The sequence below is a fragment of the Denticeps clupeoides genome, chromosome 5 (assembly GCF_900700375.1).
Source record: "Denticeps clupeoides chromosome 5, fDenClu1.1, whole genome shotgun sequence".
Classification (NCBI taxonomy): Eukaryota; Metazoa; Chordata; class Actinopteri; order Clupeiformes; family Denticipitidae; genus Denticeps; species Denticeps clupeoides.
Window position 1 is genome coordinate 11,134,844 of NC_041711.1, and position 71,266 is coordinate 11,206,109.

At 43.6% G+C, this 71,266-nt stretch overlaps 4 protein-coding genes across 8 annotated transcripts in view; 3 read left to right on the plus strand and 1 right to left on the minus strand.

The window, feature by feature from the left end:
- Nucleotides 1-945, plus strand: part of stk16 (serine/threonine kinase 16) — a 4,367-nt gene extending 3,422 nt beyond the window's left edge. Inside the window, exon 8 of the mRNA XM_028978861.1 lies at nt 1-945. This exon is cut by the window's left edge and continues 612 nt beyond it. The gene's annotated coding sequence lies outside the window, so the exon portion shown is untranslated.
- Nucleotides 946-17,720: 16,775 nt separating this feature from the next.
- On the plus strand, nt 17,721-19,954 carry mnx2b (motor neuron and pancreas homeobox 2b). The gene is made up of 3 exons (XM_028978860.1): nt 17,721-18,144; nt 19,319-19,479; nt 19,580-19,954. Exons 1-3 carry the CDS (start codon nt 17,721-17,723, stop codon nt 19,952-19,954), a joined length of 960 nt encoding a protein of 319 aa, XP_028834693.1.
- An 8,621-nt stretch (nt 19,955-28,575) lies between these two features.
- On the plus strand, nt 28,576-34,935 carry atic (5-aminoimidazole-4-carboxamide ribonucleotide formyltransferase/IMP cyclohydrolase). Its single transcript, XM_028978853.1, has 15 exons — nt 28,576-28,690; nt 29,846-29,972; nt 30,058-30,201; nt 30,645-30,733; nt 31,154-31,305; nt 32,051-32,207; nt 32,423-32,548; nt 32,732-32,839; nt 32,939-33,024; nt 33,113-33,202; nt 33,305-33,430; nt 33,500-33,592; nt 33,680-33,862; nt 33,986-34,141; nt 34,238-34,935. The coding sequence occupies exons 1-15, from the start codon at nt 28,672-28,674 to the stop codon at nt 34,355-34,357; spliced, it is 1,776 nt and encodes a 591-aa protein (XP_028834686.1). The 5' UTR covers nt 28,576-28,671; the 3' UTR covers nt 34,358-34,935.
- An 83-nt stretch (nt 34,936-35,018) lies between these two features.
- fn1b (fibronectin 1b) lies at nt 35,019-56,098 on the minus strand. Of its 5 annotated transcripts, none has more exons than XM_028978849.1 (47): nt 55,819-56,086; nt 55,354-55,479; nt 54,690-54,827; nt 54,478-54,609; nt 53,962-54,099; nt 53,170-53,322; nt 52,881-53,075; nt 52,605-52,787; nt 52,325-52,501; nt 52,011-52,166; nt 51,769-51,897; nt 51,375-51,518; nt 50,300-50,421; nt 49,533-49,701; nt 49,262-49,438; nt 48,997-49,125; nt 48,821-48,910; nt 48,544-48,738; nt 47,990-48,265; nt 47,639-47,902; nt 47,456-47,550; nt 47,156-47,324; nt 46,842-46,928; nt 46,352-46,543; nt 45,278-45,562; nt 44,677-44,859; nt 44,468-44,557; nt 44,124-44,390; nt 43,908-44,024; nt 43,464-43,643; nt 43,170-43,325; nt 42,955-43,068; nt 42,491-42,778; nt 41,935-42,222; nt 41,615-41,811; nt 41,428-41,515; nt 41,149-41,328; nt 40,924-41,013; nt 40,091-40,279; nt 39,869-39,958; nt 38,735-38,862; nt 38,515-38,653; nt 37,507-37,671; nt 37,193-37,318; nt 36,998-37,104; nt 36,803-36,916; nt 35,019-35,799 (listed from the first exon to the last, which is right to left on the minus strand). In XM_028978849.1, the coding sequence occupies exons 1-47, from the start codon at nt 55,985-55,987 to the stop codon at nt 35,722-35,724; spliced, it is 7,464 nt and encodes a 2,487-aa protein (XP_028834682.1). In that variant the 5' UTR covers nt 55,988-56,086; the 3' UTR covers nt 35,019-35,721. The 5 variants fall into 5 exon arrangements, with proteins under 5 accessions (XP_028834682.1, XP_028834679.1, XP_028834680.1 ...); XM_028978846.1 differs by having other exon boundaries at nt 38,735-39,159; XM_028978847.1 differs by lacking the exon at nt 55,354-55,479 and having other exon boundaries at nt 38,735-39,159; nt 55,819-56,085.
- Between the last annotated feature and the right edge of the window lie 15,168 nt (nt 56,099-71,266).

Sequence of the window (71,266 nt, forward strand, 5' to 3'; positions counted from 1 at the left end):
CAAGTGCAACCGGCGTTCTGTACCAAAAACACTTTTTTTTTTTTTTTTTTTTTTGTAGTGGTACAATACGATGATAAAGGACCAAACAATTCCTTTTAAATACCACTCATTAGCTGTAATACTATTTTAGTGCAATTTTAAAAATGCAGAACTGTCTTTATTTTAAAATTCAAATAATTAGACTGTATAGGGGAGAAGATGAAAACTATTACTCTGAATACAGAAATAAAATAAGTACTTTATTCTTGCAGAGCAGCTAGCGAGCCAGCATAAGCATGTACAGTTGAGCAGATCCTGTTCGTCTGTTCCTTTTCAACATAATGTACCTATGTAAGCTTGTTATTTATTTTATCATGTAGAACTGCTCACTTGACTTTTGGATCCCAGCTTGAGTTTATTCTTGTTTGCCTGTAATAGTAGGATTTTCAACACATTTTTAAGTCCAGGTAAAGAACCTGAATTTCTCTGATTGTATTGTTGTATCATAACTGCACATTTTTTCTTAGTCTTTCTGTGCACTTATGGTGCATCAAATCTGTGGTCAATATTTTATTGGATGATAAGGTGTAGATGTATATTTTCAAAGCATCAATTATCATAAGTAACTGGCCATTTATAAATGTGAAGATGTGCATAAAATTGTAAAACATCTTTCTGTGGATCACAGAAGCCATTCACCAAATGGAAAACTGGCTAATCTTGAACATAAGCATATTGCAATTCAAAGTGGACTAATACCTCATCGAATGACCAACTGCAGGAAAGCACCTATGCTCAGAAATGAAAGTGTTTTGTGAATTTCTTAGTGAATTAGTTCTCAATAACAATTGGTTTTGCTTGATTGGCAAGCTGTTAAACGGTACACAGAACCTGTCTATGGGCTATATTATTTATGTTGTTTTAATTGTCTTTAAATTTGAATAATAAAGACACTACTATGCTGATTGTATGACTGATGACTGAAATATTTCCATAATTCAATCCTGAGTGTATAATTTTAATCGAAAACACCCTATCCGCCTCCCTTTTATTGTGAGTGTGTGCGCTTGTAACTTGTACGTTGTAATGTTTAGTCTTTGCCACATGGTGGAGGCATTCTCTGTAAAAAAAAATATATCTATTTGAACTGCTGAGTAACTGTTTATCAGAAATCTCAGCAGTGACATTGTAGTTTAAGATTTGAAGAATTACAATTTTGTAATATGATTTTTTTTAAGCATTTTGTCTGGCTGTTTATATATACACACACCATGACATACAATACTTGTTTTTTCAGCAACTCGAACAGAGCTTTGATGAATGCGAGCACAATGCCTGCAACAACCTATGTTATGTGTCAAAGTAACATCTACATAAATGCCAGAGCATTATCCAGATCTTCACATGCACTGTGCGATTTCTCCCCCAGGTACACTGCAAGCAATCTAATAGTGAACAACATTCACCAAATCAGGTCCATCAGGTCTGGTTCTGATGGGGGAATAACACAGCCCCATGTGCATAAAGCAGTGTTCTGTGATGACTAGCAGTAAGGCGATTCGTGCTACAGCAGCTCTTGGTTGGTACTAACATGGGCAAAGATAGAAAAGCCACACGTCCGGTGTGTATTTCCAGTCCCTGACAGATGCCGATGTTATTAACTTCGCCTGCCAGCCATATGTTGTCGCTGATCGGTATATGTACAGATTTAAGCCCAAATGACGGTATGTTAATTATTTTCATAATTTATTGTGAGAGTGCCATTTTCAATGGTTATGTAGAATTGGAATGCTTTGTAACATTGGTGAGGGTAAATAAGACAGGGTCCCCAGGTATGAAACAATTATCAGAAACTGTTTGGGGCGTATGGATTTATGGTGTATCAGGGTCACTGAGGCCAAAGTGACGTCGTACCACACCCTGTGTCCTAATCAATCTCCACTGTGACCCGCAGCCCCACTGACTAACCCAGAGAGAAGTGAGGTAGCTACCATAAACCCTACAAGCGCGCACACACACACACACACACACAAATGTACACCTACACATGTGCCTCAAGAATAAATTTTTACATCCATTAACATTTTCCCCCACCCCAATGGGATCACATTCATTATACAGAAATGTGTGTGTGTGTGTGCCGTTTATTCTCTCATCTCACAGCATACCTGTTATGTGTGTGCAAAATGATGTCATGATGTTCCACCACAAGGTTGGCACAAAGCCAACTTCAATTTCTTTGGCCGATGTTCGTCTCAGATGCAGGGTTTACACAGACCTATGCCAAAGCATGGCAAGGCCATTTCCATCAGGGCTGTGGGCGCACGCATCTGTGTGTGTGTTTGTTTCTAATCCATCTGGTTACACCCAAGCCACCAATGAGCGCTGCACTTTGGCAGTAAACCAGGCATGCTTTATTGATTTGGCAATGAATCAATTAGTGGATTATTTAATTAGCTGGGAATTATGGGTCAGCGTTGAGTGGCTTATTCTGCCGTGTTCCCCTTAATCACTTCCTCATTGAAGAATATGGAGTAATTTGAATTACAAAACATACAGATGCAAGTAATACACCTTTTCACCTTTCTGAATCTGTGCAACATGACCAATTTGTTTACATGAACAAAGACTGAAAATGGTGTGCATGGTGCGTATTTAGTTATTTACTGTTTCCCGTATTTGTGAATAAAATAAAAAAACATGCATGGTGGTCAAAAAGCATCAAAAATTAATAAGACAAAATGATACAGCAGAATGGCAGCGCATCAGCAGGAAGTCTCAGTCTCAGTGCAGGTGAAGGGTGTGGCTTCTGCTTGCATTACACAAGAGCCAGTGGGATCTGTGAACAAACGGATCTACTTCAATAGACAATTACCTGTTTATGTCTTTAATGAAAAGCCAATCGCCTGGTGAGCAGCAACTGAAAGTTATTGCCAAGGTTGTGCAAGTAAAATGTTTTGCCAGATAAAGAGCTCTCTAATCTGTGGAGGCTGAAGCATCTGATCTATTGGGCTATTATTTTACCTGCAGGCCTGTTGACTTTCAAATCAAGGGTACTGCAGCGGTAAGGGAGGATGCGGTTTTAAAAAAAAAAAAAAAAAACATTAATTTATTATTCCATGGCCATTCCAGTAATTGTCAGGAATGTTTAGGATAAAATGTATAATGAGTTCATTAAAGAACATTGTGGCGATCAAGAAAGGTATCGCTTTAATTACTGGACTTTGGCCAAGCCAATGCTTTCATGCCTTTGGAAAACGAACCCTGCCTGCTTTGTAATTTAATTAAAGTGTACAAATGCTACGTGCGATCGGGCCCTGGGAGGGCAATTAGCCGGAGCAAAAGATTGAGGGATCCCAATTGGCCGATTTACACTGCCCTGTGTCAGTTAAGCTGATTGCATTGATTCTATTGATTTGCAACGGCTTTTGAGGTAATTTCATCTCCAAAGGTGAGCACTCTATCTCTGTAGCGACACGCTGCACCAGAGCCCTTTTTTATTTATCTATCTGGATTTTCCGAGTGATTAAATGAAAGTGTACCATCAGAGATCAACAATATGTTGATCTTTTTTTTTTTTCTTTGGTCGAGCTTGGGTTGGGTGGGGGGGGGCGATCAATAATTTTTTATTTGCTTCTGGGTCAGCACAGGTTGGGTGTTATTGATGCTTTTAAATGCATCACAACTCTTTTTCACTGACACGACAGGAATTTGCTGATGGATGCAAGAAAGTAGCACGTAGTGGCACACTGGACACACCGTTAAAAAAAGGACCATGCCTGTTGGTTGCCAGGTTGGTGCCGAGACACGTTTCCTCCTTTACCTTAATCATTAGTCCATTCAGTTTGGCTGCCCCCCCCCCTTTTCTCTAGACATTTGTGTCTGTCATTTATGAAGAAATGTCATAATTGAGTCCTGACAGACCGCTGATGTCAGAAGTAGACACTTTGAAAAACTTGGTGCACGATGTAGAATCTTTGTCTGCACATCTTCCCGGCGCTGTGCTGTGGCCAGTGCCCCGTCCTCTGATGCCCTTGGCCCACCGGAGTGTTCCATTAACGTCCGGCAACCCAGAGCCGAGCGGCAGAGCGTCTGATATTTATCAACTGTCGGGCGTGATTGGGTCTAATTGGTGGATCAGGGCTTCATTATGGCAGATTAAGAGTGCTGGATGATGGGATTATTCAGCGGAGAGGTGGTTGTCGAGGTGACCGCGAGCGAGCGAATTAGCTGATTAAAACGGGTGGTGAGGGAGTGGGCGGGGTCTGGTGATTGATGGGGGGGTGTTTGTGTAGAGTGTTAGAGCGTTGTCAGGGAATGAGCAAAATGTCTTTATCAATTTGTACCCATTATCATGTCAGAGGGAGAGGAGGAGGGGAGACGAAGACACTCATCTGTCATCACATTTGCATGAGGGTCCCCTGTGGGTGGTTATTCTCAAATGCTGTAATAGATGTTCACACACACACACACACACACACACGTACAAACAAGGTATCATCTTATCTTCAGTCTGCCACTAAATCATCAGCGGTGAAGTAGTCAAAGCAGAGTTCCTTTAAAATTGTTCGAGGGCATAAATTTCGCCTGTCAGCTGGCACACAAACACATTTACCAGTGACCCGCATGCATATTCAGATACAAAAAGCACTCTCACACACACACACACACACGCCCCGCCCATCCGGGCCACACTTACCGTAAGCTTGTTTAATTTTCCTGAAATAGGGTGCTGACAGCAGCTTCATGTTGATGGAGTGAACGCAGATGAGTGCAGCAGCGGACTGACAGCTCGGCGGCCGTCAGGCCAATCTGTCCCCGGGACACGATCATCCTCTGGGTGAAGTGGCATCTGCCTACCCGAGTGGCCATTTATTATGCCGCAATCGCCTGATGCCGGGCCAGCAGGGAGCTTTTTAGCATTAAGGAGAAGGGTCGTTGCAGGGGTTCTCCTGACAGATCTTAAATTAGCATACGAGCCGACGGCCGACACAGAGGAGTGTGCTGCTGCCTTCTCATTAAAGTCAACACTGCCATTAAAAATATCATTATTATTTCATAAAGTTGCTTTCTCACCCGATGCGGCACCATCGGTATGTATTGTGTATTGCAACGTTGAGGCCAGCTATAGAATATGCATGTGGTTTTTGCATGTCTGCATGAGCGTGTGGGGGAGGCGGGGCAGCTTTATTTCGCCCGTGTTGATTTTTCTGGTCCCGGTGTCACCTGACCTCAATCAATTACGCCGATTGAATGTTGCGGTGACACTAGACCACTGAGAGAGAGAGAGAGATTGGGTGAAAAATTGTCTATCCCGCGATCGTATATTATTAAAATAAAGGAGAACTGGCTTTTGAAATGTGAGTGATGTCATTTACCCCGTCTGTCAATCCTGGCTTACGATAAATGCGTGGCCATTACAGAAATGAAGCTGTGGAGTGACCCCCGGGTGCATGGGCAAAAGAACTTGTATCTGAGAGTGAGACACAAAAATGGGTTCATTTTTCAGAACGTTTGTAGGGTTGTACAAAATCGTTGTTTTTTAACCAGAACTTGAAGGCTCGAAAAATGATTTGACATTTCAGTTGTTTCTATTCTGTCTCATTTACTATTATTACCATAACTGATTATTCAGGGTCACGGCTGCCAGAGCCCATCCAAGGACTCACCCGAGGTGGGGCGCTCACACACCCTTCACACACCACACACCTACACAGTCACATCTGAGGACCTGGAGGAAACCCGCACCTCGACCAGAGCTAGGATTCGATCTCACGACCTTGGAGGTCTGCCATACATCAGTCTGGCCCCTAATCCCTCCAACATGTACGAGTTAAAGACATTTAAAAACCTTCAGAACTGAAGCAAATGACGTGATAAAAGCAGATAAAATATTTTAAGTCAAATAAGTAATTATGGATTATTTAAACCACTGTGTACCTCTTTTTTTTGTGCATTTGGTTGAGCTGCCCCCCTGTTTGGTGGACTTTAAGTTCTCCTGGTAGCCAGATCTTTACACGTTACGCCTCTACAGCTGGCCTCTGATAACAGCTGGCCACTTCTCGCTATGTTGGCCGGGAACCCACCTCAGCGTACTGGAACAGGAAGGCAGCGGGCTTTACTCATGGAGGACATGCAGAGGTAAGTTCAGGGGCGGAGGACGGGTTGGAATCGCGGTCGTGTAAGGAAGAAACGGGAGAGCAATCGCGTTAAGAGGGCAATCCAAAGGCGTAGTCCGGTCAAAATGGAGTCGGCGTGAGATCAAGGCAATCGAGATACGACCTACAGCAAACGTGAGACAAGTCATTGAATGAGTTCGCGATTTGTTTCTGTCTTGCTCCGCCCTTTTATACTGCCTGGTGACATGGGTGTGGTGCTCTTCCGGTTTTGTCCGGTTTGTTCTCTGTGCGCCCTCTGGTGGGCCGGAGGTCAGGCGGTGTCCATGACAATCACAGATACCAAATGTAGTGAACGTAGTGAATTTTGAGATTCGTAAGGCACAAAATTTGTAACCATTGTATTATGTAGACAACAATACAGTGGATAAAACACACTAACTACAGATTTTGTTTCTAATCCAGCTAGTATACATCCAGGCAAAAGTCAGTTTTAAAAATATATCCAACCTGACCTCAGGGATGGGTGAATAAACAGAAGGTGTGGCAATGGTAAAAGAGGGGAGAAAGCAGGGCGCCTGTTTAACATCCCTAATTAGCCCAAGTGCCTAGTACCCGTTCCGGATTACAACCCGCTGCCCCTGGGGTTAAGTGTCTTGATAAATTGGATTTGCCACAAAAAAAAAGCCTGTTGCCCTCCTCTGGACTCAACTACCCCCTCGCCATCAGCCCCCGGGGTCAGCCAGAGAAATGCTAATTGAAAGATGCCCACATGGATCCTGGTTGCACATTTCATCGGGCAGAGTTGCACCTTAACCCCTTTACACACACACAGAGCATATGACGTCCCCCTATTGCTCTCTTTCTCTCTCTCTCTCTCTGTCTCAGTGTGTCTACTATACACTCTATTTACAGACAACCAAATTTACCAGCATACACGTCTATATAGTTTACAGGTATTTGTGGTGCAAATGTGCTTTTATCTCATTTGAGTGCTACTGCATGCTGATGAAAAAGGGGTAGAATAAAGACCCCTTTACATGATTCACCTCCCACTGGACATATTACATTTAATATGCATCAGGAAGACCATCCATCACCATGCAGCTTTTATTTGCATGTGTATATGTATGTAGTATACTTATCATGGAAATTACACCTCACTGAGACAATCAGAGAGTGTGTGTGTGTGTGTGTGTGTGTGGTTTAAAAGCATTATTTTACACAGATTTTCATCTACACGTGACCTTCACAAGGATGACACTTGGTGTGTGTTTGTGTTTTGCGTGTGTGCGTGTCATTCATCTTAATCAAAGCAGAGGCTTTACCCATTAATAATCCAGTTAATAATAATCCGGCCATGACCACCACTCACTGTGCACTTAATGGATGTACAGTGTTTATTTGCCCTACAGTACAGTACCGTCACAGTAGCACACTGCATCCTGGGTCTGTGTGGTTTTATGACAATGATAATTGTCCATATAAAAATATAGGTTTGTTTCATTATGTCTACTATATTTAATTGCTTATAAATTTTAATTTTGATGAACTTTGATGAACTGTTATAATGCATTATTATATTGATTATTGTTATGTTTAGCACAGTGGGTGAAGTGCATATAAAAAGTGTACACAACCTTGTTAAACTGTTTTTTGTGATTGAAAAAAGATAAATAAAAAAGGAGAACACGAAGTCATTTCAAACTTAGTTTCTCTTCCTGCCTTTCCAACTTTCCTTTCCGTCCATCTAATTCTCTTTTAGAAACTATTTTAGAATTACATGCCTGCTCAAAAGTGCAAATTGGTTCTATCTACTGTACACCTCACTAATCTCACATAAAAAGTTCAATTTGCTTAAGATATAAGGTCATTCAGTTTAAGGCCTGGTTACACTGGTCTAAAGCTAAATTGACCAAATGAACATTATGCCAGACTGTGATCGATCGAAACAAGCTTCAGCCACACTTGCTCATATGTTTTATTTGTGTCCCTTGTTTCATAATTTCTGGAAGGATTCGCAACTCTTATACTCTTATTGCAACTTTTATAGCAAGAAGAAGAAGAAGAAATGTATGTACGGATGCCTGGGTGGGTATTTCTCTGTTCTGAATAACTGCAAAAGATTAAAAAAAAAGTTTTTTTTAGTAATTTCCCAAACTTCTTTTTAAAAAAAATGGCCTGTATCATTACATCCAGAAACAAATAAAGTAAAAAATTAAGTACAATAGGGTTGCATAGGTGTGCACACCCCAACTTTTAATTTAACCACTTTGAATATATCTCTACACCTCAAGCCATTTGCAATCTTTACTTTTTCAAAGCTGTCAGCAGACCAGTGTGTTTCCTCCACCTGTACACACCCCTGCTTCATCCGGACGTGAGCCCGTCTAATCGAGACTAGACAGGCATCAGCGTGTAAGGAGACAGAAGCTAATTGACCTGCGGCCTCTGAATCGAGCGAAGGAAGAACAGAGGAGACGGGATGGATGTGCCAAACGCGCCGAGAGTAATGAACAGGGACGCGTCGCATTGACACACGGATTAAAAACGCCCGACTGGGATGTTATTCCCTGGGGTTAATGAAGCCCGGAGAACTGATTAGAACTGGAGCTAAATACCGATGACGTCGCCTGTCACTGACACCTACAGTGACAATATTCCTGTCTGCCCACTTTCTAGTTCTATAGCTCTTAGTGAAGCCAGACTGTTTTATAACAGGACTATTACATGTGCTTTTATTTTTTAAATCATATGATTTAAAAAAAAAAATAGCAACATAAAGCAAATGGGGTACTGAAATGTTTATGCTGAAACAATGTTTACATCTCTGTCCATTACACGCAAAACTGTTTTTACGTTGGTTATTGTTGTTATTAGGCTTTATGTGACCATCAGTTTGCCCTTGTGATGCAGACCTCAGATTGCCTTCTCGCCAATAAATCTCCATCGCTACGCTGCACATTAATTGTCAGACCGTAAAAATGTTATCAAAGAGTTAACTGTTCTTACAACCCTTCTGTGAAGACGTGGGGCTTCTGCCAGCCTACATCTCTTGACCTCTCGCAAACACTCCGCTTTATTACACCTCAGTCGATCGACCGAGAGCCATTACAGGAATATCGACGAAGAGATTTACTATGTCGAAGGTTTGAAACACCACACTGCCTGATCAAACAATCGACTGATCGATTGATTTTGCCACTGGCTGCCAAACTGTGATTTTTAGAAATAGGCCAGGTCACAGCTAAAGTGCTACCTTCAGTCATTTTGAAAGGGCTTACACTGACATTTCAATCATTGGTTTAATACTCTTAATAAGCTGAAACCATTTAACAACAGTTTTTAACGGTCTGATTTATACCCAGGCCACTATATTATGTTTTTCACATAGGGTACATGAAAAAAAATTACATTTATTTGATTTTGCTGCGCTGTAGAATTCACACAGCAATGGCCTGAAGTTTTTTTATTTGGCCTAAGCCAGCCACCCAACCGGCCCATTGTTTAACGTACGGCACTTTGTCCAAATGCAACAGATGTGTGCAGCATCCCCAGGTTTTCAATTAGACCCCCTCTCCACACGACTGCTGACAATCTCATTAATCAACTCATTCGGAGGTCATTTTGGACCCTGCCTATTGTTAGGTAGGAAGTTTTTGTTATTTTATGCCATTAAGTGGAACACGTAAACATGACAATGGAAGAATGGAGGGACCTGGTGGCCAGATGTCCTCTGGGGACACTGGAGGGATGGATTAGAAAGCACAGCGACAGGAAGGTCAGTGTCAGGACACTCTGGACCGATCTGTCTCCAGAAAATCATGATTAGAACTTTAATGAAAAAAACAGATTAGAACTTTTTAAAAAACAATACAATAATTTTCAGCAATGCATAGGAAACTTCATGGCAGTGTTAAGATGGTGCAGCATAAAGATCTTAATCATGAGGTTGTGCCAGTGTCTGGACAGTTTGTTTTTTTTTATCTTAAATTATTATTCCTTGCCAATATTTGGATTGATTATAAATGATAACACCTTTCTATGTGTAACTTGTAGTTCTTTCTATAATAGCATTTGTTTAAAATTATTTTCAAATGCGACATTCACTACCCTTATATTTTCTTGTTGTCATTAGTAACAGAGATAACAAATCAGTGCCAGACATCCAGTGGTGAAAACCTGCTGTTGTGCTCATTTACAGACAATAACGTCTGGCAGGGTCACTATAACTTCCGTGATCTGGGCTCACTCACTCCACACTTACCAAAGGTTAACTCATCTGACACAAATTGTGCAATAAGCACATGTTTACTGTGTGCTAATGACTTCCACATAAGCGCCATACATGCGTATGTGTTCCAAGCATCAAACAATCAAAGAAACATTATGACACTTTAGCTGCAGCTCAGTTTGGAAGCACCTGTCACATTAAATCTTTCAAGGCAACAATTGGAGCTGTCACAGATTAAACAGTTTATAATACTGTTGATCTCTTAATATACAAAAATGAATTTACATGCATTATTTTCCACATTAAGAGTTATTGTTTTGAACCAGGAAAAGCTGGGGAAAACTACACCGTTGCCTGATCCCATTGCACCCTTTTTCAATTGCTCAACCCTTCCCAAACCAAATCATGTAATTTTAATTTTATGTAATTATGTTTTTTTGTTAGTTATTGGTTGATATTTTCTTTTTCAACAAATAGAATCACCTAATTTGGATCACCTCATTTTATTGCGAAATTTGGTTTAATAAAGAACCCTTCAAAGAAAAATCTGAGACTCAAACATAAACATTGTTTTGGATAATAATGATATTATTATCATTATAATTTAGCAAATTAAGAAAATGTTATATGAAACCAACAGAAATTAAAAAAAAAGACATTTCCAGATTTTCACACAAATACATTCATCAAAACAAAAGTGAGATGCTGTCGTGGAAAATAACATTACACATGCTTTGGAAAAAATTGTGAAAAATAATATTGCTAAACACTCTTTGAAATTCAGACAAGTATTTACTTTTTTTAATTCACCAAATGCTGAAAAAATAAAATTTGAAATGAAAATTCTCATCTGTGATCGTTTCACTTTTGGACCACACTCTGCATTTCTAAATTCGTCACGTGACCTCAGGAAACATCCCGTCCAACCATGAAAACCGTTGTCTAGCCTTTGACCTAGTGAAATTCATGTTTTTTACAGGACAACAGATTAAAGAGATGAATAGATAATGAACAGGGACAGTGAAACAGCTTCAAAGCCACTTCTCAGATAAACCGTGTGTGAGATAACCATGTGTGAGTTTTGGTTGGGGGGGTGGTAAAGGTGGTGTGATAGCAGGATAGCAGCGTGAAAATAATTCTGGCTTGTTGTGTGTGATAACTGTGGTTTATCAGCGTCCACACAATAGGGCCCTTGTCAGGGACAGTAAAACGCCAGGCTGTTAGACGCAAAGTTCTGCCCTCATTAAAAGGTCGTAAACCTCATTCCATCTTCGCTGCTGTGAAAGGGGCTTTTGTTACCTGTGTGGTGAAAAACAAACAGGTGCATGGAAGCCCAGGTCGACTGGGAGACAAGGGAACGTTTCAAACTGATTCTTTCTGATTACTTCTGTCTAACTGAGACCAAAATGTCCACAAGTATAAAACAGATTCATCTAAAAAAAAAAAAAAGGACTTGTTGGAAACAATCCTCTGTTGGTTCTCACCATCCCAGGTGAAGCCCATTCAAGATAAACGCTGTTCATGCTGTCAGTAACAGTAGATTTAAAAATCAATTTAAAATACTTTTTAACCTTTTAAACTCCAGGAATCAGCACTGTCTTCTTGATCATTTAGAAATGATGGGGAATAAATACCAGGGACGGGGTTAACGGGAACTTTAAATGGAGTCGTATAAGATCAAAGGCACCTGAAATCCTCTTTTGTGTTCTTGAAAGACCCCTAAGATGAAGAAATGAGTTGGTCTTCTGACCCTCTTCATGCCCACCACCATACATTACAGTTCAGAGCTCGTCAGGAGAGGTTCAATATTAGTTAATGAATGATGGGCACAGGGAGGGGGGAAAAGCACAAACCTAATAAATTACCTTTATCTCTTTAATGAGCCGACATTAATTTGGGTCCCAAGGTCCAACCAGGAGCAGGTTGATTTATCATGGCCCTCTAACAGTGTGGGAATTAGTCTAATTAGCGAAGAGTACTTATTTTTGCTTCATAAAAAGTCCATTGTGTGCCCAAACCATCTATCAACAAGGACAGAGGGAGGGGTGTGGGAGAGGAAGAGCAGCTTGTGCCACTCTGGACATTAATGAAATAGAGGAATGGTGAGAGAACGTTTACTGCAGCCCAACAACTCATCCTCCCACCTCCCCTCTGAACACTGCTGGACTGGACCAACACCTCATCCTCCCACCTCCCCTCCAAACACTGCTGGACTGGTCCAACACCTCATCCTCCCACCTCCCCTCCGAACACTGCTGGACTGGACCAACACCTCATCCTCCCACCTCCCCTCGGAACACTGCCGGACTGGTCCAACACCTCATCCTCCCACCTCCCCTCCGAACACTGCCGGACTGGTCCAACACCTCATCCTCCCACCTCCCCTCCGAACACTGCCAGACTGGACCAACACCTCATCCTCCCACCTCCCCTCCGAACACTGCCGGACTGGACCAACACCTCATCCTCCCACCTCCCCTCCGAACACTGCCGGACTGGACCAACACCTCATCCTCCCACCTCCCCTCCGAACACTGCTGGACTGGTCCAACACCTCATCCTCCCACCTCCCCTCCGAACACTGCTGGACTGGTCCAACACCTCATCCTCCCACCTCCCCTCCGAACACTGCCGGACTGGACCAACACCTCATCCTCCCACCTCCCCTCCGAACACTGCTGAACTGGACCAACACCTCATCCTCCCACCTCCCCTCCGAACACTGCTGGACTGGTCCAACACCTCATCCTCCCACCTCCCCTCCGAACACTGCTGGACTGGTCCAACACCTCCCCTCCGAACACTGCTGGACTGGTCCAACACCTCATCCTCCCACCTCCCCTCCGAACACTGCTGGACTGGTCCAACACCTCATCCTCCCACCTCCCCTCTGAACACTGCTGGACTGGACCAACACCTCATCCTCCCACCTCCCCTCCGAACACTGCTGGACTGGACCAACTCAATGCACTGCAATTTTTTGTGACCACTGTAGTGAAAGTGAAGTGATTGTGAAACACAGCACAGCACACGCTGACATAACGAAATGTGTCCTCTGCTTTTAACCATCACCCTTGGTGAGCAGTTGGCAGCCATGACAGGTGCCCGGGGAGCAGTGTGTGTGGCCTTTATCAGTGGCACATCAGTGGCACCTTGATGGTTTAGGATTCGAACTAGCAACCTTCTGATTACAGGTCTGCTTCCTTACTCACTAGGCCACCACTGCACCACTTTATTAGAAACCCTTTACCTTAGAGCCACAGTCTTTCTCCACCCCATCCAAGGACGGTCCATTCGAAACTTTTCTCAGCACCATGGTGGAACTTCCACAGTTGGAAGTGTGGTAATTGGGTTTAATGAAGTGGCAAGACTCTTCTCCTTAACTGTAAAAATGTAAACCTTGCAAAACAAGGGTACGTTTAGTCTGTGCTAAGATCTTGTTGCAAATTGGTGCCGGCAATCTACAGTAAAGTCAGAAATTCTCACACAGTTGCAGGCAAAATCGATGGCAGACAGGAGTACAAAGAATAACGCGGCACTAAAAAGCTTGCAATTACGGCCTGGAGATCAGTGCGGAGCTGTGGTAATGATTGAAAAATATGCCTGTAATCGCTGATAAGGCCTTTAATCTTCTATAAACTCGGAGAGGACGGCCCTTTATGGCCTCGGGAATTAACTGTAAAACTGCCTTTGTACTTTCAGGGCCACGCCCCGCAATGTCAGTTTACAGGACACCATGTGCGCCTTTAACACAACACTTGCCGGTAGCCGAGCGGCAAGGGGGACTTTTGATAATCTTTCCCACGGCCTGCACACTGGAAGCTGCGACATTTATCTTTATCAACAACAACATTTATTTCTTATATAGCCCATAATCAATGGGCTTTGACAGTTGACACCCCCACACTTGACCCTTCTGCACACAAGGAAAAACTCCACACAAAAAACTCTAGGAGAGAGAAAAAAAAGAAAGGAAGAAACCTTGGGAAGGACTGATACAGAGAGGGACCCCCGTTTAGGGCAAGCCCTCAAATGGTGTCAGTGTTAGGTTTGTGATGATTTGTTGTGGTGTAAAAGTGAAAAGTGTAGTGTACCTTTTTGGAGGTACTGGACAGTGCAGAGTAGGTTTTAGTCCAGTGTCATGGTGTATACTGCATGTCCATTATGATGCTACTGGTCCATATGAAGATCCTTGAAGCTTTAGCTGTTACGGTGGTGGTGGCTGTGGTGACCCTCTGGTTCGTTTCATGCTTTGTCTAGGATTCATCTGGTGGTCTCTTCATTGACCTGTGGAGGGAAGAAACAGCAGCGACAGACGATGGCATTGTACATCTGGTACAGAAATATGTGGTTATAATGGTACATTTGTGCAACAGTGGCCCGGTACCCTGACTAGGCCGAACTGTCTATCCTTGACTAGGTGACTGTGTAATAAAGTGGAATTAATAATTGTCACTGTGTCTGGGATATGAAAAGATGTGTTTTCAGTTCAGATTTAAACTTAAAAGTCCCGAACACTGACCATCAAGACATTCAAGCCGGAACTCTATAAGAGAAAGATCTGCTCCTAGCTGTGACCTTCTTTATTTTCTGCACCAGTAGTGACCCCGCACCCTTCGAACGCAGGGGGCGTGGGGGATCGTAAATACCTAAAGGTTCACTCAGGTTCTGCGGCGCGAGACCATTGTAGTCAAAAGTAAGATTTTGTAGACAATCCTAAATTTGATGCAGTGCAGTGATTGTAAGAACTGGGAATTGGTTGAATTTTCTAGTTCTAGTTAGAACTCTGGCTGCAACATTCTGAACTAGCTGGAGTTTACTCATGCACCTACTAGAACATCCAGACAGTAATGAGTTGCAGTAATCTAACCTTCACGTAATAAAGGTGTGGACCACCTTTTCTGCATCATGCATATTTCTTATCTTTGCAATACAGTAAAAGAATGCTATCTTAGTGATATTATCTACATTCGAATCTAATGAGAGACCTGTGTCAATAAGGACACCTAGATCCTTTACTTCAGTACTTGATGAGATAGAACGACTATCCAGAGTTATGATATAGACAGACAGCATACATCTGGCTGCATGAGGCTCAGGTACAAGAGCTTCTTTCTTATCAGGGCTTAACAGAAGATAGTTGGTGAGCATCCACTGTCTAATGTCTTTCAGCCAATTCTCTGTTCTGCTCAGCTGCTGCCTCTTGTCTGGCATTGCTGATAAATACAACTGTGTGTCATCATAAGAGCACTAAAAATTAATAACGTGTTAAAGAATGATGTGACCTAAAGGTAACGTGTATAAGGAAAATAGCAACGGACCTAAGGTTCAAATCTCCAATTGTCAAAGGTGTCACTGAGATCCCCCCTGAGCATGATACCAACCGCTGAGCTTCACACCACAATGACAACACAATAGACAAAAATTTCAAAATGACACATGCGTCATATTTGTTAAAAATTGGCATGGCTCGCATATAAAATTTGACGGAGTCAGGCTGACCCAGCAGCACCTTCAAACACAATAAATGTTAAAATAACACAACTGTGAAATGAAATAGAACTCCTTCATTCCTTCCATCCAGACTTATTGCCTCACATGGGGCAAATGATTTGTTTTTCTATTCCTATAATTATGATGTTTTATTGTTCCAGTTCCTGTTATTTGAGAATGAATGCATATGCAACTATAGTCTATGAGCTCTAAGCGCTTCACCTTGCACCTTAGGGCCCAGCGGGTTTGAAGCCATCCACCACACAGACAGACAGACAGACAGACAGACAGATAGACAGACAGATAGATAGATAGATAGATAGATAGATAGATAGATAGATAGATAGATAGATAGATAGATAGATAGATAGATAGATAGATAGATAGATAGATAGATAGATAGATAGATAGATAGATAGATAGATAGATAGATAGATAGATCCGATTCTGCTACTTGACACAAAGGCATCGGTGCCACCGCTCACATTGATTCAATTTAATTTGCGCCCCTCTGTCACCGGGCGCCGGTGGCGGATCGCGCTGCCGAAATTACTTTTAAATCATAAAAGCAGCGCAGCGCAGCGGGGCCGCGGGCGGGCGGGCGGCGCGGACTGTGCGGAAAGCACTTGGCGGCGAGCGCTGATTTCCCTTGAGCAAATTAGCTCTACATCATCCGGGGCGACAGGCCGTAATCCGCGCGATGGGAAATGAAGGGGGACGGGGGGCGGGTCGCGCGGGCGCCCCAATTTTTCCTCGGGGTCAAACGCGCCGACAACGCGGGATTCCAATCTCCCCGCACACGCCCACCGGTTTTATTACACTTCACCTGTACATACTGTATTCGTTTTACAATCTGGGCTGCGACTTTAAATTAAGCTCTATTAGCCTTCTAATTTGTAGTTTTTCTTTTTAGTAACATTTCTGAAATCTCTGAACCGAATTTAATATAGAATTTACACGAGTTTAAAGTCTGAATAAAGTAATTTTGCCGTCGAAATAGATATTTTTCAGCATGAATTATTATTGCACAGAACCTCGTGATGGAATGAGCTCTGCCACTCCGCTACTACAAGTTACTACAAGAGTATTTTTTTAAAGGCGCTCCAACTCACCGTGCGTATTCGCCCATTACCGTAATAACAAAGCCCATTTGGAGTATTACTTAAAAAAAATAAATCATAAAAAAATAATCAGTAATAGCCAATACGAACAATGCAACATAAAGCATAAAATGCATGCGCAAGCAATGCGTAAAGCTGGACTAAGGCTCGGAGCTAAATCTTTTCTGAGTCGCGTTTTACGGGCCACGGGTGATTCTGCATCATTAAATTTAATTACACTTGGTGGATTTTTTTAAACAAGTAACTCGTTAAAATTACACAAATGATCATATAAATCTCCGGTAATTAATACTTGGGTAATCCGAAATAGTAATAACGTCGATTATTATTATTATTATTATTATTATTATTATGCTCTGCGCGCGCGGCGGTTTGTGACGTGTCGCCGTACAAAGACCCGGTTCCGGTACCGGATCAGCATAGCGGCCATCCGCCCCGGGACAAACGCGCGCCTAATTAGTTAATTAGCAGGCTGTGCTGCGGGGCTACGGGACGAGCCAATCAGCGGCCGCCGGGCAGCCGGCGGGTGGGTGCAAGTTGGAGTGAAGGACGTGAAGAAGCGGAGAGCATGGCCAGATGATCGCGACCCGCCGACGGACCTTCGTAGCTCAGGTTATTTAACCCAAACATTTAATTCGTCTTGTTATTTTTATTATTTAAAAAAAAAAATAATTGTGTTACGTCGAAGAATGGGAAATTGGCATCTACAGAAATAGTCTCCTTACCTTATGCAGCTCGAACTTTTATTTTGCGTAAATTAAAACCGAGAGCGTCAGAATGGAGAAGTCCAAGAATTTCCGGATCGACGCTTTGCTCTCGGACGAAGGCCACCGGGCCGGCCGTGACCTCTCCCCGGGACTCGGCAGCGACAGCCCCGCGGGAAGCCCCCCGTCCTGCCGGCGGGCAGACACGCCCTCGCCCCGGGGCGCCCTTCCGCTCCCGACCGGAATAATCCCCAAACCGGGTTTACTCAACCTCCCGCACCCGGGCCTCACCCCCGCCATGCCGGGCGTGTACCCGCCCCACCTGTACCCCATACCCGCCCTGGGCGCCCAGCACCCGGCCTTCACCTACTCCGGCTTCACGCAGCTGGCGCAGCCGTACCCGGAGCACCTGAAGGCGGCCGCCATCGCCGGCTCGCTCCCGCTGGAGCACTGGATCCGGGCGGGAATCATGGTTCCGCGGCTCTCCGACTACGGCGGTAATTTCCTTCGATCGCCTTTTACTGTGATTTATTTCTTTTTACGTGCGTGGTTATTCGCAATAAAGCCAGATTGTTCAGGACTGATCACGCACATTTTGCCGATGGCGCGCAGTTAATAATTAGCTGTTTATTACCGCGCTTTTACCATTTATTAAACGGGGCTTTATTAACGAATCGCCCTATCTGGTATTATGTTGACCCCCCAAAATAATGTACGGAAATGTTCGAAGCTGCGGAGAAAAAAAAGACAACGTTTAACAATTAATGGGACGTTTTGTAATTGGTGCACAATTATATCGAAAAGCACATTTTTAAAGCAAAGCTATTCATGTAAATTGGTGAATTTCGCGTTGATCAGTCGTGTTTAAATACAGCAACTGTGCTTCAAACGAAAAAAAATGTTCGAAACCATTTGCTTTCGTTTTTCATCTTCGTTTCAAGTCTTAATCCCGAACTTTATCTACACACACAATACACACACACTTTGGTTAAACCTGTGGGAAGATTTCAAACTCCTCGTGTCTTCATTTATTTCGTCGTAAATGTCGAGACTTTGAAAAGTGTCTCTGCGTGGGGGGGCGAGGCTGTAAACGAACACCTTAAACACGGTGTAGTTCAGCAATAAAACCTCCAAAAGCCTTCATTGGATTTTCATTAAGTTAATGGTCGCGTCTCCGCATCTCCCCGTCACTTGGGCCGTTATACTTCATGATGGCGGACTTTCTTTACCGAATATCGGGTCGTGCTGGCGTGTACTCTGTATGGAAGAATCCTATCCTGTTACATTCTTTTCGAAAGTTTTTCTTGGAAGCCTCAACCCACCCAAGTGGGAAAAAGGTCCGGTGTCCTAATATCTTTTTTTTTCTCATTATTTATCTCAAGTATCTCACATGTTAATATGAGATACTTGTATGTAAATGGCACATATATAAAGCCAAACAAAAGCACCAACATATATATATATATATTTGTGTGTGTGTGTGTATATATATATACACACACACACTCATACATAATATATATATATATATATATATATATATATATATATATATACACACACACACACACACACACACACATACATACACACACACACACATATATATATATGTGTATGTTGATGCTGGTGTTTGGGTTAACGACTTTGCTTGTCTATGCTGTCCCCCAGCTTCCCCTCAGTCTGGCCTGATGGGAAAATGCCGCAGGCCTCGCACTGCCTTCACCAGTCAGCAGCTGCTAGAGCTGGAAAATCAGTTCAAGCTCAACAAGTACTTGTCCCGACCCAAACGCTTTGAGGTGGCCACGTCGCTCATGCTGACTGAGACACAGGTGAGTGTGTGTGTAGGTGTGTGTGTGTTAGAACATGACGAGTCACGGAGAGTTTGACGGATGTAATAAATTCCCTGCGTGTGTGTGTGTGGGTGAACAGGTGAAGATCTGGTTCCAGAATCGGCGGATGAAGTGGAAACGCAGCCGAAAGGCCAAGGAGCAGGCCGCCCAGGTAGAGGCTGAGCGTCAGAGGGGAGGCGCAAAGGCGACAAATGAGAAAGTGGGCGCTGGCGGTCGAAGGGCCGGGTCCAGGGATACAAATGAGCTGGACGAGGAGGATGAAGACGAGGAAGAGGAGGAGGAGGAAGAGGAGGACGAGGATGAAAGTCATCACCACAACTTCACCGTGCGCGTAGGGGCAATGCGGCCGGATTTCCTCCACAACGCAACCGACCTGGGCTACAACCCTCACAGCCCTTACTCTGACGACGAACTGGAGGGCGAAGGGGAGCGAAAGATCGGTGCAGGGTTGTGATTGGTCCCGCGTGTCATCTTCATCACGTCTCATCTCGCTCATCCCTGCTATAAACGTACCCTCAGCTCCATTAAAGCATATTGCATTTTAGCCGAGTTCACGCTGGTCAGTGAGGGACGACTAATGGAGCTAGAATAGTATCTGGAGAGGAAGCGTAATGAACAGTGCAGCTTGACGAGGCATCGCCAGTGGCGATCACCAGACTATAAATACTGTCACATTTCCCTCACTCACTCTGCATAAAAGTCACTCTCCACAAAAAATAATAAAGTTAGGGTCACGGCATCTGGAGTCCAATTCAGAGCTGCCTTTGGATGGCGAGAGGAAACCGGAGATCCCAGAGGAAAACCACGCCAACACGGGGAGAGTATGTAAACTCCGCACACACAAGTTCAAACTCCCAACCTTGGGGGTGTGAGGCCACGTCGCTAACGTGACCCAGTTCCTGCATAAGATGATATCAAATCTTCCATGACTCATAACTCACATTCCACACCAGATACGGGAATAAAATAACGGCTCGTTAAGTCAACGTTTTTTGGCGAATTAGCGCTGATCGGCATATGTTTCATGTGCATCCACGCGCCCTGAGTCTTGCATGCTGATTGTGTAAGATCGCTTTTTTAGCGTTAGAACTACTGTAACTTCAGCTTCACTTGTGTTTCACATGTTTGGCAGCCAGGTATAGTGTATTTTACAGCATGCCAACATAAAAAAAAGGCTTTACAGACTCGTTTTCAAAAAGAAGGGCCTATAGTGCACACCCGTGTAAAACCATGTGAATATTTGTGTGAATATTTGTGAAAATATCTGCAGTGAAACACATTGGTTCAGTATAGGATGGTGAAATCTGATGTGTTACGGTACGCCGCAGTGCACTTGTCTTCGTTCATTCTCGTCATTGTCGTTATTTAAACATATGTGACTGTAATTAATTTGCACTGAAGAATGAATGACGGGGTTAAAAAAAAATGTTATTTAACTAAAACCTGTCTGCGTCAATGTACATAAAGCAATAAAGAGAATGAAACTCTGTGGTTTTTGACCTTTGACCTGATTTTGTTTGTAACATTATTTGGAAAAGTGTAACTCCAGCAGCTTTGAGATCAGAAGATCGCACTTCTCCACTACCTGGTCAGTGTTAACACGCTAGCCTCCGACAGGCACACAAGATGTTTCAGATAAAAGCTGAAAAACCAAGCCCAGGTCTACTGGCACGAGAAAGTTAACTTGCCCGACAGCCATATCATCCATCGTAACCTGAACATGCATGCAAGCCTGCCAAATCAGCATTGGGACCTACACTACCAGTCATTCAAATATCTCACATTATAGAACAAAACTGAAGACATAGGACAATGAAATAACACACGTTGGGTTATGTAATGAAAATAAAAATTCAAACGAGTTGAACATTTGAGTTTCACAAAGCCTTGGCTGTGATGGCACCATTTCACTTGACTTCTTTCCATCGAGTTATGGGAGGGTATCCATCAGTTTGGAAATTTTATCCTGAACACTTTCTTATGATTCAGTCATGTTAATGAGCATCTCATGAAGTGCCTTTTGATGATGACAATTGTAAAAAAAAAAAAAAAGCAGCCATGAAGGTAGCGTGGTGGTTGCAGAGAAGTGGGAAACACACTCGTCTATGAACCAGACGATCACAAAGTCATAGGTTCAAACTAACTAACATTAACATAGGTTCAAACTATCTAACTAACACTAACTACCACTGTTAATCTGAAAAAAAAAAACAGATTCATCAATCATACTTCAAATACCAAAGACCTTTCTTGCATTGGATCCTTCAAATCTTAGTCTCCATAACTGCCAGAGTGTGTGTGCCCAAACTTTCGACTGGTGGTGTACACTTGAAAAGTAGAACTTTTGTTTAATAGGTAATTAGACAGCAGGGAAGCCCCATCCATCACATCAGGGTGCCAGCCAATGTCAGGATCCTGATCCAGCTTCAGCACTGAAGAACACTCAGCCACGTATAGCATCAGCAGGATTCAGCCTTTGAGGGCCCTATTTTCAGGTGAGAAATGAATAGCAATCTTAATGTTCAAAATGTTGTTAATTACTATGAAATAATAATAAAGATTTTTAGGAGAGGTGGAATTGTATATAAATGTTTAAAGCGTGTATCTTGTTCTATGACGTATTTCATTTTAGGTCAAGATTTTAGTGGTAGAAAATGAATTCCACAGATTACCAGACGGACTGTGCATTTTGTGGAGAATATGGACATGTCAAAGCTTCCTTGCTCTGAATTTATTTAAATGTCCCCCAGCACCACCCACCCCTGCAAGGTCACTTCCCTGCTTGCTCCTCCAATGTTTTGTACTAATGGCTGAAAAGCCCCAAAACACTAAATCATGAAATGAGAGACAGTTGCATGGCTGCAGGTCAAGACTCAAATTCAGAAAAAAAAATAGGAACAGAAAAGCTGAATTTTTCTGACAACTGATGATCTTCCGACACAAAGCAAGCAATTTATTTTCCCCTCCTCTTCCCTCCCTTGTCGTGTTTTCTCCTCCCTGTTGACAATGGCGCTGATTAACATGCAAAGAGAACCGGCGAATCCATAGAGCGTAATAAAACGGTGGCAATGGCTTATTTATGGGTCCTGCTTTCAAATATGAATTACTAAAGGAGGGTTTACTGATAGTCAAATAATTAAGTTAATGAAGGGGAAGTAAAGCAATCGGGGCCCAGATGGTGATGTCACTGAACCCATTTCATTTGCGTAAAATAAATAAATATAGAAATAAAGAGAAGAAGCTGAAATGATGAGTGTCCGACCAAAACAGAACGTTTTATTGGGAGTCCATGTAAGGGCGGTGATTAAACGGAAAGCAAAAGGAGCCTGTGGTACAAGTTCTCCGTCACGAGGCCACGCAACATCTTTATATAGTGATTAAATGCATTTTTAACTGGCCGAGGGAAGGCGGCCCGGCCTTGTGAAAGCCTCGCCGAGCTGGTTGTCATTAGAGGGGGACTGCAGACAATTAAAGGGCTTTGGGTGCAGAATATGAGGCAGCTTTAAGAAGATCTAAGTAGACAGTGGTTGAAGAATCTTTCTAAATTAATCAGTAAATGCTTTAGAATTTCTTGGACAACTGCTGAAAAGAATCTCAGTTTTTAATTGAAATTGAGGCCAGTAATCGTAATGCACCCCAAAGCGGGAAAGCCATCTTTCAGTCAGTGATGAAGAATGAAAGAAACTAATTAGAAGTTTGGGGTCCTGTCATTTCATAAGTGAAGTAACGTTTCTTGGCTTTGAAATACTCATCAGTTCATAATGGTCCCTTTGTTATGCCCGACTGTGTTCAGGAATACATCCATCAAACATCTGTTAGGGTCTGGCAAACGTCCTCTCCATCCGCACCTTCCGCCCTCCCTGTACTTAGAGTTAATTTAGTAAATGTGCAATTAGTTTGACGCAGATGTGCTCAAAAGACAAACGCCGGGGTCGGCGTGGGCTCGGGCCCTAAATCATATGCAAAATGAACCCCAGTGATATTTGTCACCCAGCTTTATGTGGCCTACAGTATAGGCTGATCTGTTGTGTTTATATCGAGACTACGTGGTGGTATAGAAGGTGACTCAGAGGACAAGGGCAAAAATGACATTCAGCGTCCATAGGCAGCCATTAGGCATCTGTAGGATCATATACATGTTTTATTAATAAATTAAAGTTCGCATGCGCGTAGGCTTAAATGAAAAACTTCTAGTCCCTCGTCTAATATAAGAAAAGGGCTGTTAGACGTCTTCATGGTTTATTAGCAAATCACCCTAAACCCTGAGGCCACACCCTCTGCTGTGCGTGTTGCACTTTTCCTATTTCAGCTCTGTTTTATCTCTCCTGCATCATCCTCAGGGTCACATATTCAAACCAACATGTATATCTTAATCTGAGTTCTTCCTAGACCGTACCGGCCTGTCTGTTGATCTTCTGCTCAGAGCGAAAGCTCATGCGAATGTAAATGTCATGCAATGGCCTTCCTTCACGGAACAAACTCGGTCTCGGTTTTACACAAGCATTTCACAGCCAAGCATGTTTGTGAAATGACTGTAGGGAAGAAGACAGAGAAATACAGCACTGCACAATTGCACCATCATACATATCTGGATTTTCTAAGCTGGCTTTGTTTGAACCGATGCCGGTGTTTGGTGGGCGACCATACATAATTTGTAGTGGACTCCTCCCATATTTTGGTCTTTCTAACCAGAACTGATCACTTAATTAATGGTAACATGAAAGCACGCTGTAAGTCGCTCTTGATACGGGCATCTGCCAAATGCAATAAATGTAAATTTAAATGGGTAAGTTCAGTGAAGTCAGGTATTGGTTACAAAATCTTTGGTAGAATATTGCCGCTGCTGCTGTTCCTGTAATTCAAGAAGAGTTAGAGCAAGTGTCCATGAATGCAAAATCTTTAAGCAGCACAGCACATGGTGACACAATTAAATGTGTCCTCTGCATTTAACCATCACCCTTGGTGAGCAGCGGGCAGCCATGACAGGTGCCCGGGGAGCAGTGTGTGGGGACGGTGCTTTGCTCAGTTCGGGATTTGAACCAGCAACCTTCTGGTTTCTGGTTTCCTTACCTGCCAGGCCAACCACTGCCCCAATTCAGCAACTAAGCCATGATCTGCTATGCATGAGGAAGTCTGTGTTTCCAAATTGCCCCAAAGTCATGCACTACCTCAAATGCATATCTACTGTCAGTGTAGATGGTCCCAGTTTTGTCTTTGGCCAATTTGTACGCTTCTGTTGGTGCCATCAATTCTGCAGCCTGCGAATAGTGTGACAGTAAGGCTTCTGTTTTTACTGCTTCATGCTCCATAACCACAGCAGAGACGTCAACATAGAGGTTCATCTCTCAAATCCGATGTGGGGAGATAGTCCCGATAGTCGTACATCTCTGTATGGGTATATTAGCATTTCACGCAGCACAGTATTGCACCGCAGTAGAGAAATGCATTGCTGCGTAGAGAAATGAGAAGTCCGTTCCTCCAGTAGGGGCATGGACGCTGCGTGTGGAACCTGGAGGGTGAGAGGTGCATGTAGCCTATGAGGTCACTCAAGGCCACAACTGCCAGACATAGTGGTAAACCTGCTGCACCATCAGGACAGAGGTCATGTACGCTCCAGACCACTGTGAAAGTTGGGTGGTAGTAGCCTAGGGGTTACACACTTTCCTATGAACCAGAAGACCCAGGTTCAAATCCCACTTACTAGCATTGTGTACCTGAGCAAGACACTTGCTCAGGGACTGTCCCTGTACCTACTGTTTTTTTCACTGAATTTCTTTTTCTGGATTGCTTTTATCTGCTGCCAGTGAAATATTATGTGCCAATGAAAATAAACATTTTGTACATCAACTGGAGTTCAGCAAGGCTGACCTTTAGTCATTCTTGTGTCCGGTGTTTGAGCAGGCATGATGTTTTCGTATGGAAATGCACAGAAGGAGGCTAGGGAGTCCAGACTGGAACTCAATACCTGATTATAAACTGTGGGTGACCTTTGACAGGCTATCTGAACACTCAGGGACTGAAGTCTTTAATATTAAAGTCAATAATATTTACCTGTCTTTCTTCCTTGTTGTCTACCTGTTTTGTCCGTCTTAAATGTTATTGCACTTTATGGCTTAACTCTGTTCAGTTGTACCCACCCACAGAAATAATATGATTTCAATTTCACCCACCACCAATTATCATATTATCCAAACCATGCACAATACTGCTGGGTCACAGGTTACTGTCTACCAAGCTGGTTTAGTAACATTTATATTTTGAGTATATTACATGCATTGTATTAGTGAGCATTTTTCTTTTTTGGCATTTTTTGCACATACGGCAGATTTCCCATTCTTGTACGTGTGAGCACTACCTGTTAAGATACAGTCATCGCTGTAAATTCTGCCTCCAAGACAGACCACAAAGTCACTGTGTTTAAGGAGTGACCCCAGTTTCTACTTGCCTTAATTAAGTCTGGTTTGTGCTGTAGGTGCAAGAATCCTCGAGCTCCCAACTTTGGATTCCGGAATTCCCTTCTTGAAGTTTTTGAGGTCCAGGAAGTGACCTCAAAAAAGGGTGTTTTGTCTGTCCATGAATGTCTTCTTCCAGAACCTGCCATCCAGGAGGACCTTGGAGTTAGCCACGCCCACCCAGGAGGATGGCAAAAGGATGGAATTTCTTCCTTAACTAATATAGGCAAGGTACAGGGTGGGCCATTTATATGGATACACCTTAATAAAATGGGAATCGTTGGTGTCCTGTTTGTGGCACATTAGTATATGTGAGGGGGCAAACTTTTCAAGATGGGTGGTGACCATAGTGGCCATTTTGGATCCAACTTTTGTTTTTTCCTATAGGAAGAGGGTCATGTGACACATCAAATGTATTGGTAATTTCACAAAAAAAAAACAATGGTGTGCTTGGTTTTAACCATGAGTTATTTACAAGTCTCTGACCACTTATAAAATATGTTGAATGCAGGAGCAGGAACTTCCCACAAGTGCTCTGGGTTGTGTAGATTTTGTATGACCCCCGCTGTGTCGCCATCACAATTTGCTCCTTTGTCAAAGTTGCTCAAATCCTCTCGCTTGCCCATGTTTTACGCTTCCAGTACAAGCTGAAGGACATTTGCTGCTTAAAGCATCCCACTCCCAGCCGGGTGCCACTGTAACTAGACGATCAATGATATTCACTTCACCTGTCAGCTGGCACTAAAGGTTATGGCGGATCGGTGTGAGTGGAAAGGCTTTAGCCATGTAAACCAGAGAAACCACAAGTTGTTTGTCTGGATTATATAGATTCCTTATATGGATCTTTTTAAACAATATATGATTATTGTTCTTATTGGTGTCTGCATGGATGTACTGTACATACCCTAACTGTTGCCTGAAACTTTTCAACAATGGAGCTTGTTAAAAATGCTCGGCTGTCTATTACAGTGACAGGAGTCTGTATTAGAGTGGCATAATACAGTGTCTGTGTAGTCAATCTAACCCGCAGGGCTGCTTCCATTGAAAACGTTCAGCCGAAAGCTCACTGAATAGCTAAATAAATAAATGTGTTTTTGTCGCTTTGTCAGCTTATAAATCAAGCACAATAACTTAGGCCTGTAAAATATTTACACCCTGTAGTTTAATCAATCAGCAAAATGTCAGCCTCATTACGGGAATATGAACAGATTGTGTGATCTTTTAAAGTAATCACCCTTATTGGTTTAGATTTGCCACTGCCTTGTCGTGTCACTTAAGCTAATGGGTAGGTAAGGGAATGAGGGACGGGAGCCATAAATTCACATCAGTCCGACTTTAACTACTGTTCAAATGTGGGGAAAAAAGGCCAAGTTTTGATCATAAACTTTACTGAATATTGTGAGCCATTCTCTTTAAGTGGCTCATGCATATGTGTGAACCTGAAGCTGTCCACCGACACATTGCGGTCTATCGGTGAGGAATGCCTGTGCTCTATGTTCTTGCCTCACCATCCGTTATTTACAATAATCCTGGTCGGTTGTAAACATGTTTGATTTTCCTCAAGTGGTTGAACAAATTCCCGCCCTGAATGGGATTTGCAGACATTTATGCATTTAGCGTGATTAAAGATGGTTTTAATTCTGTTTAATGTATGACAAATCACAATGCTTTTGATGCTGAAATGCTCAGATCAATCCAACTATGGATAGGTTGCTCCTTTGATATCTGCAGCAGGGTTTTTACGCACCCTTTCAGACCCGAGGCAGTATGTGAAAATTACAGTTTTATCCAAGTACAAACTTGATGAGCTAGATCTGGGCTGCCTTTCGTGCAGGTCAGGGATGACACTCAAAACGTCACTTTAACAGATCAGTTCTCCTCGTGCTTTGTCTGGTTTGTTTTCTCTTAGCAAAAAACAAAGTGCAACTGTTTCACATCAGTGAAAGTGAAGTGATTGTCACACGTGATACACAGCAGCACAGCACACAGTGCACACAGTGAAATTTGTCCTCTGCATTTAACCCATCACCCTGAGTGAGCAGTGGGCAGCCATGACAAGCGCCCGGGGAGCAGTGTGTGGGGACTTTGTGGGGTGCTTTGCTCAGTGGCACCTCAGTGGTACCTTAGCAGATTGGGATTCGAACCAGCAACCTTCTGATTACGGGGCCGCTTCCTTAACCACTACGCCACCACTGCCCCGTGGTACTTGCAGGATTAGATCCATCTGGGCAGAGCAAGTGAAATCCAGATCAAATGCTAAAAATCAGTGTTCAAAATCAAATCAACGTTAGCTCAACATTCCTATTTAAGTCAATCATTTGACGTGAAGGGATGGGGCAGTGGTGGCCTAGCACCACCCACAATTTGAAGGTTGCCGGTTCAAGTCTCTAAGCAAGGCATCGTCCCCAATGGCTGCCCACTGCTCACCCAGGGTGATGGGTAACACGCAGAGGACCCATGTCGTCGTGTCACCGTGTGCCGCGCCGCAGCGTTTCACAACGACAACCACTTCACGTTCACGGAAGTGGATTAGAAAAAAAGTGAAAGGCCACATGCGCCACCTGGCGGCCGCACCGTGGCTCCTGCACCCATCATCATCGACTTCCCAGAATGCACCGAGCTGCAGAAATCCCGTGTATCCACGTGGTTCCACTTCTGCGCATCTCACCGTGTCGCAGGCCCGCGAAGTCGTCATTAACGTCACGCCACACGTTTCACCATGGCCTGCTCGGAACTGGGTGAGTGGACGGTTTACTTTGGCAAATCGCGACACGAGTGTGAGCCAACTTTCATATTGCACATAGGTGTTTTACAGTAGCGTAGTTTACTGTGAATAGTTCGGAGAAATAAAGTGCGTTAAACGATAGCTTTTTAATGAATGGTGCCATAAAACGATGTGCATTCGGCCCATTTCTCTGTATAATGAGTTTAACACTTCATCGATGGTAACTTGAAAGCACCGTGTAAGTCGCTCTGGATAAGGGCGTCTGCCAAATCCCTTAAATGTAAATGTAAAATACATTAACTTCTAAAAAAAAAAAAAAGGATTAAACATGGAATTATTAAATTCGCAGCCCTTTGCCTCAATTAATATCATCGCGTGGAAACGCACTGGATTGTACGATGCTGGGAATGACCGGCCTGTTCCATCTCGGCATTAGTACCCCTGCGGAGTGTCTGTCCTTTTTTTTGTTTGTTTAGATAATCGGTTGCATCTTCGATTTGGTCTGTAAATGAATAAAAAACGTTGCGCCGTATTGTATAAACAGAGTTGACCGCTTCCAGAGGTAAGGGACAGTGTACAAATTACGCGACAAAATTAATCACGACAAAATGCAGTATCATAAAGTAAATATTTTAATTTGCCGTAATATGTATATAATGCGTTTTAAGAACATTCAACACAATAGGTTCTGCATGAAAGTTAGGTCTAATTATAACAATATACATTTACTACGTCTAATCTTAGCTGTGTGTCTATTTAACTGTATAATCCGTGGCAATAAACATATATTAAACATGGTTAATAAAATAAGCATATATAATCAGGACAGATATTTACTAATATATAGAGATTTTTTTTTCCCGATGACCCACACTTCAGAGACGATCCCTAATATCTCAGTAACGCGGAAGCGGACTAGACAAGCCTTTAAAAAGTCTAAGCGCTAATGTTTTATATTTTTCCTTTTATGCCTCTACGTAATACTAAATTTATATATTTTGAATTATTTTTTTTTTCAGCACCGGGATCCGACTGACTCTTCCTGTTCAGTTCACCACATAGACCTGTATATTATAGATGCATGCCCTGGCACAATGCCCTTTCTTACCGCCATCTAATTTGGTATCATAGAATATATGACTGTTCTTTTTTTGTATTTGCCTTGTAGCTCTGCTCAGTGTGTCTGATAAGACTGGACTGGTGGACTTTGCAAAGCGCCTGGTTGGTGTTGGACTGTCCTTGGTGGCGTCGGGTGGAACAGCCAAAGCTCTGCGTGATGCGGGACTGGCCGTCAGGTAAACTCTCGGCTGATTTCTACCAAAGATCTAGCCATTTATAAGGACAGAATGACTGCCCTTAACGGTGCCGTCCGCTCTGCAGAGATGTGTCCGAGCTCACGGGTTTCCCAGAGATGCTGGGGGGGCGGGTGAAGACTCTGCACCCAGTGGTCCATGGTGGCATTCTGGCCAGACACACCCCATCTGACAAAGCGGATATGGAGAAACAGGGCTTCAGCCTGGTCAGGTGAGCGGAATCGCAGGCTTTCGAATGGAGATTGCAGGCTGTATGAGCGTCACGTGTTTCCTCCTGATGGGCAGCGTGAAGTGTCTTGTTCATGTGATGCACGTCGAGTCAGATTTGCCACCATCGCGAGGCCATTTAGTGTTAAACGACGAAGCATTCAGGGCTAATTAAATTGCTGCATGGCTCTGATGCGGTCACATGACCCAGGCATTAGTGTTGGGAGTTTTGGTGGACATGGGGTTGGCAGGAATCCGTTTGCTCTCTGGCTTTTGCCCATTCATCTTGCAGATGAAACAGCTTAATGTCTGACGTGACCTTTACTGCTTAATTAACAGCGCCAAGGTTCTGTTTAAAGACTACAGGGTTCAATTATGGGCTTCAGCTCCGGTTGTATATCCATTCCAGAATATAGACACATGATTACTTTCCTTTTTTTGTGCTAGGGTGGTGGTGTGTAACCTTTACCCCTTTGTGAAGACTGTTGCAGCCGCCAATGTGACTGTGGAAGATGCTGTGGAGCAGATAGATATTGGTGAGTGGATTTTGTATGTATGTTATGTGCTCTGAACCTTTGATCTCCCAGTAACCTGGTTAAATTGATACTACTTACATTGATCTATACTACACTGCAGTTCCAAGTATCTGCAAAACAACTCCAAATGGCTCATTTTGGAGCCAACCTTTACCCACAGACTGCAGGATTGGTTTGTATAGCAGGACTGTTCTTCTAAAATAAAAATCAGTACAGTACAAAGGCTGGAAGTTCGGATTAGTTTGTGTGCTTTATTAGAGCTATAATTTTGTAAAGACAATAAAATAACATATTGCAGCAAATTTCCTGACACTTTCTTTTAAAAAGTCTTTAGTTGTCTTGCTTTCCATGCATATTATTTCCAGTAATTCACAGAATAAATTGGAGGTCTCTGTCTTCTTTTTTTTTTTTTTGTCTCAGGTGGGGTCACACTTCTTCGAGCAGCTGCCAAGAATCACGCTAGAGTCACTATTGTCTGTGACCCTGTAGACTACGAACTGATTGCCAAGGAGATGGAGAGTTCAGACGGCAATGACACAACTCTGGACACACGCAAGACCCTCGCTCTGAAGGTAACCGTGGCGATAAGCGCATCCGTTACCCCCAGGGGTGTGGCCACCCCCATTAGAGTTGTTAATCACTTTGCTCAATTAGACTAAGTAAACTGTTTAAATAATCAGTAAAGATTTGCACATTTGTTGTATAAATTAGGATGGCCAACTTATTTATTATTAAAAAAAAAAATTGTATTTATTTATTTATTTATTTATTTTCCTCTCTCGAATAAGTCCAGTGCGGTTTTTAGACTTGTCTGGGTTTTTGAGGTGATTTTGTCACATCGTGGGCTTCATACACACATATTCATTGTAGTAATAAAACTGCATAAAAATGGCGTTCTGGCAGCGTTCACCCGCCACAATCCATCTGCACACATGCAATCTTGGCTGGCTAGTACAAACCGCCCTCCAACCTACAATATTCACTATCAACATATCAACTGTGTTACACACTGCGATTTTAAGGGTTTGAGGGCACACTTTATCTTCCTTGAACAAGGTGAGAGTTTTTCGTTTGACTGTCTGAACGTTTGACCTTTGACCCCACCTCAGCAGAAGTTACGGCTTTATGAGGTTTTTAGAACAGACTGTTTTCTTAAAGCCCATTGGGGATTTCTGTTGAATGTCAAATGGTTCCTCTTAATATAATCAACACCTGAATGCCAAAGGTCACTTATCCACTTTCCTTATCCACTAGGCCACCACTGCCCCTGAAGTTAGAATAAGGGGTTGCGAATGAACAATCTCTCATCTTCCACAGGCCTTTACTCACACTGCACAGTACGATGAGGCCATTTCAGACTACTTCCGCAGGGAGTACAGCCGAGGCGTGTCCCAGCTGCCCCTGCGCTATGGCATGAACCCCCACCAGGCCCCTGCTCAGCTCTTCACCCCGAGACCCGCACTTCCTCTCACAGGTAACAACACCTGTTGCTGGAACTGAATAACCCACATTTTTGCTATACTGAACTGCGTGGCCAATCCTCGATCGACTTTAAAAACCGAGTTATCATCCAATGAATATAAATCAGTGAGGGAATTGCTGATCTGAGGTCCGTTTTTGCCCTCTTGTCGTATTAATTGATGTGCTTATTTGCATTGCTCTGTGTGTGTGTGCGCGCACGTGTCCCAGTGCTGAATGGATCTCCTGGCTTCATAAACCTGTGTGATGCGTTGAATGGCTGGCAGCTAGTGAAGGAGCTGAAGAGCGCCCTCGGACTTCCAGCAGCCACCTCTTTCAAGCACGTCAGCCCTGCAGGTACTTCAAATTCTCTTGACTGTAGGTCCATCTGTAGCAGCTATCGACTGTTGAAAGTTCAAATTAATTACAGTATTTAGATCTGTAGAAAGTTGTGTGAAATAACTAGTAATATTTTGCTATTCATATTCCATGTTGGCAGTCCTGGTGAGTGTCTTGCTGCTGTCTGTTCCCTGATATTAGGTGCTGCAGTGGGTGTGGCCCTTTGTGAAGAAGAGGCACAGGTTTGCATGGTTCACGACATGCTGAGCGATCTGACGCCACTGGCCACCGCTTACGCACGAGCCAGAGGTGAGAATGAACAAAAATAATTTCTGAACTTCTGAATCGTTCTGGATAAGCGCATCTGACGAATGCTGTGAATATATATTTCTGAAAATCCTCCTTCAGGCTCTGACAGGATGTCCTCATTTGGGGATTTTATTGCACTTTCTGACATCTGCGATGTTCCTACTGCCAAGATTATCTCCAGAGAGGTACTTCGTTTGCTATCTTGGTTGTACTTCCAAATGTTTAAATGTTAGATATATTTCTATATTTATTTTGTGTGTTTTTTTTTTTAAGGTTTCTGACGGGATCATTGCTCCTGGCTACGAAGAAGAAGCTCTTAAAATTCTATCTAAGAAGAAAAATGGCAGCTACTGTGTCCTTCAGGTATCAACGAAACTGTGGAGATTATTTCTGCCTTCATTTTAAACTATCGCTCCAGAACCCAAGCTTATAATTAGCTATTTATTTTGTTTTTACCCATGTCAGATGGACTCTACTTACGAGCCAGATGAGGAGGAGGTGAGGGTGTTGTTTGGGCTCCGCCTGAAGCAGAAGAGGAACGATGCCGTGGTCAACAAAGAGCTCTTCAGCAACATCGTTTCCAAAGGAGAGGTGTGTGTTTTTTATTTGAGATATATTTGTTAAATGAGCTGTTTTTGAGGTGTAATCTTTTCCTGGCAGCTGTCAGAAGCAGGCATTCGTGACCTGATTGTGGCGACCATTGCTGTGAAATACACCCAGTCCAACTCTGTGTGCTACGCCAAGGACGGCCAGGTGACCCATCCAAGCTTTATTTTTTTTATTTATTTTTTTTTATAAATGCTCCTGCAATGCCTAATGATGAGTTATTAAATCTGGCAGGTGATTGGCATTGGCGCAGGACAGCAGTCTCGCATTCACTGTACGCGTCTGGCAGGCGATAAGACCGACAACTGGTGGCTGAGGCATCACCCACGGGTGCTCGGCATGAAGTTTAAGAGTGGCATCAAGCGTGCAGAGAAGGCCAATGCAGTTGATCAGTACGTGAGCGGCACCGTCGGTGAGGTGAGCGGTTATCCACTTTGTTACGGGTTGTTTATCATCGGCACATTATACGTATGTGAGGATGTCACCTCCTCTTGTTCGCGTGCATCTGAGCAACAATGAGCAACCTTCGTATATTTCTAGGGAGCTGACCTGGCTGTGTGGAAGGCCATGTTTGAGGAGGTTCCTGAGACGCTCTCTGAGACTGAGAAGAGGAACTGGATCAGCTCCCTGAAAGCCGTGGCCCTGAGCTCCGACGCCTTCTTTCCATTTAGGGACAACGTGGATCGTGCCAAGCGCGTAAGGCAGCTGTTTTAGCGTCAGAAAGGCTAAAGATTTTTGCTTCTTTTGAGTCACTATTTATTGTCACATGCTTGCTTTTCATCTCTTTCTCAGAGTGGCGTGGATTTCATTGTTGCTCCATCAGGCTCAACAGCAGATGAGGTGGTCATCGATGCCTGCAACGAGCTCGGCATTACTCTGGTGCACACCAAACTTCGCCTCTTTCACCATTAATGGCACTAATTAATTAAGCTACCCCTCAGAAGGAAACCCTTCACTGGTAGCGGCAATCTCTGTAATTCCGTAGGATGTACGTTTACATTCTCTTTAGCTATAGCCTGTAGCTTAACCTGACTTGTCTGAATTTGTGGCACTCCTATGCAGATATTGCACCATAAATGACTGCAATGTTTTGTGAAAAGCTTAGCTTTGATTTGATGGGTCTTTGCATTGTGATTTTTTTTTACACTGAATCCTGTTACATGTGTTACACGTCCCGTTTTCTACACCTATATATTGGAATGTTAAAGACAAATCGATGTTATAACAGTAAATGGATTGGTCAAGACCAAAAATGATGACTATGTGGCCTGTTTTTTCAATATGGCGCAACTATTTTGTACCAGCCGCTCAGTCAGTAGCCACCTGGGGCCATTTTTCCTGTTTTGTTAAAAAGAGAGAGAATCCTTGTGATCTGCTGCACCTTATCATGACTTATCATGTCTGCTTTTGCCTTTTTACACCTCAGCCTGACCAGCAGTGTTTTCCATACTGTTTAGAGCCTGCAATCAATAAAATGTAGGTTGATGTGGTTTTGGTGTCTGTCTGATTTTCATGACTTTGAATTGATTCTTGTGCTCTTTGTCTAGGGGGGCGACAAAACACACTGGGTCTGTTTTGAGGTTCTTTGAAAGTCTTTTAAAAAAAACAAAAAAAAACAGTAGTGAGGACTTGGGCACCTACAGTACAAAACAAACTTTTACACCCTGGAACTAGCATTCAAATCAAACAGTTCAACAACTATGGGATAAATAAAAGATGCAATAAACATTGGAAAGATTAGTAAGCGTCAATTAGTCATTGAAAAAAAAAAAAAAATATGAAGACAACTCGAACTGGGGTTAGAAGCGAACCTCAACGCACCACAGAGTGGCACAGCAACATTCTCTAAAACAGTGCTTGATTTCATTTCATTTTACGTACAAAAATATATCAGCAACTACACATAGTACAAATAAAAAAGGATTCCGAATTTCAGTGAAGTTGCATAGCGACGTGACAGGATGGGCTTTCAGGACATTCGTTTCATTTTTCAGTTGACTACTGAATGCTGCTATTATTTGTTTCCATGTTCATTAGGTTCCAAAAGAAACACCAAAACGCGTCATTTTAACAAAAACTCCACGTAATCAGCGCTACGAAGACAGCAGAGGGCGGGAGTTACATTCGGAGAAATCTGGGAAGCAGCAGCGCAGGGTTGGCAAAGTTAAGGCAGCGTTAAATCCGGACGTCAACGGGTGGCTTGTGTGGAGGGTCTCAGTCGAAGGGCCCGGATGGAACGCATGAGGAACTGGCCGCAGGGTTTTGGGCACTGAGGCTTATTCGCTGGGCCTTGGCGGGGAGATGGCGTCTGCGATGAGCTCAGGCCGGAGGCATTCAATGGGGCATTGGATGTTCTAGAAACACGGAAACATGAGAACATGAGAAACGTTGCAGTCTGACCACCTTCACGCTCGCTGTAGAACTCAAAGCCAGATTTTGCTGATTTGAGAATTTAAATATTTACAGCATATTTTAGCGCGGAAGGCCCCAGCCCTGCACAGTTTAATTCTCTCCACGTTCCATCGCAGAACCCTGTTGTAAGGATGAGTGCCCCCCATATGTCCCTAAATCTTTTCCAGGTTCCGGAGGAACGTTGTTCTGTTTCACTATGTGCCGTCTAACATGCATGTAACTGGAATGACAGTAAAGCTCAACTTCAACTCCAAATGCTGCGTGATTACGGGAATGTACAGTAGGCGTTACACGTAAGATTCGTAAATCTGGCCTTGGTGTTCATACTTGAGCAGGATTAGCAGTCACACAGTGAACGATTTCGAAGCGTTAAGCTCTTGGTTGTTACGCTCGTGAGAGTCGGTCTGTCATGACTATGTCAAGTCGCACCCCAGTTATCATGATACCTGACATGACTCCGTGGGCCGTATTTTAACAGCACAAAAGCCGGCGCAAATAGGATTTTACTGCAATGTCAGAAATGAATGATAGCAGACAATGTACAGTGTGAAACTCTTATTTGCGCTGGTCTCCGCACTATTAAAACGGTTCGATTTGCTAAATGTGTGACAATTAGCAAACGCATGACATCACCGTGGTGTTAAGACCGGGTCCTTAAGCAGCTGTGAAATCATTATTATTCATTCCGGATCACTCTGTGATGTCTGTGATGCATCTTTGTCCACTATCCTTTCCCACGTTTTAAGCAGCACTGCAGATGTTTAACCCGAAAAGGGCTCCAGAACGGGCTTTTACGGCCCTGCTTAAAGCACAACCGGTAAGACCCACCTCAGACCTTTAGGTTGTAGGACGGCCATCTATGTGCAAGGGAAAACGTTTTTAAGGGTTCGCACTGACTCAGTTCGAATGCACACGGAGTATGCAGCAGTTGCCCGGGCAACTCACCACTTTACGCAGGGTGTTCTCCCGGTAGCGGTTGTAGGCGTCCACGTTCACCGGGTGCAGCAGATCTGCATCCACCTCCGCCCCCGGCCGTCGGCAGCTCTCACAACGCCATCCCTGCGACAGACACACAATGAGCGAACGCTCATGTACATGTGGTGAGCCCACCGGGCACGTTGGCGGCCAGCGGGCGGATACCTTCTGTCCACCGTAGCAGGTACACGTGCAGATGGTTCCCAGGTACTCTTTCTGCCACTGGTTTCCAACCTGGTACATTTTCCCATTGTCGTAGCATGTGGATGCATCTTCAAGGGAACGGGAAATCACCGTTTTTATGACAGGAAGAGCGTACAAGTACAAAGCTTGCGTCTGGTACAGAAGATCAAGACTCACGTGGTTCGCACTTGAACTCTCCCTTGCCGTTGCCCAGGCAGGTACAGCTCATCATGTGGCCGTTCTCCGCTTGGCGGTCCCATTTCTCACCGATGGCGTAGTTATTGCCATTGTCATAACACCATTCTGCATAAAAGAAACAGCTATTTTCCTCGGCCTGAAAGCATTATTCAGTTCTAGAGTCATGCGGGATCCTCTAATCCTCTATTTCTCAGGACCATAAGATAATCCAACTAGTCTGTCAAAAGCAGCCTATAGTGTCTGAAATCAAGTCAGTACATCCCATTTCCAAGTAGGACCAGTGTGGTACTCACTAGAGGAGTCACATCTGAAGTGGCCGCTGCCCAGGCCGAGGCACCTGCACCACAGCTTGAAGCCGGTCTCAGACATACGCTCCCACTCCTCACCCACGTTGTGATAGGTAGCTGTGAAGGAGTCGTAGCACGCATCCCCATTGGCTGGCACTCCTTCTGTGACTACTGTACATGTATAAAAGCAACACATTTCATTGACAGTAATGTATTAAAATGAGCCAACATTTAAAATAAGATGCATTCATTTTCAATTTCCGACATATTCGGTCAACATTATGGTTGAAACAATTGTGTAAAATAGGTTTAGGAGACCACAAAGGGTTGATTTTAAATCAATTGTTCTGTATATTGCCATCTAGAGGTGATTCTTTATATGACAACTGAATACTGCAAAAATCTATTTAGTCTATTTTTACATGCACGTTTTTGGCTTGAAAACTGCTAATATGTACCTATAATCCCAACATTGATATATACTCTATCAGACAAAAGTTTGGACACATCTAGTCATTTATGGTTATTGCATTTTTCACATTATAGAAGCTGAAAACACAGGACTCCCCAAATAAGGGAGCTTTGCTGTGATGGCAGCATTTCACATTCTTGGCTGCTCTAAACCAGACAATTGGTCTGGTTTCAAACAGTCCTGAAGGTTTATGTTGAACACTTCCTTATCATTCACTAATGTTAATAAGCGTCTCATGAAACGACTTTTGACGATAACAGCCATGAAGGTAAAAAGAGGCGACTCTGATTAAAAAAAAATGATTAAACAAACTTCTCCCAATACAACAAATACTAAATATGTTTATTGCATTCAACATCTTAGTCTCCATAACCACCACAAAGTAGGTGTAACTTTTGTCTGATTTGACTGGTAGTGATCACTTTCATATCATCAATGAAAACACATGTAGGAGAATATCTGTAGGTTGACAGTAGTGGGTTGGCTGGCTTTGTGCCAACCTTAAAATTGAACACAAATGGTGTTAAGTAAGAAATCCTTACGTGTGTTGCCAGCGGTGATGACCTCTTCAAAGACCTTGTGCTTTAGTGCGTCCTTCAGAGCCTCAACAATGACATTATAGGAAGCACCTGATGTCAGGCCAACCAATGTGGCACTAGTGGAGGTTCCTGGTAGTCTCATCTGAAAAATGTTCGATTAGATGTTCACGCAAATGTAAATGTTAGAAAAATGCTTGCTGATATGCATTTAGATTTTTCTCACCTGCAAGGTCCCCTCGTCGCGATATGTGAGAGGCTCGCAGGACACCAAATAGGACGAGCTCTGCTGCAGTGGCTGCCAGGTGATGACTGTCTGCGTCTGCGCCTCCTGCGGCCTCCCCGTTTCATTCTCTGGAAAACCATAGGGCCCATGGCCAGGCTCTTCACTTACCCTCACAACCGGAACCCGGACCCCGTCGTGCCCCGGTGCAGGGATGTAGATCAGGGGGTGGTGTGGCTGCGGCTGTAGCTGGGGCCACTGGGGCCTCTGTGGCTGCTGAGGCTGGTTGTTGTATTCTGTGTATTCAACATGCTGCCCATGGCTGTCGCTGCCGGCTCCGTGCACAGTGTTGTCGTCAACCTCGGGCACATCCAAGTGGTCGGTGCCAGGGCGCGCGGGCAGAGGCGGCAGAAGCTGTGAGTCTGGGCCTGAGCGGGAGAGAGGGGTTAGGAGCAAAGCTGCGCAGGCGGAAAGCATGGGAGGGTGCTGGAGATCTCACTGCAATACTGCTTGCAGCCAACAGGTGGAGCTGCTAACAATCCAGCTTGGATTGTTAGCTTGGATCCCAACAAAAGCCTGCTGCCATTTTCCTTTTGAATCACATGCAGGGTGACCACAAAACCAACATCTTACAGTGAGCTACAACCAGATTTCACATTTCAAAGGTCTGTTCTTAGTGCTGATTCGCTTATGCTCTAGGTTGAGTGCTACTTAACAACCAATCAAAAGAATGACACAAAAGAATGTCCATCACACAGACCCTTTAAACTTTGTAATGTAACATCTACTGTAGCTCCCCTGACATGGATTCCATGGTCACCAAAGTGTCAATGCTATTCAAAAAGTATGCGGCTCACAGATGTTAAAAGAAGATAAAAGATGTCTCGTTGTCTAAAACGAAGCTCCTGGAAGGAGGCGTGGGTTGTCAGCATCGGCCAATCCTAAAAGCTGCAATCTGCATTAGCAGCTCTAAAGCAGCATGATGCTTTGCCAAAACCACTTTTTGTCTACCTTTACCATTCAGTAACAAAAAGACAGTTTGCACTGCAAGTGCACTTCCCTTTGAGTGTGTGTGTGTGTGTGTGTGTGTCGGTATTGGCGTGAGTTTGTTTGTATTGTGTGTGTTGTCAGACTTACGGGTTCTGGTCCTGCCCTCCAGTGGGGTGCTTCTCTGGCTGTTCTGCAGGGCGATGATCTTAATGACGTACTCGGTGTTCGGCTTCAGCCCTGCATTAACGCAGCAACACCGTCATCACAGTCGACTGTGCTATCGACATCATTTTCTACCTTTACGTATGCTTGTGGTATGTTTTGTACAAAAGTAAGGAATCTGTGGTTTGTGAAGGCTGTGGAGCGTACCTGATATGGTAGCGTAGTTCTGGCCAGCATGGGGCCTTGGAGTGACCTCACGAGGGCTTCCTCCCGATTCTTCATATGTGATGTAGTAGCCGGTTATTCGGGTGACAGGCGGTTGCCAGGAGAAGGAGATGGAGGTGGGTGACACAGCGGTGAAGTGAAGGCTGGTGGGGGCTTGGACAGCTGGGCCTTCTGCAGAAAAACAAGAAAACAATGTTTGTTTCATGATACTGTAGTGGAAATTTAAAAAAATTTTACAGAAGGACAATACCAGCCAAATGGTGCTGAGGAAAGGACAAAAGGTCTCACAAGCCCGCATTGAGGACATCTCAGCAAATTGAACAGCTCAGAGGGGGTGTGGACAATCTCACACAGACACATTTATCATTTATTCAGCATCGGGTCATCTTGCTCTGTGACCTGAAGTTCAGGACATAACCTGACATTTACATTATGACTGAGAACATCATTTTTACGCGTATAGGTGTGGCAGGAGCCTCCAGTCTCTTTGCAGGCTGTGCTAATAATTCATATCACCTCGGCTCAAGGTTTTCCCAAATTCCTCAGCCGGCACACAGTTTTCTACCAATCTACCGTTTAAACTAGATCATAAGAGCATCTAAATTTTCCATTACAATACACATTGTTAAAGCTCTTCTCCTAGGCGCTACAGCTCTGTCAGCATGATCCATTTCCATGTCTTATTCATGTTGGCACTTCTTCGATTAGAAGTATCTTCTGCAGCTTGTTTTCTTGTTTTTGATAAATTCTGTATGTAACAACCTCCTCTTTGAAGCCAATTGAATAAAAGACATATACCTATATAAAGAATATACCTGTTTTGACAGTGACAGTGAAGGGGGCGCTTCTGGACGCCCCATTAAGAGTGTACAAGTTGATGGTGTAGGAAGTACCAGGCTGCAACCCTGTCAGATATCAGAGGAATTAATGTACATTAACATTAATTAACATTAATGTACACAACATCTTTACCATGTTCTGCCATTCAACATCATACAGTACTATCTTAATGTTTATTGAGATGTGTTTAAAATAAAAACCTGTGATGGTGACAGTCTGCTGTTCTCCAGGAACATTTGTTCTGATGGTTGGGTAGCGCTGGTCTTTGGGAACAGCCTCAATTAAAAAGCCAGTGATTGGCTCAATCTTGGACCTCCAGTTCAGTGTGACGGTGGAGTCCCTCACCTCCATGATGCGCACGCGGCGTGGTGGGCTGATGGCTGCATTGGCAAAGATTTTTTTTATGAGAAACATCTGTATAAAAAGTTACAATTTCAAAGCTGCTAAAATGATCTTCTAATTGCCCATGAAAGTCTTACTCTCAGTGGTGGCAATTTCGCCTGTGAGAGGAGGACTGGTGGAGGAATCTCTCAGGGAATAAACATGGACCACGTACACAGTAGAAACCTGCAAAAGAGAACAGTAATGAAATGCTGTTTAACAAGGTAACTGAGCTACACAACAGGTAACTTGTTAAACAGCCAATGACGGTCACTCTAACTTTACCATTAGTCCTGGCACATGGACCTGGCTGGAGTCAGGAGCCACATTCAACTCTCTGGAAGGGGCTCCCAGATCCTTGGGAGTGACAACCACACGGTAGCCAGACAGTCTGACATTGGGGGACTGCCATGTGATGGAGAAGGAGGTGGGCCCAACCTCGGTGAACTGGAGGGAGGTGGGGGCAGGCACTGGACCAGATGCTGGGGAAGCATACATGATTTATTACAGACTATCCATACAGAACATCCCCACTACAAGTGTGATGTAAAGTCTTAAACAAAGTGGCATGTTTTAGTTAAGCGTGAGAGTAAAAAGGTACCAACCTGTGGGCCCTCTTGTGATCTGGGTGCCCACAATGGGAGTACTGGGCGTGCGTCCCTGCATGGGAATGACCTGGATGGTGTAGTGGGTGTTGGGATGCAGGCCACGCAGCACGGCACTGGTGTCGCGGCCAGTTGGAGCAGGCAGAAGCTCACGCTGACCCTCTTCTGAGCTGGTGTACAGGACCCGGTAGGAGGTCACCCGGCCTGCTGGGGTGTCCCAGGTGATGCGCAGGGAGGTGGTGTCCACGTCTGAGAATGAAAGGTCACTGGGGTGCTCTCCACTGCCAGCTGTGGAGGGAAAAAGGATGTGCACATTGGATTCAGATGTAATAAAAAAATTACAGAAATTTCAGTTCAGTGTCTGTTTTTCACATTTTAAAGGGGGTTGACAGACATTGGCACTGGGTCTCAACAGGACACTGACTACTCTTATTAAAGAAATATTGATTGTCATAAAAGCAACAGCAAAATTGTTCTTTCTGGTCTGATAAGTGTATAATATAATAAATGTTTATTTTAAAAAGTGTAGTGTCATCTTTATAAAGCTGGTACCAACCTGTGGGCCCTCTTGTGATCTGGGTGCCCACAATGGGAGTACTGGGCGTGCGTCCCTGCATGGGAATGACCTGGATGGTGTAGTGGGTGTTGGGATGCAGGCCGTGTAGCACGGCACTGGTGTCGCGGCCAGTTGGAGCAGGCAGAAGCTCACGCTGACCCTCTTCTGAGCTGGTGTACAGGACCCGGTAGGAGGTCACCCGACCCGCTGGGGTGTCCCAGGTGATGCGCAGGGAGGTGGTGTCCACATCTGAGAATGAAAGGTCGGTGGGGTGCTCTCCACTGCCACCTGTGGAGGGATAAAATGTATGCACATTCTTTTTCAGTGAAACTGAGGAAATGTAATTAAGGCAATATTTTATTCCAATAAAATCACTTTAGACAAAAAAAAAAATCAACTGAGCACATTTTAACCTTGTGACATTTCCAAGTCTAACTAAGTCTAAGTTAAATGGAACCTGTTACCTGTAACAGAACTTTCCACCAGAGGGGGGCTCTGTCCTCCCTTACCAAGTGCATACACACTAACAACATACTCCACTGAGGGGGTGAGGCCGGTGATGGTCAGCTCTGTCTTATCTGCAAATCCAAAGCACACAGGACTCTTAGCAATGCAGAACACAGTTATTTTACACAAGCAGGAAACAGCTTCTCAACAACAGACACATGCTTTTACTTACCAGGCCCAACAACCTCTGAGAAAGAGGGTCCAGCTCCATTTTTGGGAACACCGCTGACTTTGTACCCAGTGATGGGGCCACGGGCGGGAGACCAGCGCACTGTAATTGAGTTGTCCTGCATTCCAGTCACATCCAGGTCAGTGGGAGATGGAACATCTGTGAACCAGACATGGAGAAAGAGACAAGCGACGAGTGAAAAATAGTCAGCATGCACACAAAAAAGTAGCAGTATAGCAGAGCCGATTCTACCCAGGTTTTCTGGAACATACTGTAGATAATGCCACAGACACTCACCACGGGTGCTGTCCACCCTGCTGGTTCTGTGTTTGATGTAAATGGGCATACTGGAGGCCGGGCTGTCCCCTCGCCCTGTCACAGCGTACACTGTGATGGTGTACTCGGTGTCGGGATGCAGGTTGTTGATGGTGGCAGTTGACTGGGTGCCCGGAACAGTGAACTCAGTGGGATGTTGGCCTAAAGCGTATTAACATAATACCGTTCAATGTTAACATTAAGAGGGGTGAGATCCGAATAGGGCATAAGACACATTTTTGGCACCAACTATTTCTGTGTTCTATGTTAAATCTTTTTTTTTAATAAAGCTAAAATTTTAGCTAAGAAGTTATTCCTATCCTTTTGGCAATAGAAATAGCAATAACTTACTTAATATGCATGTATTAGAATCTTATAATTATATTATAAAAAGATAATATATTATAAAATGTAAAATTTACCCACCTGTCTCTCCATGGGAGATTCTATAATAACGCACAGTCACAGCGGGGTGGTCCCAGTTAATGGTGAGGCTGGTGGGTGTGGAGGAGGTCACCTCCAGATTAGTAGGGGCTTCAGAGACTACATGGAAATAAGTGCTGAACATCAATACACACAGAAAGCAATTTTGTTGAGTACCTGACCAATGGAGTGGCTTAAAAAGAAAACACAGATGTGTACCAGTGGACTGGTGGCCGACGAGGGGCTTGCTCTCCCTGTTGCCACTGAGGGCAAAGATGGTGATGATGTACTCAGTCTCGGGCACCAGGTTGGTAAGGGTGAACTGGTTACGGGTTGGTGGCAGCCGCTCTTCCTTGGCACGTCCACCACTGGCCATCTGATAACGCAGTCGGTAGCCAGTGATGATGGCTCGTGGGGCCAGCCAATGGACGGTGAAGGAATTGGCAAAGACCTCAGAGAAGTCCAGACCAGTTGGGGAGTCCAGAGCTATGAAAGGGGACATGGAGATCTTAAAGGATGAACTGAATCCATTGTCATTTTATTATTTGAGAATCCATGCTTACTTGTCCTCTGTGTGCCTGTGACAGGGTTACTCTCGCGGTCATCGTACACACATACCACGCTCACCTGGAACACCGTGTCAGGGTGCAGGTCTGAAATGGACAGAGAGAGAAAGAAAGCATTGACATTATTTCAGAATGAGCTTCCCATGTAAACATTAACGTTTGCCGATCACAATTTACGTCACTGTAATCTGGCGGCCTTGACTTACTTGGTAGAACAACTGTGTCTGTGGTGCTTCCAACGTTCATCTCCTCAATGTCATCATCCTGGTTGGCGGGGTGGTAGCGGATGATGAAGCGTGTGATCTCAGTGGACCTAGGGATTGTCCACGACACCCGCATGGAGTCTGGCCCCACCTCACCAAAATGCAGGTTTGTGGGTGCAGGGATTGCTGAAGGACAAGCAAGTATGGTAAGTATTGTAAATTATGTCCATATTGTACTTACAAAATGAAATAATAATATTTTTTTCTTCTGGAAATTCATTATGCTATAATTAAGCACTAAATTGCTCTGCATAAAAACAGTGATGCATAACCATCAATTTATACTAACAACATAAGCTAAAAGCTAAATACTGTTCCAAAGAGCCATGCAAAATATAAGACTTTTTATACAATACAACTGTAGACATCTAATTAAGTTCCCTTAGCCCTTAAACATCATGGCAGTCTTGGGATTTCAATTTGTGTTCTCCAAAGCCAGTTGACTTTGCCTGGCACAACGGAAGACACTCAGTGTTTTACACCAAATGCTACATGCTGTGCTATTCTAATCTGCACTTTTTACACTTGAAGGGGGATAATTCACCGGGCATCGGACGTGTTTGTTGCGTGATGGTGGTAGGTTCACTCTCGCCGCTCTCTGTAACCACGGTGACGGTGATGTCATAGTCGATGCCAGGTTCCAGGCCGCGCACTGTGTAATAGCCACTCGCGACCTCGATCATGTCCTCGAAAATGGGGACAGTTTCCCCCGCTGCGGTTACCGTAATGTGATAGCCAGTAATGCCTGTATAGTTAAGTGGCGTCCACCGCAGGCCAATAGTCGTGTCGGTAACACTGACAAAAGAAATGTCACCTAGCCGAGGCACATCTAGACCGGGGAAGGGATTTAGCAAAGGAGTATTGGGAGGAAGGGGGAGGAAAAACACACAAAGACAGAAAGACAGGCAATCACGTCAAATTAGGAAAAGCATGTGAGGCATATTATACAATGGATGGAATTATGTCATTATCACGACCCATGCAGCTTCGCAGTTATCATGTGATATGAAACACAAATGGATCCATAACAGATGAATTAACATTGCACAGATATTTTCATGCTCAGCCATCATCTCCAATTAAAAGCAGCTATGACAGGTCAACATTGCTAATTTGCCATGCACGGTATTTAGGCATAACCATAAGCCACACAAACACATGGTGTGTCCTGTTTAAAATATGATGCTTGATTTAACTTTGTTAGTAGGATATTCATGGTATGAGCTCATCAATTAATGATGATCTGGGGATCAGGCAAGAGGGATGCCAGCAGCATATGAACTCGATTCACATGCTTTGCAGGGACTGGTTGGGTAAAGGACTGTAATTCTAGATCATGTGGCTGTAGACTGTAGGCTTTTGGGGTAGATGTTGTGATTCATGTTGTCCTGGTGAGGCAGTGCTGCACTTCAGCTGCAGTAACATGGTCTCTGCAGATGGTCTTTACTGCTTTTTTTATGGAAAGTTTCCTCAGAAGAAGAAATTGCTGCCTGGGGAGCTATGGGGTTTTAGAAAAGGGTGGAGACAGCGGAGCTAAAAATGGTTCCATGGTGACTGTTTACAAGAGACATGGGCAGTAGAGACTCAGGCTGTGATGAGGCAGCCTGAAAAGGCTTACCTTGGGTGACTTTGGTGGAGACAGGCCCACTCTCCAACTGGTCTTTGACAGTGAAGACGCTGATGTTGTACTCCACTCCTGGGCTCAGGTTCTCCAGCGTGCAAGAGGTCTCACCCGCCCTCACAAACTGCTCCACAGAGTTTCCACGCTGACCATCCATCGGGGTGCACGTGACTCGGTAACCTGAGATGTCTGTGGACGAATGGACAGTGGAAGATAAAACGCACAAACACTCGCACCTAAGTGGTCTGGGCCATAAAAAGAAGTTAACAGAGGTCAAAGTGGGCTTCGCCATGAAAAATGAATTCCACAAGAACACTCAAAACCCAAGAACTGCTGAGTGAACCAAGGTCCTCCTTTTGGGAGAGTGAGAGATGTGGCTTTGGCTGACATGTGTGCATATACATACACACACAAACTTCCACACACTCAGGGCCACAGTCCAGTGTGCACAGAGACAACTGTGAGTGGGAGGAGGGTCAATATTTACCGGGTGTTGTGGTGTCTGTCCACTGCACTGTGAGGTCCCCAGTGTCTGGGTTAGGGACCAGGTTTAGATTGGTAGGTGGAGACAAGGCTGAAAAGCAGAAAAGATTTCAATCACTTAAACTGTGCAGGGTTTTTTTTTGTCCATAATCAACATTCATTCATATATTTTATTTATTTGTTTGTTTGATTGTTTTGATAGATAGATAGATAGATAGATAGATAGATAGATAGATAGATAGATAGATAGATAGATAGATAGATAGATAGATAGATAGATAGATAGATAGATAGATAGATAGATAGATGATGTCTTACAAGTTACTACTTTATTTGTGATGGGGTTGCCATGTTTGCGTCCATTGACCATTGGCTGGACGGTGTAGGTGTACTCTGTCCCAGGGGTCAAGCCTGAGATGAAAATGCTGCCTGACTCAGAGGTCACATCTCTGGGAGCCTCGCCTCCTTGGCTCGGCCTGACCGACAACTGAGCAGGAAAAGGAACAACAACAATGCAGGGATGTTAGTGTGGAAGAGTGAAAAGGGTCAAAGCGTGCATGGAGAGTGAATTTAATGTCAATACAACATAAAACCCAATGAAATGTTCCTCGTTTTTACCTTGTAGCTAAAACGGGGCACTGGGGTCCAAGTGATGATGATAGATGTGTCAGTGACGTCAGTGGTAAAACGTGGAGCACTGCCCATGGACTGAGCTGAAACAGACAGAGAGAGAGAGAGAATTCCACCAACATGTTTTTGAGGTATTTAGAAAATGTATCTTGACAAGCTGGTGCAGCTCACCTGTGGTGAAAATGTTCTCTACCCCTTCGCTGACGGTGTTACCCTGCTCTGAGTGAAGTCTGACGGTGTACTCTGTGTCTGGGTGCAGGTTGACCAGTGTGTATTGGGTCAGGTGACCAGGGATCTTCTGCTGTTTGGGGCTGGAGCCTCCCACTAGCAAGAAGAGACGGTAGCCAGTCACTTGAGACCTTGGGGCCGACCAGGTGAGTATGGCAGTGTTCTCTGTAACATCTGAGAAGCGCACGTTTGTGGGGTTGTCTGGCTCTGTAGAAAACACAGAAACACAGACACAGTGTTAAATCACCGCAGGAGAGGTGGACATTTTGTGTCTTATCGAGCATGACGACTGACTTGTTGAGTGCTCGCCAACCAGTGGCTGGCTCTCCACTCCTCTATGGATGCTATAGACGTAGAACTTGTAGAGGGTGCCGGGCTGCAGGTGCATGATCTCAGCGTAGGGGTTCTGGGTGACGGGCAACTGCAGGGGTCTGTGGGCAGATCCTCCGGGGGTGACGGGAGTGTAGGCCACACGGTAGCCAGAAACCTCACGGGGCCCGGTCCAAGTGATGGTGATCTTGACGTCGGAAACCTCATAGACCTGCAGGTCGGTGGGAGCGGCCACTTCCTCTGCAGAAAGGTCCAGCAGACATTAATCATAATTCATTTTTTATCATAAATCTTTTTTTTTTTTTCAAGCCATTCTTAGTAAGGCTGTGCTGGCACTAAAATCTTTTACTACAACTAGGTGTGATGTTGTACAAAACAGACTGGACCAATTTGCTGTTTGTTTGCATAGCATCTTAAGCCTCCAGATTTTCTACTTTGACATGCAATAAATTGAACATTTTCTTCCAGTGCAAATATCCAGAAGCTGAATACAGAAGAAACAGAGAAGAACAGCATACGGGGTGTTGGGTCTCCATGTGTTGTTGCCTGCACAAAGATTGGCTCGCTCTCCAGCTCTTCCTCCACAGCATAGATGCTGATGTTGTAGACCATGCCAGGTTGAAGGTCACTCAGGGTTACCTTGTCGGCAGTGCTAGGAAGAGTAAGTTCGGTGCTGCTGCTCTCGATGGATGGTGTGTAAACCACTCTGTAGCCTGTAACAGATCCACATGAAAATCAGGAGTGCTGGTCCCTCCATTGAGCTGTGTGTGGCCACGGGGGACTAAGGTCCCTCACCTGTGATAGGAGCTTGTGGCTTAGACCAGCTGATCACGATGGAGGCCTCTCCAACATTATCAATGGCATGCCTGGTTGGTGCATCAGGGGCTGTGATGAGGATGGAAAGCAGATTTGGAATAGAGAAAAACAGGAATAAGCTCTAAAGCTAAGTTAAGGCTTGAGCTGCAACCCACCAGTGGTTTGTGTTGTGGTCAGGATCAGGGTAGGCTGACCACTGGGTGAGAGCTCATGCACCCGGACATTGTAGCGGCGACCAGGAAGAAGATCGTTAATAACCACAGAAGATGATGTCCGAGGAAGGTCTAGGGAGAGAAATCCCAAAAAATTAAAGACCATTTCGGCAACAACAAATTCAGCAAAAAACAAACTCTACTTCGAATATGAACAAAAGAAGTGTGCAGATGAAATCAGTGAAAGCAAGTTGTGACAGCGACTGACCAATATGCATGGGAGTGGCTCCCTCCTCTGTGAGCTCATACTCCACCCTGAAGCCAGACACAGTGTCGGACGCAGAAACCCAAGAGATGACGAAACTGTTGGATGTGATCTCCGTCACTGACTCTGATATATCCACAACTGGAGACGGCTGGTCGGTCTCTCCCTCGCTTTCCCTTACTGTGGATAGTGGCGAGAAGGATGGCTTTCAACAGGCAGCAAATGAAATCTGTAAGAGTGAATTAGGAAAGTCGAAAAGAGAGAAGCCACTTACGAGAGCCAGAGGTAGTGGTGAAGTCGAATCGTGTAAGCTCACGGCCACCGTAGCGCAAGATACTGATCAACTGGCCCTCATAGGTGAGGCCAGGCCTCAGCCCAGAGATGGTGTATGAGTTGATGTGTCCGGGGATTTTGGCCTCTTGCCATGGCCTATTGGTGTTTTTCTAGGGAAAAAAATCAAGTCTGTGTTTTAAATCGGTATTGTTACGTACACTGGGCCCACTGTACAAGCAACTATTCTTTTTTTTCTCTTTCTTGGCTGCTGCAGTGATGGAATTGTTTGACCTGACGTCCAGCTGCAGGGCAGCATGCCTACCTTCCACACAAACAGAGAGAGAAGCAACCAGAAAAGTAAAAGTTGGTATAAATGAAGATAGTGTGTTTGTGTCTATGCGTGCAAGTGAAGGAGAGGTCCTTGACCGTTCTCTCAAATGCAAAAAGAAATCATGTTCTGTCTGGAAAATTACAGCCTTTTTCAGAGGCACACATTAACCATCTGATGCATTTTTCCAGTAAATATCACATCAGCCCAAATGCTTGCTCACTCCATGTGAATGCTTACAGTTCAAGGACTTGACTTTGCTTTTTTTTGTGTGTCTAAACACACTGGTATGTTTCTGGCATTACGCAAACATTCAAGTAAAAAAAAAAAGCATTCTCTACACGGCTTAGTGATGAAGTAAAGAAAAATGTCATGAAAAATGTGTTGATTTGAAGCACAGTGGGGTGTGCTTCCATGGGAAAATCAGGGTAAACGCTTACCACTCTCCACTTCAGAATGTAGGTAGTGATGTGAACAGATGCTGGGACGTTCCACTGGATGGGGTGGGAGTCGGGCTGTTTGCTCGCCTCTGTAATGATCACCCTCACTGGACCATGGCCACCTGATTAACAAAGGTTAACAGATTTGGCTTGCTTTCTGAGCTTTTTAACCATTTGCAATGTTGGGCTCAAGCAAACTCACTGAAATAGTTCAAGAAGACCAAAATACTACTGGCATCACAATCAGTCTCTAGGATAACTCGCAAGCCACAACAGGTTTTGATTCAACTCAAGACATTAAATGTGGGCAGTCTGAACGGTGTGTCAGAAATCACACTTAGACATAAATTTTCCTTGGCCAAAAGTTCCTTTTGTCCCGCACGCCGGCCCACAAATCCACACTGCAGCTGCAAGCAATTTACAGGACTGAGGTCATTTTGAAGGGGTCACTCCTGAATGAAATGAAAACACACTGTAGATACAGTACATACCCTGCAAACCAGATTCAAGCGGCATATCTCTGTACGGAGAGTCTGCGGTGCCACCGACCGCTGTCGTTATTACAACGACTTCTGTGGTTCCCTTCCGTTGAGCAAAATCGGATTTTAACCGGAACCAGGCCACGTGTGACTGCGTCACATCACACTGAGGCTCGGTGGGAGCGTGTCGATGATTAATGTCACACAGGTGGATGGAACAGCACCACTCAACGGTTCAGCGGGGCGCAGTGAATAACAAAGGAGCAAAGGAGGGGAGGAGAACGGGAAGGGAGGGCAAGAGAGAGGGAGCACAGCACCACACCCCACTCCATCTGGCAAACATCAAAGTGCAGAGCCCCCTCGACAGAGGAAACTTCAATGTTTGTTTAAGATGTAGCAGGAGGTAGGGAGGTACTATTAAATGGCAGAAAACCATAAATTAACTAGCAAATGGTGTCCCACCTGACACAAAGAAATGCACACGTTTTCTAGGCTGACAAAACACAGAAAGCCCCCCCAGTGCCCCCTTTCTGGAGAGTGCAGTATCCAGTCGGGCTCTGACATAACACAGGAAGGTAGCTGGTGTATTTGAATACCTGGGAAGGACTGCTGAGGCTCACAGGCATGCTCTCCAATCTTGTTGCCATAGCAGTAACATTTGTAATGGACGCCATGGAGCACTTTATCCCAGGATTCTCCAATATGGTAGAACACCCTGGTGTCGGGCTCCTGGCACTGGTCTGAGAAGAAAATGTGAGAAAAGTGAGTGTGCGATTAAACACGTGTGGGAGCGCTTCGCTTTTTCAGTGTTGGAAAAGTGAACAAAGTGAGTGTGAGGAAGCCATTGTTGAATTTAGCTGCTTGAAGAGAATTGGAGGAAATGGTGCTCCATTCAATCAAAAAGGTCAAGAATGTCCAAATGGTGACCTTTGCATTTTACTGTACATTTACTGTACAACGTCTAAAGCAGAGCCCAGCAGCAGCACCCACCGACAGCATCACATTTCCAACGTCCACGGCCCTGGCCGTAGCACGTGCAGTTCATCATGTAGCCCTCATCGTGCCGCTTGTCAAAGTTCTGGTTGACCTCATAGGTCTGCCCATCAACAATGCACTGGTCTGTGGAAAGACAAAATGAATATTTCACCACTGTTTGCTCCCACTTACCACTGACATTCCCTTTGCTGCACTTTCAAATGTGGATGAATGGGGCTATAGGTGGCCACATGTACCTCTGAGCTGGGAGTAGGCGATGCAGCTCCACTCTCCTCTGCCATTACCCTGACATGTGCATCGCATCATGTGACCCAGAACATCATGGCGTTTGTCCCACTCATCACCCATGCGGTACATCACGCCATCGCTGGTGGTGCACACCTCCTCGTGAGCTGTGGTGAGAGCAGCACCATGACATGATACGTTGCTGTGTGCATCCATGTCCATCTCTCCATGCCTCTTGGATTGTTAAGCTCATTCATTGGAATTACATTTCCTCTTTAACACACATTCATATTCTGGATTTGCTCCTGGAAGTGAGTCAACTCACCAGCCATGGGGCAGAAGCCGAACTTCCGCTCTGCGTCGTAGTTGGTGGAGGTACCACACCATTTCATCCCATCACGTCGTCCGTCCGCAGTGCAGTCTGTGTAATTGCGTCCATTGTAGATGAAGGGGAACTGGCAAACAGCACCGTTAGAGTTTCCACCACGCGTTACCACCAGAGCTGCAAGGAAGTACGAAATCTTACACCTCACAGCAATGAACAACACGCGTCTCAGTGTTTGATTGAAAAGAATAACATGCCGAACGTTTTTCATGGTGCTTACCATTCTTCTCAGTACAGAAAGAGTACATCTGCTCAGTATCATAGTCTGACGATGTACTGCACCACAGCTGACCATCAGTGCGGCCCTCAGACGTGCAGGAGTAGTACGTCTTTCCATTGTACACGAAGGGGAATACGCACGGCTGGCCGTCTGAGTTTCCACCGTAGACCTGAGACTGACCTTCTGTTCAGCGCGAGAGACGAAAGGAAGGTGCTTTGAGAGCGGCTCCTTGCGGAATGAAGAAATGGACGCATGGACGGATGCTCTCCAACCTACCCCATTCTTCACAGCTGACCCCGTTGCCCAGGCATGTGCACAGCATCTGCTGGCTTCCTTGTGTCCTGATCCAGCGCATGCCCTCATAATAGGTCACGCCCGAGTCTGTGCTGCAGGTGCCCTCTGTGGGCGGTTCGGGCAGAGCGTTTGGCTGGTACACCGCTGGCTTGATCTGGGTCACGTGAGTCGCAGTGCCTTTTTCCACGCCCAGGGTATGGAGAGAATGACTGCATTAGTGAAAGCCAGAGAAGCCAGGCGTGTCCTTCACCGTGAGATGGACGCAACTCACCGGTGGTCTGATAGGACGAGTGCCTCTCACACTTCCACTCGCCTCGGCCGTTTCCTGTGCACAGACACTGCAGTGCGTTCCCGCGGGCGTCGGACTTTGTCCAGGAGTCACCGATGCGGTAGGATGCCCTGGTGTCCTGGTCATTGCAACGATCTGTGGGAGTCAGAAGTGAAGCCATTGTTAAACAGTTCTTCAGAGATAAGAGATTTTCTGATAAAACGGATAAAAGTCCCCAAAAGCAGATTCTTTTATTAAAGAAACTTTAAAACCACAAGAACGTCACTATGTGGATCCGACAATTTTGAGGTGCTGTTTACCATTTAGTCAGGAAAGAGCTGAAACGAGCCCAGAATGTCCCTAATGGCATTTCCCTCTCTCCTACTCCCCTTAACAGCCTGTAATCCTGATCTGGAGCAGGCGCTCTGTCTTTTTCCACTCCGTACACAGCTGCAAGTCTCAGGGGTGGCGATGTCATCGGGGCGTGCCGACTGCATATTCACAGGCTAATGCAAGGAACCTAGCTAAAGTGTGGCAGTGGTGCTCGCCCTTCCCTTAATGCCGCTATAAACAATGCTATGGTGCAAAAATGTAAGAAAGGTGCTGGATTTTTTTTGTTCTGTTTTTGTAGCAGTATGATGACTGGTGCAATTCTGAAGCTCCATACAACAGCTATGAAGGATTTATCATATACCTATAACTGACCTTATAGTACTCAGTACCTCTGTACTATGGATCATTTTCAATGACCCAAAGACAACATCTGGCTTTGATGTGAAGGCAACGTGAACTCACTTCTGGAGGTGCAGGTGATGCGGCCATGGCCTTCTCCCAGACATGTGCAGTCCACGACCATCCAGCCCTGGTAAGGCTTCTCCCAGGTCTCACCAACCACATAGGATGTTCCAGCTGAGTTGTCATAGCAACGTTCCGCTAAAGGAGAGAAATCCGTTTAACCCCAAAGCCATGCCTTTTCGCATAATTTTTCCAAACATGTGCAGCTCCTAACAAGAAATTCAGCATCTGCAGGGTACTGTATTTAAATCAGGAGGTGCCATTTTCCATCTGGACTACAGGGTCAGTCAGACAAGATCATCAGAAATAATTGCTTTTTGCCACATAAAGCCAAATGTGAGTTAAGAGGGGACCAGAAGTTTGACCTGAACAGCTGAATCTTCTGCCCTGTTTTTTTTTTTGCAATGTTTAATGGTTCCAAGAACCATTTTTGTGAACTTCAAACTGTCCAGTGTCATCGCAAATATTGACTTTTTTCACAGAAAAACAGGCCCTTTTGGCCCTTCAGTCACTCACCTACTGGTTTGCAGGTCCACTCTCCTTTCCCGTTACCAAGGCAAACACAATCCAGCATATAGTTGCCTGTGTCATGGACCCGCCTCCAGGTGTCACCAATCTTATACGACTGGCCACCCTCATGGCAGCGGTCTGGTAAAAAGTCAGGACGATTAGCAGGAGATTCTGCTTGGTGGTACTGAACAATTTCTCTTACGTAGTTTGAAACTCACTGGCGATGGTGCAGCTGATTTTCCCTCGACCGGAGCCAATGCATGTGCAGTCCCAGATCATGCCATCTTTGGGCCGCTCGTATATTTCTCCAACCCGATATGTCCGCAGGTTGATTTTGTCATAACAGGTCTCTTCGGCTGCAAGAGACCCTGGGAGATTAGCATCTTTAAAAAAGGGTCTAGGAGAGCGTCTCCAGCAAAGTGCACAACACCGCACAATGGAAAAAACGGACTACACAGACTTCCATGATTGACAACTGAATCCCGGTCTTGTTAATTCTAGATTAAATGTGTTAAATGTGTTAGGTGGGGAATTATTCCAGATGAAGGAGGATCTAGGCCCAAGATCTAGGCATAGATCAGTCAGTATTGCCGGTTTTACTGGTGACCTGCATGTTTTGTTGCATTCTGGACATTTTGTCCTAGACGCAAGAGGAATGACTAACTCTTAATGCTGGTTGGTCAACATGGATGCTGTTATGTGGAAATAGCATCCATTTAAAATAATTTGCTTAATCATATGCAATTTATATAACACAAATACCTGGAGAGTTTTCCATTTTCATTTTTGGATGCTGGTATTCATGGTCACCATCAAAACCAACAATGCTGCTCTACACAGGTTTTATTTTATTTATTTAGATCAGGCTACGTGTATCCTCACCTTCGGGCTTTGTTACACACTTAATCCCTGCAGCACTTTGGCAAGTGCAGAGCAGTGTGCTGCCCAGATAGGTCCGCTCCCACTGGTCGTTTACCCTATAAACACGGCCGTTATCCGTGCATCTGTCTATAGAAGAAAGGTGAATGCACACAGTCTCCCAAACTTTTTTTTTTTTAAATATGCTCATGTAACAACAGTTTTCCAAGGTTTCGTTCACACCACAGCACACCAAAGTACACTGTGACTTGAAAAAGCCTGTTACAACCAAACTGGACATTTATTGTAAAGTATTACGTAAATATCAATCCAAGTCATACAAAATAATATATAATTTCCATGCATTTTATGCTGTATTTTTATTCTGATATTGTTCTGGTTGGGTGGACAAGGGTCCCCACCAACGCATCTTCTTATTTCAACCCTATAATAAAAGTTGTGGACCTGCGCGCCTGCCAGGCAACTTACTTGGTAGGACAGGAACGGAGCCCGGATCGTCCGGGGAGGGTACGACCTGCTGCTGCTGCTGCTGCTGCTGCGTCATTCTCTTCATCCTTGCCGAATCTTTGGGCATGCAGTGGACCGCGCCGCCGACGCACAGCGCCAGCAGCAGCGCCCGGAGCGGGCCGCGCACCATCCTCTCCAAATTGCGCTTTTATAAAAAATTTTTAAAAAAAAACAGAAACCGACGAGGGCGACCGCTACGGAGGCTTTCAAACGTCGGCAGCGAACTTCTCAGCCAGCCTCCCCCCTGTGCTGCTGGTGCCTGGTGGGGCGAGCCGGGGGCTGGAGCGCGTTTTTATCCGTGCGCTCCGGACGCAAGGACGGGGAGCCCCTCCCACCGATCACACCAGGCCAGAGAACGGGGTTCGGAGCGGACAATTTCAACTTCGGCATATTGTTCAGAATTCACTTTATTTCATCCAAATCCAATGCAAGAAACGCATTTGCTATTGTTTGCTATTGTTTTATTACAAGTTTTTTGTTATTGTGTTATTTCAGTTTTGTTCTATTTTTTCTATAAAAAAGTGCAAGATCCATAAATGAATAGGTGCGCCCAAACTTTTTGACATTTTGACCCTTACCAGTATGTACAGTTTTTAACAGTGGGCTGACTGAAGACCCGTTTAGGTTCATTGTGGGGGAACACTCACACATCACATCGTTGTGCATGAAGCTGACTTGCATTTTCATGGCTGTCCATCGACACTGCACGGTAATGAAAAATCTGACGTTGTTGTGAAATGTTTTCCGCTCACTGCTGACATTCACGTTTTAAAACCTTTTTTTTCAGAGACAGGAATGCATGGTGAGGGCAGCACTGTCAGCCCATGCCTGTGTTCCATCACTCTGGGGGGAAAAGTTCACCACTAATGCTCCCCGGGACGAGCTCATGGGAGTCACTCTTCTCCAATCTTATGTCATTAATACGCGTAAGAGTGCCTAGGAGGAGGACCTGGGCTGCGCTCAGAGATACCGTCTCCACTCGACTATCAGACTGCTGTTTGATGGGTGTAAAAAGGCTTCTTTAGAGGAGTCTCCCTCCGATCCCTCCCCCTGTTCCATGTTCACCTGTCTGCTCCTGTGCTGTGCCGTGAGTCACACCCGGTCGCGTGTCCACGCCTGAGTCACCGCGGGCCTGTACTGCCACTCGCCTCGTCACACAGACAGCGTGAAAATGAAAGGACGTGCGCAGGGCTACATACAGTATGTCTGGACATATAAATGTGTCTTACGTCTGAGAACTTTACAAGCGATTTTTTACAAGTCTTCCACACGCCTCGCAAAACCTAAAGTTTACAGTAAGTCGAAAACAATTACAGGAATAAACCAAGAAAAAAATTCCTGTGTGACTAATGTTTGACCATGGAGGCTTCGTCTGAACTGATATTTTCTTTCCAAACACTTGAGTGCCATAATGAATCTCTCTGCGTTGAGTAAAGGAGCACAGAAAGGACAACAGAAGCCATAATTGTGGTGGCAAATAATAAAACCTCAAATGCTCGTGTGATGGGTAAACCGCACTGACTCAGATGTCCAGAGTGGCACAGAGGTGGCCACTGTTTGGTCACGGATGGTGATGTTCCTGTAACTAATCTTGGCTTCACTCTCACTACTGTTTTTTTTCTTCAACGAGGTCCTTGTGCCAACATTGCAATTTTTCCGCTCATGAAAAGACTGGAACAGCCGGTAAAGCCATTTGGAGCAGCGAGTTTCATAGTGAAGCTTCCAGATGCCTGGAAATGTGGTAAATGTATGACTGTGTCCATGCAGTCATTATTACGGAAATGATGTACACCTCCCCTGTCTGGACTACTTTGTTTGATCAATATGAGGTAACCAGCCAAACAGACGAACCAAGATAACTTGATAAGATGCAGTTTGTCCATCACTGCCTGTCTCCACCAACAGTCATTAAGTCATGGGGCAGTGGTGGCCTAGCGGTTAAGGAAGCGGCCCCATAATCAGAAGGTTGCCGGTTCGAATCCTGGTCCACTGAGGTGCCACTGAGCAAAGCACCTGTCATGGCTGCCCACTTCTCACCAAGGGTGATGGTTAAAAGCGGAGAAACAATTTCCTTCAGAATTAATAAAGTATAACCAGCTCTGTTTTTAATATATTCACAAAAAACATGTACATATAATGTAACAATTAATAATATTTCATACATGGAATTCTGTCTCGGTTTATTTCCAATGTTCAGACTAGTCCCACCAAATTCTAAAAAAAGAAAAGTTGTGTTTGGATGTGTGTCTGTGTAGTGTGCAGTGTCAAACTTTCACAGTGTGCATTTGAAATAAATTGAAAACCATCCCTGAAGGGCGTGGCAAGATTAAAAGAGTATGTGCTGATCATCGTATTTACATAAAAGATGTCATGAAATATATGTAATAAACAGGAACAAGTACCTAAAACTTAGTCATGTAGACTAGTGAGAGATTAGTGAGAGACTAACACACATGCCATTCTGACTCAAGCGTCAGATGTCTTCAGATTTTTGTCACCCAATATAATCTAATGGCTGCTACATGATATGTTCTTCATGATGCCTTTATCACACCATTATCACTGCTAACATGTTCCACTGGTCGGCTTTTTACAGTCGAGTCATCATTTCAAATACATGACCCCATTCATTTAGCACTTAATTTGTAACTTTAAACAAGCTTCTTTTACTAACTGTAGGAAATACAACTTGACAGACAACAGACACTTAACCTTGAGTCTGGAGTTTGTGCCTGCAGCACTAGACTTCCTTTGTCCTGGAATCTACAGGTTTCATTTCAAAGGTGAATGGTTATTAAAAGGTCTCTGAGGGGATGCCACAGTTATATTAGTAATCTGTTCCTCTCTACAAAATCCCATTAAATAGAAAATTATTACTTCTGTCAGTTGAGTTTTGAGCTTTTGGGAATACACGTCATTCAAAAATAGACCAAAGGGATTGTTCATTTTTCTTCGTCTTGAATTTACATACTAATCATTAATTTATATAAACAATCCATGAAATCTCAGATGTCCTAAGCACTAATAGGAATGATTCTACCAATGCCACTGGAAAGAGTTTTAGATTTTTTGTAATTTCTTTGAAATAGACATTTGAAATAAATTTTTTTGGTGGGGTTCAACATGGTATGACCTAACTACGTCACTCTTCAGATGGATTAAACTAGATTAGACTTGCCTTTGGCCATGGGGTGGAGCAAAAGAACTGAAGGCATCTCACCACACTCACTGCCTATTGGATGTATATTTTTAGTTTCATCGGTTTCGCTGGTGCCTGTGTTTTGCATTGCTCCTGTGTGAACTGCACTGATCTTATTGTTATGTTCACTAACTGCAGCATTGAGCGAAGTTCACTGTAAATTAGAAACCACTGAAAATTTGCATTATGGGACGTTCTCCCATAATGAGGCAGTGGTGGTCTAGTGGGTTAGGAAGCAATGATCAAAGCAGCGTCCCCACACATTGCTCCCCGGGCGCCTTACATGGCTGCCCACTGCTCACCAATGTGAAGCAGGGTTAAAAGCAGATGACACGTTGTGTTTGTGTGGACTGTGCGCTGCGCATGCTGTGTATCACAATGAGGATAACTTCACTTAATGATGCTAAGAAAGTTTTACTCTGAGAATAGCAAAGGAAAATCAAATTTAAAGACTCTTTAATCCATAAAACGTGCAAAGTCTGAGAAATCTGGACACCGTGAGGATGGAACTGGTCACAGGAGACCACACGATGTCAATTTCCCAACATGCACAGTGTCCCTGTGTTGGTGTCTGGTCTTTCAGGCAAGGCCAAACAGATTTTGTGAAGAAAAAAAAAGTGAGTAATAAAACGTGCATGTTTGAAATTTGTCTCTGTGAGGTTACATAGAGATTTCTGGAAGGGGCCGTCAGATTTTCCCTCTTATGCATCATTGCATCCTCACGACCTATTCTTCCACTTCTGCAGCCTGTTTGTGGTGAAAACATTATCATTAAGATGTCCTGTTCCAACAAACCTTTGCAGAAAGCGGCATGTCGCTGAACACTTAATCACTATGTTTTAGTGTCCTCTAATGCCCTTTCTCTCTCTCTCTCTCTCTCTCTCTCTCTCTCTCTCCCTCTCGCACACACACTCTCAGTCTGTCTTGCGAGGGCTTACTCATGTTTGCCCTGCGTACTTTACCAGACTTTACATTAGCTGTCAGTGGCCACTGGCCACTCTGACCTAAGTCAGTGTTGACCAACGCTGGGTGTGAAACCGGCCGACAGCAATGCATCTCCTTGAGAAGGTGTGACGGAAGCTGTTTATTTTTCCGTTGCAGCAGGCTGCAGGGCTGATCAAAGGCCGTTCAATTGCCGGACCAGAAGCTGAAACTAAATAAATTCTCAACAGAGGTGTGGAAAATCCTCAAATGACCCCAACAACCATAACACAGTGGTCATCTTGTGGCTACAGAACACTATGGAAATTAACCCGGGAGAAGAACTCCAGTTTTTATTTGTTTGAGCTCAGACGTCAACGCAAATGTGAAGTCCAAGGGGAAGTGCAGTGAGGATTCCCAACCTAACACTAATCACTTTGGAGGAAGTGTCCTGACGTGCAACCCTGTCTGTCAGCGTGCTGGAGATGAGCCAGCACCGAGGTGCTGCATTTCTCAGGGCTGTGACAGTCTCCCAAATGATTTCCTAGTTAGTGAGGCATCTATTCATGTCTAGGTACTAGAATGATACAGGGTGATACAGGGAAATCTGCAAAAGCATGATTTTATTTGCAGTGTGATTTTAAGTTACATTTTTTACATTTACATTTACAGCATTTATCCAGACGCCCTTATCCAGAGCGACTTACAATCAGTAGTTACAGGGACAGTCCCCCCCTGGAGACACTACAATGGTAGTAAGTGGGATTTTAACCTGGGTAAGCGAGTGTGTTACCCACTAGGCTACTAACACCCTTAAGTGTAAGTGAGGGATTGTTTGTGCATTTTCTGGAGGGGGGGGTCAACGTGTAAAAGTGTTTATGTGAGGGTGTGTTGTTAATGTGAGTATGCGAATGTACTCAGCACGGATGACAGTTCCTTTACTCACGCTGTGGTGTTCGGACGTGCGTTGCTGCCACACATTTCATCCCAACTTCCCGTCATCCCAGCCCCTCCAGGCCACAGCAGGCTGGGTACCATCGCCACCTGGGTAATGAGTGCTGGGTCCATGCACTCATTTCACACTCAGAAGACATCTGTCATTTTACTGACCTTCTTCGTGACAGGGGTCAGACAGGTTTGCAGAGGAAGGTCACCACTTCATGAACTTAACAACACATGCAAACACATAGAACTGCTGACAGGATACAGACGACTTTCAGCAGCCAAGAAAAAATGATCATCATGTGTGTCATCAGAAAAACATACAATGGCAGCAATTACATGCTCTTCTTCACTTGGTGTGCCATGTAAAGGAATCAAAGCACCTGCTAAACTCAAAAATTTTGCAGTAACGCAGTAGGGGCCAATAGCTTGCCACAAATCACTAAGCCCGGTAAAGAAGCAGGAAAGAAGTCAGAAAGAGATCAGTGTGGATCTCAGCACACCTAAAATGCAAGATTATGATGGTTATTGTTGTGGAAATGTTCTCCATGTCTAAAAAAATATTTCTGTATGGAAAGATCAAGGGTTTTACACCTCCTCACAAGCAACTCTATAAAAGGTATTACATAGTTGAGAAGTGAAGGAGCAAAGCCACTCTCTTGTTATGACAGAAATGTTCTAAAAAAATCACATAAGGTAAGATGACGTTAAATGAATCACTCGAATTATGTCTTCCGCGGCCTTATAAAAGCATAACTCTGTGAGTCATATTCCTGACCCCGACCATATAGCATTTGAATGACATAATATCCTAATGTGTTTCTATCCAAACAAGACACAGAAGCTGGAGAGAACCGGCTTCCTCGTCTTCTCAAGCACTGCATGGTTTCCCTCTGGCATCACAACCTTTCATGCTTTGCCAAAAGCAAGAGTAAAAGCTGGAATATGTATTTGACCTCATCACCTTGCATTCAGATGGTCATTTTACCAACTATGTTTACACGACAGTAGAGATAGAAAATTAAATAAACTACATGTTAGTCATGTTGAACATAAACCGACTAACAAATCAAGATAACGCTGATCACTGGTGGTCAAACTCACTTTCATAAAAATGTTTTGTAATAAGTCACCTGACGTCAAAAAAGCCCAGCCATTTGCCATTTGTTGTAGTAAATTATACAGTACATATACAGTACAGGCCAAAAGCTCATCGAGAGAATGCCAAGAGTGTACAAAGCAGTAATCGGAGCAAAGGGTGGCTATTTTGAAAAAACTAGAAAATAAAACACATTTTCATTTATTTGACCTTTTTTTGTTAAGTACATAACTCCACATGTGTTCATTCACAGTTTTGATGCCTTCAGTGAGAATCTACCAATGTAAATGGTCATGAAAATAAAGAAAACACATTGAATGAGAAGGTGTGTCCCAACTTTAACCTGTACTGTATGTAAGTCAAATCATTTTAAATAAATAACAAATACATTTTTCATGCACATATACTAGGAGAAGGTTTAAAATGATGAAATGCTCCAGTTAACTATGGCTCTACAAACTGTGCATGATAACACAAAATGTAGAAATAACACTAATCCAGGAACCATGGTACGACATTGAAGTGGCGCACACAAACAAAGTACAGAGAGATATGACAGTAATTCTTACACATCCACTCAAATGCCCTTATAATGACATTTTAATTAGAAATGAAAATAAAACTTCAACAGAGAAGTTCCGAAAAACACAGAGGGTGGCTGAAATGAATACCAAGCAATGGCTGTCTGGCCTGATGGATTACGCAGTTGTTCCTGTCTAGACCATGAACATGGGTCTGGTGGGTTAGGAGACCTGCTTGAGTTGTTCACAGGGAGCCCCTATGTCAGAATTCCATTTCCAGGTGGCATTGAGGCTGTGACTGGGTCAGAAGAACTGTATGGTTCCTCAGGGTTTGGTTCTTCACCTGCATTGGAAGTCCTGTGCCTTTTCTGGGAAACAGAGTTTGTTTTAGCATAATAAATCATGTCAGTGTACTTATATACATCCGTAAAGCCAAAGTCAGTAAGACGTAAGAAATGAGAAAGAGAGAGATTGAGAGAGACCTTGGTTTCATTCACAAGGCTTCATTTCATCAGCCACAGAGAGTATAAACAGTGACTCGATACGTGAAGGCACACACATACACACTAGGTGTAGAGTAACTGTAAAGTAATGTTTGCTGAGGTGTCTGGGAAAGACTGAAGTGACCACTACCATTCTAGGACTGAAGATTCAGCCCTTTTTATCCCCTGCCATTAGCAAAGAAGACCAAAAGGTTCACATGTCTCCTCTCAAACATACAAACCTCTGGGGCCAGACCAACTGCAGAAACATCATTTTCTAATGACAGTCCTGTTTAGATAGTCGACCATTCCTTTTGGAGTGAAATTTGCAGCATTTATTTTAACAAGGGGTCATTAAGGAAAAAATATAGCATCTCAAATTCAGAGAACTGCTAGAACAATGGTGGCCTAGAGGGTAACACACTCAGCAGTGAACCGGAACACCACAAAGTCACAGACTAAAACCCCACTTACTACCATTGTGTCCCTGTGCAAGACACTTAACCCTGAGTGTCTCCAGGGGAACTGTCCCTGTTACTAATGATTGTAAATTACTCTAGACAAGGGTGCTAAATGACATAAATGTAAAATGTAAATGTAATATATAGTTTATATTAAACTGTTCATTTTCAAGACAAATTAAAAGACTTGAAATACCATTTACTGGTATAAAAAGTTTGTATAGACCACAAATATAAAATGACATCCTTTTTTATCACTAGATTATCACTAGATTTACAAATGTCAGATTGAGAACTTTTATTTTGCAATTCTAACAAGGCAGTCTCAAATCCTGTAAAACTGTGACAAAAAAAATTGCTTGGTTTGCATTTCGGACAGACCTCTCAGGCCGTCCTGTTCCCTTGCAATCAGACGCCTGCGGTCACTTTTCTGTTTGGCTGCTTCCAAACACCCACCCACCCAGCCATGCCGAGCTGAGCCAAGGTACCCTGCATTCCCGGGTAGAGTTGACTTAGCGGCTGAGGGCGCACACAGATGGCCTGGAGAGCTACAAAGGCCGATGGTGCGTTCTGAGTTCCTAGGCCAGCTGTGAATCAGGCTGAGGCTGACTGTGAACGGCCCTGTGAATGTCCTCAGATGGACGGCCTTGTTGTAGGACCTATAAAAAAAAAAAACGCTTCGCATCATAGGGCAGATAATAAACCTGCTGTGGTTCTTTAGGACATGTGTGACTTTTCACAGCTCAAGGATTCACAGCCGCTCACTGAACAGCGGCCACTGGTCAGTTTTAATTAAACAAATAAATCGAATTGGCACACAGCGAGCATGGAAATAGCAGCCGTGTTGAGGGTTTATGTTGTATTTTAACCTTGCTACCTGCATTGCCAACAGTTTGTAGCTAAGGCTGCGCAAATATCTCAGGTAGGCTACATAAAGAAAATATTCTTAAATAATAAGTGAGCAATAAAATGCTGAATGGGTATTCAGTTGTCTCTGAGCTACAAATACTGTAGCTGGCAATCCAACCTTTTTCTGGCCATGTGAATTAATTTCTCAAACATGTGTTTGGTTGGATGATAGCATGTGAGAATTGTATGCTCTGTGCACTGTTGCGCTGCTTTCGTTTATCTAAGTGGTTCATACTAGACCAGAATGCATAGTGTAGGCACATTAAAATGCTGCAGATGTTCCCCGTTCTTTTCTCAGAAAGAGGCGCAAGAGTAGCGACATACTCTTAGGCTGGAGGGCCTTTATTACACAGAATGAAAAGGGCGAATTTCCGGTATGTTCTGGTCTACAGCCAGGCCACATTTGTCTTTTCCATGACATGTTCAAAGATGCGGGTATGTAACAGCTGTGAGTATGTTGAAACTGTGTCCTTCTGAGCTAACTTGTTCTGTTTCTTTCGCCCCTTGTGAAAGTGTGAGGTTAATGAGGTCAATTGTGAGATTAATGTTCTTGTCAACATTTTGGTAAAGAACGGTGTAGATTGAACACTGTATCTTTTCTGCAGGTATGATGAGTCCATGGGTGTTTGTTGGTGTTTGTTGGTCATTCAAAGTAAAATTAATTTAATGTTTTTTTTATTATTCCTCTGAGATAAAACTCAAAAGTAGAATTGATTGCTTAAAAAAAAAAACCAAATTAGCCAGTAAGGAGGCCTCATGGGAAGAGTTGGATTACATGGATTGAGTGTCTTTAGCAAGATGCAGGCTTTAACTGGTTTAATGTCACTGGAAACCTAAATGAGCCCATTTGCTTGTTTGCTTTTCCAGTATTGAAGTACATCAGTGTTTCAAATTCCCATTTTTTTCTCCCTCCCTCTTTTCATCATTCTCTCTCAAAGTCATAATAAAATTGCCCCAGTGGGCTGCATATGGGAGGAAATGAGAGTGGCTCTCAGTATTTCTCAGGCCACTTTAAGCGATCATGTCATTTTCCCTGAGAAATTCCATGGTCATTAATGGTGGTGAGTGCTGCAGTGGGAGTAGCAGAACACAGCATGCCGAATGTTCAACTCCAGCCAGTCTGCTTCATCGGGGCGTACACCGTGGTATGGTAAGTAAATGAGAGAATGTGGAAAGGTGTCAGAATTTCAGTATCGTCCAACCACACTGGGAAACACACATTTTCTGTTGTTAGTGGATGCCCAGTGTGAACTTTTGGCCATAGAGGAAATATAAACCAAGGTCAGCAGCTACACTCCTGATTATTATGACAGAAGTTGGAAAGGTTACACAATGTGACGTGCACGGTTACTTTTCTGTTGGTTTACACTTTTCAGCAAATATGACATGAAAAGCATTGAGAAACCTTAAACCACACCAAGTGATAGTCAGCGTGGGTGAAGATGTGTTACTTGGGGAACTGAAACGTCTAATCACAGCTACTTCTCAAAATACTTGACATCTCATCCAACCCTTCCTTTAACACAGGATCTCCAGGACTAACAGAAACACTAAAGTGACTCACTGGGTTGGTCAAAGGTCATACAATATCTACAGTATATATGTTGCATATTATATATATATATATATATATATATATATATATATATATATATATATATATATATATATATATATATATATATATATATATATATATATATATATATATATATATATATATATATATATATATATATATATATATATATATATATATATATATATATATATATGCATATATATGCATATATATGCATATATATATGCATATATATGCATATATATATGCATATTATATATATATATATATATTATATGCATATTATATATATATAATATGCAACACACACACACACACACACACATATATATATATAAACAACATTTATTTCGTATATAACCCAAATTTACATACAGTATGTCTCAATGGCCTTTGACAAGCCCTACAGTTGACACCCCCACACTTGACCCTTTCTAGACCCAAGGGAAAACTCTAGGAGAGAGAAAAAAGGAAAAGAACAATCACTGGGAATGAGAGATACAGAGAGCCTGCAGTTGGTGTCAATGCAGGTTTGGTAATGATTTGTCCAAGAAAAAAAGTCCTACTGTGTCCAAACCCACTTTGGCAAGTAAGTATGATGCTACTTCAGGACTGGGTGTGGGTCACCCTTAGGTTGGGAAGGAGTGCTGAGGCACGCTGATCTTAGATCAAACTCAAACCCTCATTACCCCCCTACCCCTATGCTGACGGTGACTCAGAGTCTGTCAATGGGTTAACATCAGCTCCAATTAGGCCTGCGTGTCAGAAGCTGCAGGTTTTATATGGAGAATACGTTGAGGGAGAACTGTGGCAACTTGTATGGCTATTACTCAGGCTTTCGTAATGTCTGATGGCGCAAATGCTTCACCGCTGTAGAAAGAGCAGGACAACAATGCAATGCAACAATACATGGATGTCACTACTCAGGTGTTTTACCCACTACCATGGGTTTTTTTTCTCATTGAAGTAGTTAAAAAAATATTAGTTTACTTTTTTTAACTAAGCTGTCAAATTTATGCTTATAAGTACATTTTTTCACTTTACTATATTCCCATTTCAGCAATGCTAAAATATCTATTTTTTTAGTTTAGCCAGTGTTCACTTTTTTCAGTGTATGTCCATACAATACGATTGCATGAATAAAGGTTGGTAACAGAGTTCTAATAGACATAACTAAAGTTTTGAATGTGGCTAGTGTACAAGGCATTTTAAAATGCATCTACTTCATTATCTATAAACATGTTGCTGCAGGCCTTTTCATCAAAGGTCTCTGATATGGAAAGTGAAAAATACCTTAAAATCTGATTTATCTTACCTAATTATTAAAAGGGGCGCCAAGCAAAGGGAGTAAACAATGGAAGTTATTGGTGTACTGTTGCTACAACAGTGTTCCAAACTCAGGAGTAAGCACAAAAAACCCTGCTAATAATTGCATTAAAGGCACTGTGAAAGATGTCATCATGAAAGGGACTCAACAAGAGGAATATATGCCTCATAGCATAAGGAGAACTAAGAATGGCTGACTTGGGGGTTTCTGCGGTTTTACAGGAGAAGATCTGTCTGGGGGAGTGCACTAGATGTTACTACTTACCTCTTCCCACTTTGAAGTTTTGTCACCCTGACAACAGCTGATTGGCATTGTCCAATCTTGGACAGGATCAAGACGATCAAAAGAATTCCCATATCAGCACGTGTTGTGGCCTGATGGAGTTTTTGCTGCAACCTGTAAAACTTGTACATTTCACAAATTCCATTATTGTTAAAATTTTTACAATTTTTTATCTTTGTTTAGTCTGAGTGTGATATTCATAAACACATTTTCCATAACTGATGGGATGCATTGCTAGTCATCCTGTCTTAAAAACCCTGTAGGCAGTAATTTTGGAGCTTCTCCAATTTAAGGATGAGTACTTTCCACTTTCCGTCTGAGGTCTTTAACCTTTACGTAATTGTGTGCATGTGTGAGCGTGAGTGTGTGTGTGTGCTTGTGATCAGCCATCTAAAACACTTCAGGCTAGACCAGTCTGGGGAAATTAGGCTTTCTCTCGTGTGGTCATAAAGTACCAAACCTGTTTTCCGTTCCCCAGCATGGAGCAACTCCCACGAAAATGTCTCTGAACCACAGGCTGGAAGAGCACTTGAAGTGACTTCATCATGTCCCACGTCCATGGATGGGCCGTAGTGTAAAATTTACAAGAACCATAACAACCCTTGGGTAACACTTACATTTCGAAACAGAAGGCTCTTAAATATTCAATTACTTCTAGCACTGACTTAGTCTACATGCTACTACAATAAAGCATGTAACATGCATAAATGTTTGCTATTTGTTATTTAATGCGTTTAATAGTGCACTTTTAAAAATATTTTGAGGCAGTTTATTTATTCCATGAATGTTCCTATGACAGTTCAGCACAGAAGGGCAGTTTATTTATGTCACATTGTAGTCTTGAGTCCAAAGGATTCTACTGTATTCTCTAAACTCTTGCAAACCAGCATTTTTTGTGCATTATGTCTTGTAAAGTGATGAGCATAATCAAGGCCTATGTTATTATTCTAATATCCAGAAATAATATTCCAGTTAATCCCTTAATTTCCCAGGGCAATGGATAGTAAGACAGTTAACTTAAGTCAAAAAAGTTAAATTAAGATTTAAAAAGATAAAGACAAATTAGGCAGAAATATAAATGTTTGCACAGTCTCTCCATTCCCGTAATGTCTCCATTCGCAGACAAAAGCACCACTGAGAACAAATCTTTCCTCATGTCACTAATTATGATAAAAACAACCCTCCTGCTGTCCTCGCAAACACTGATTCACTCATGGTCCAGGAAGGACAGGAACAGAAGACCATCATCTCCTTTCAGAGTTTTCCTCCCAGGGGGATGGGCTGCAGGTTTGGCCACAGCGAATAGGAACATGGTGCACCTTTGACTCAGAGACACTGATGAGATCAGCAGGAGGGCTGAGGGAAGACATCTGAACAGAAAAGCAACATCTGGAGAGTGAGACGGCAGAGCATGGGGGCGTCAGCCCTGGTTTTGAATGGCCAGGTTTATACGTCAGAAAGAGTAGCCACATGCATTTCACGTATTGTGTTTGTTAACGTATTCACTGTAAACAGCATATTACTTTACAGTGGTGATTAGATGTCACTAAATGTGTCTTTCATACACACCTTCCAACCAATCCCATTTTAGCATTCATCCAAAATAGGAAATATGCTTTTAGAAAATGATATGTTTATCATGTTTGATGAGAAAATTGAGGGTAAAATAAAGTTACATTGAGGGTAAAATAAAGTTTTCATTCCACAAATGAAAATGTTTCTTGATAAATCACTGTTTGATTTCTTCTCCTACTTGAATGGGTAACACCAAGCAACACCAAACTTTCCATCACTGCCTAAAACCAGTCTCTGGTCTGCTGTAGTTGGGATACAGGTTGTTTTTAGAGGCAATTTTAATGGTATCAGAAGTATTTCACTGAAGTTAGGTCAGCCAGTCTACGAGACAAAGAAAGCCCCTTATATGGACATGTTTCTCCTGGTCCCTTATTGCTGTCTCTTTATTATTCTGTTCTCCATCATTTCCCAATCTCTCTCACACTTTTAGAAAACTATTTTTCGTGTCTGTGTGTTACTCTGTGTACCCGTGTTTTGCTTATGGTGTTTTCATCTTGTTTTCCAGCAATTAGCCAGTAAATTGGTATGTTTCACTGTTAAAGCCCAGGGACAGAGACCCCTGGCTTGGGAAGGGAAGTACTCCAGACATTCTTGTGACCCGCCCTTCATCGCCATCTGAGAGTGAATGTTTGCTTTTTTTATTTTGGTTCCCATACCAATGCCTCCAAAAGACCACATGAAAACAGACGATGCTAAAGCTATTTTCACATTACGGACTCTACTTAACCTAATGTTGGGTAAGACGCTCTCCAATGAACCAGAAGACCACAAGGTCACAGGTTCAAACCCCACTTACTACCATTTACACTTAACCCTGAGTGTGTCCAGGGAACCTGTCCCTGTAAATACTGATCGTAAGTCACTCTGGATAAGAATGTATAAATATATAATATTAAACTGATTAGTTAGATCAGCTGAAGTTTCTGCTAAAACCAGTTTTGTTTTGATTGGTCAGATGTTTTCCTCCAATGGGATTTCTGAAAGGGGCAGTTTGTTGTTTTTGGCACTTGTGCTCAAATTGCCAGCATCAGTTTAGCTGTTGGTCTCTGCAGCAGGAAATTCGCTCTGAAGTATGTGAGATAAACGAAGGACGAGACAAGGAATCTGATAATCCTGTCATCACATACATTCAAGGAAAGAAAGAAAGAAAGAAAGAAAGAAAGAAAGAAAGAAAGAAAGAAACTTGTATAATAGAGGCCACTAGTACCACTTTGCAATCTTTAAATTGATTTTTATTCTTAATTTTGCAAAATTAAATTTGATTTCATATCCTGATCAGAACATACACATAACATATACATAATATTATATACATAAATCACTTCTCTTAAATGTCCCCTATTATGAAAAACTCACTTTGTGAGATTATTTAAGATTAATACGACTTCCCCTGGCCTGTCTATGGTACTGCAGTGGCTCGAAATGGTGATAGGTGTAAAGAGTGCTTTGGCTATTCTGCTTTGCCGTTCACAAAGTGGCAGCTCAGATGGTCGGATCTGATATTTGTCTCCTTATGACGTCATAAGGGGAAAAATTACCTCCCATTTCTCATGCTTTGTCCGCCCCAAGAATTTCCCACCCCTCCCCTAAAATATAATCTCCACCGACCATCATTGTTTGAAAATGTGTAAAACATTGCAGTTGCCCAGTGATTGGACGTACAAAATAAACTTTTTTTTAATTTTTATTTCCATCATGCAAGACCAGCGGGTTCATTTATTTCTTTTTCTGGAAAAACACCGGCACGACTTCCTGTCCGCGCCAAACATTGTGTTGGTGAATGGTGTTGATGACATTTCCACAAATGTCCCCTCAACTTCTATAGGCCGCTCTCCCAGCAGGTCCTGGGGAAATGTCATTGTGGGACTGGCTCATTGTGGCTGTAATTCTGCACCAAGGTTGAATTTTGGAAAGAGACATCAAATATAGTATTATGGTATTAAGTATGGTATTAAGTAGTATTATGGATATAGTATTAAGTAAGACCTATATAAAACAAATCAAAATAGGGGATCTTTAAGATGCAGCACATTCCCTCCCAGATGTTTTAATGCAAGTATGATGTCTGTCACACCTTTCACAAAGGCATTCAGCCCCCCGCAGAGAAGA

What these genes read in the sequence shown, in the direction of transcription:
- fn1b (XM_028978846.1), bottom strand. Translation starts at nt 55,987, where the DNA reads ATGGTGCGCGGCCCGCTCCGGGCGCTGCTGCTGGCGCTGTGCGTCGGC. An exon ending in GTGGACCTGCAAACCAGTAG is followed by an intron (nt 54,100 to 54,477) that starts GTGAGTGACTGA and finishes TCTCTCCTTTAG; the next exon opens with CGGAACGTTGCTATGACAAC. An exon ending in GAACTACGCTACCATATCAG is followed by an intron (nt 39,959 to 40,090) that starts GTACGCTCCACA and finishes GCGTTAATGCAG; the next exon opens with GGCTGAAGCCGAACACCGAG.
- atic (XM_028978853.1), top strand. An exon ending in GCAAGACCCTCGCTCTGAAG is followed by an intron (nt 31,306 to 32,050) that starts GTAACCGTGGCG and finishes CATCTTCCACAG; the next exon opens with GCCTTTACTCACACTGCACA. An exon ending in ACATCGTTTCCAAAGGAGAG is followed by an intron (nt 33,431 to 33,499) that starts GTGTGTGTTTTT and finishes TTTTCCTGGCAG; the next exon opens with CTGTCAGAAGCAGGCATTCG.
- mnx2b (XM_028978860.1), top strand. Translation starts at nt 17,721, where the DNA reads ATGGAGAAGTCCAAGAATTTCCGGATCGACGCTTTGCTCTCGGACGAA. An exon ending in GCGGCTCTCCGACTACGGCG is followed by an intron (nt 18,145 to 19,318) that starts GTAATTTCCTTC and finishes GCTGTCCCCCAG; the next exon opens with CTTCCCCTCAGTCTGGCCTG. An exon ending in TCATGCTGACTGAGACACAG is followed by an intron (nt 19,480 to 19,579) that starts GTGAGTGTGTGT and finishes GTGGGTGAACAG; the next exon opens with GTGAAGATCTGGTTCCAGAA.